The sequence below is a fragment of the Dermacentor andersoni genome, chromosome 3, assembly GCF_023375885.2.
Source record: "Dermacentor andersoni chromosome 3, qqDerAnde1_hic_scaffold, whole genome shotgun sequence".
NCBI lineage: Eukaryota > Metazoa > Arthropoda > Arachnida > Ixodida > Ixodidae > Dermacentor > Dermacentor andersoni.
This window is the reverse complement of record NC_092816.1, coordinates 164,187,563-164,259,651: the sequence shown is the minus strand read 5'-3', so window position 1 is coordinate 164,259,651 and position 72,089 is coordinate 164,187,563. Positions and strand designations below refer to the sequence as shown.

The 72,089-nt window shown below is 46.5% G+C and overlaps 1 protein-coding gene across 3 annotated transcripts; it reads right to left on the bottom strand.

Annotated features, from left to right (window-relative positions):
• Positions 1–28,342: 28,342 nt before the first annotated feature.
• LOC129383088 (hemoglobin F-I-like) lies at positions 28,343–48,332 on the bottom strand. 3 transcript variants are annotated; one of them, XM_072286795.1, is made up of 3 exons: positions 48,203–48,332; positions 43,460–43,771; positions 39,735–40,804 (listed from the first exon to the last, which is right to left on the bottom strand). In XM_072286795.1, exons 2-3 carry the CDS (start codon positions 43,730–43,732, stop codon positions 40,013–40,015), a joined length of 1,065 nt encoding a protein of 354 aa, XP_072142896.1. In that variant the 5' UTR covers positions 43,733–43,771; positions 48,203–48,332; the 3' UTR covers positions 39,735–40,012. The 3 variants fall into 3 exon arrangements, with proteins under 3 accessions (XP_054923321.2, XP_072142896.1, XP_072142895.1); XM_055067346.2 differs by lacking the exons at positions 39,735–40,804; positions 48,203–48,332 and adding an exon at positions 28,343–28,891 and having other exon boundaries at positions 43,460–44,037; XM_072286794.1 differs by lacking the exon at positions 48,203–48,332 and having other exon boundaries at positions 43,460–44,037.
• Positions 48,333–72,089: the final 23,757 nt, after the last annotated feature.

Below are 72,089 nucleotides of genomic sequence, written 5' to 3'. Positions count from 1 at the left end.
TGCTATCACAACAAATGCTTCGCCTTTCGGGCGAAACTACAAGTTTTATTGTTTTATTATTCTTGGTGTTGTACGCACGCTTCCGAAGTGGCCACTTCAAACATACATATTTATTCAATAAATATTGTGTTTCATTGACCTTCTCCGCCTCCTCCAAACGATTCCCTTGCCTCCAAAAATGAGAAGAATTTCTGGACACACTTAGTTTAGGGCGTCCATACCAATCAAGAGGAAAAAAATCTACAATAAGGAAACCACGTGTCATAGAAGCCAATGCCATATATTTTCATATTTATAGCCCTCAGCGCTTAGCCACCCGTCGTAGCGACCCTTATTTCAATAAGCGCCGTAGTTGGGAGCGCGTGCCATCAGGTTGCGTGCGTCATTCCTAAGTCCAGTCAACCTTCCGCTGTTATTATTTGACGAGCTGAGTTCACTGCAAGCGGTAATGAGGTCTCTCTTGAGCTTCTCACGTCGCTCAAGGGCGTCCTCCACTTGACGTTTCACGTCCAACCGGCGCGCCTTCTCAAGCGAGCACTGCAGCTTGGCGTCATGCAGGCGCGCCTCCAGATCCTTTATCTGCTCGCTAAATTTGTTCTTCTCTTCTTCAAACTCGCGTCCGCGCTTTCTTTCTACGTCAGCCTCCTTTGAAGATTCGTCGATTCGCCTCTGCAACTGCCGGATCTCGCGCATTGCAGCCTGTTTTTCACTCTCCGCTCTCTCTAATGCCAACTGAGAGCGCGCAAGTCGTCGTTCAATTTCGTCCTTAGCTGATCGAAGTTTCATCGCGAATACTTCCTCCCCCTCGTGAATTTTCTTTCGAAGAGCTTTTCCTTGTTCCTCGGTGTATTGCATTCTTGACGTCTGTAGTTTTGAGTTGGCCTGCGCCGCCACGAGCTGCTCCTCCAGTCGTTCCTTGTGTGCCTGAATCCGCCGAAGTTCGCTGGCCAACACAGCGCTTCTGTCCCGACACTTGATGACCTTCTGTTCTGTGGCACTAATACTGGCCTGCAGACCTTTGTTCACTTCACAGAGAAAAGATACCTGAGTGGAAGCACTTGCGAAGCTGTCCGTATGATCATCGTCCGTGACTTCCACACCTTGACGTGGCTGTTGCGGTGAAACGAAGATTTTCTTTAGCCTAACCATCCTGGGTACAACACTCATGGCACGCACATTGGCATTTTCGATTTCAGGCTTATGGCTCAGTCGGGGTTTGGAAGGCCAAAAGTCGTTACCGATAGTATCATTCGAAACCTGTTCGGACATTGCGTCGTTTTCCGACGTACTGATGTATTTGCCCACAGGTTCCATTCGGCTAACTCCGCGACAAAAACCCACCTCCGCTCTCTTATCATGGTGCAGCAAAAGCGATTCATCAGCCTGGCTCTGTCTTTGTTCTTCATCATTGTCTTCTTGTATTTTAATGTGGTCTATTTCACGGTTCACCTGTTTCGATAACATGCCCCTGTTGAGGTCACACTCAGGGCCAAGCACTGGAGGGAGTAAATTTGATTCATTCGTTTGGAACCTCAATTGTACATTTCCTTCGAAGATCTGCGATGCTCGTTTCTCAAGCACTCTGTGTTGCTTTGTAAAGCACCGTAATTGTATGTCACGAGAAGAAAGGTCGCAAACGCAGTTATCGATTTCATGCACATTTTCCTCACCGGAGATGTCCGTGTTAGCCTTGCCGCCGTGTTCGGCCGTGTCCAGCTTCGGTAGGCCTTGGTAGCACTGTCGGGCACCGCTAAGGTCCGTGTGATGTGCCTCGAGTTCGGTGTCAGTACCCCGCTCATGCGTTGGATGCCGCTGGTGCTTCCTACGTCGTTCGTCCAACGAAGTTGTCACGTTGTGCATGGAAAATGTTTGTCCTTTCTGCTCCTCGCTCGAGGTCGTCTCTCTTCCCAACGTCGGCATTGCGCTCCGAAAGCGTCAATAAAGATGCGGCCGATGATAATGATGTTCAACTTCGGCAGATACCCACTGTCAAGAATTGAACGATAGCAGAAAACGTAAAGGTTCCCTGTGGTACAAAGCAAACTATAGAAAAAGAACGCTCTGAAAGCAACATAATAGTGGCACGTGTACATGCTTATGCTTATTAGGAGGACTGCATTTCGCCCGCTAAGAACTTGAAGTTCTTGCTCAGAGCTAGATGCGCCTGGATGATTTGTCAACTTTCTGGGGTGTTCTCATTGATTCAGTCCGTCATGTATGTTCTCGTCGAACCTTGTGCAATCAGATCACATGTGGGAAGCGAATAGTGTTGCACTTTCTGGAAGGTGTGCGAACTATTACGCTGGAATCGTCAACGAATCATGTATAAAAGCAGACCTGCTTGATCCACAGTTCAGATTTTCCACGATTGACGAGTGTGCTCAGCGCTATTATTTTTCTGAGTGTTACTTCTTTTGCTGCACCCAGGCACGTCCAATAAAAAGTTAGTTTCATGATTGCATTGTGCCGCGGCGGTTGTTAGCCCTCACTACAACATATATGGTGGAGGTACCTTTGCGTTCTCACTCGCTGTTTTCCCCTAATAACGTAAGCGCGAGTAATGCTTCTGTCTGCTGTTCATATGATGCCACTTTTATTTCTCAACCTTGCATTTTTTTATTGTCTAATATGAAAACAAAACTTCATCCTTTCTTTAGGCTATTCGAATGCGTCCTTTCGCCAATTTGCTGAGGTAGCTACAAAGTTTCTTGTCACTATATTTCGTGTTTTCTTTTTTGTTGTTGTGCAGTACAAGTGAGTGGAGGACGGACCTAGTGGTGCCGATGTTTAAGAAAGTAGATGAAATAATAATACAACCTTATCGCCCGCTTTCACTAGCTTCTTTGTATTGTAAGCTAATAGAACATTTTATTGCAACGTACATTTCTAGAACAGCACTATATATTGAATAACTTGCAGCGCGGGTTTAGAAAAGGGTACTAGACCATTAAGCTACTGACAACTACGATTCACTCTTTTGAATGAGTCATGGATATGAACGGTCAGATAGACGTAATATCCTTAGATTTCTGTACGGCTTTTGCTACGGTTATTCATAAGCAACTAATCCTAAAGCTCTGGTAAATTAGTATTCCGGAAGTATTTGTGTGCTCCGTTGCTGCTAATTTATATGACTACGAATAATTCGTTGATATGGACGGAGATTACTCGGACTACCTCCCACTCACATGTGAGGTGCCGCGAGGAAGCGTATTTGGACCTTTGCTCTTTGTACAAAATGACAATGTTGGCATAATCTGTCCTGCAGTCCACCCGCCGTGGTTGCTCAGTGGCTATGGTGTTAGGCTGCTGAGCACAAGGTAGCGGGATCGAATCCTGGCCACGGCGGCGGCATTTTGATGGGGACGAAATACGAAAACACCCGTGTACTTAGATTTAGGTTACGTTAAGGAGCCCCAGGTGGTCGAAATTTCCGGAGTCCTCCACTACGGCGTGTCTCATAATAAGAAAGTGGTTTTGGCACGTAAAGCCCCATAATTTAATTTTAATTTTTTGTCCTGCAGTCCAAATTGCACTCTTAGGCTGACGACTGTTTCATGTACAAAGAAGTACATTCCACAAATGACCGTGACGATATAATTGTTAATGTCAATTACGTAACCACTTGGCCCAATGAAGGGAGTATGAAACTTAATGAGAAAAATTTGCGTTCTTTCTTATTACTAAGAAAAGACAGCCCTTTCCATACACCTATAAGTTCGGTTCCCTATCACTCGAACAATTACTAAGTAGAAATATTTAGGAGTGACACTGATATATATCTCCAAATCACCACAGTGCTGGCATTGCCCATTGATTTTTGGATCGAAATGTTTAACTATAGCTGGTTAGCTGGCCAGAGCAATGTATTAGTTTGGCGGTGCCATAGGATGCATCCTTCTGTTTTGGATAGGCCTTTTGCCGGAGGGGGATACACCCGGCGCTGCTCGCAGAAGTAATTTCGGATCGAACTGAACAGTAGTAGCGGCGTAGGACATTCAAGCAGTTTAGGGCAACAAGGAAGTTCCCGGGTAATGATTGCGCGGGCCGCCGCATGTCCAGCTTCATTACCTAGGAGGTCCTCATAGCCTGGAGTCCAGATTATTCGTTTTGGTGCAATATCTCGGTCCCTGACGCAGTGTCTCGGAATTTTGTTGTCTAGCGGAGAGATTTCCCCTGCCAAGTAGCTTTCGCAGGCCTTTCGAGAGTCTGTGAGCATGCAGGTCGTATAGGGGTCTGCAGCCGCCAAGGCGATAGCGAACTCATCTACTTGGTTTGGATTCGCGGCTCTAAATGCGATTTCATACATCTCAGTTCCCTGACGTACAAACACCGCCGTGTAATATCTCCCGGGCGATGGTCCGGCTACATCGACATAGTAATCCCCATAACGGTAGCCAAGCCGTCTTTCTTGCACTTTGGCACGTGCCAGTGTTCTCGATTCATATGTTTCCTTCGTCATATTACGAGAGAGTAGGGGAACCAACAGTTTGGTGCGCAAAAGTTCTGGGATTCTCCGTGTTCAGGTTCGCAATCGTGTGGAATGCACAGGAGGTCGAGTAGGTGATGCCCCGGGGCGGCCTGCATAAGCCATGTGTATTCATTTGATTTGTTAGTTGAACCTCCCCTGAGCGCCTGAATAGAGTTAAGGACCCCCAAGGCTGAGAGTTTCTGATTGGAAGTGCTGATGGGCTGGCCTAAGGCGCGTTTCGTTACTTTCCTGAGTATTGCATCTGCCATGTTCTTCTCGGGTTTAGCCATTCTTAAAGATGAAATTGAGTTAGGAATCGTGCTAGTTACAATGGCGTGGGTGAGCCGAAGCGCGTCCCCTACCATGTAACCCCTCGCGTTTGTTTGAGACTCGGTGAATCATATGTTCTACCTGTTCCCAAACTTTGCGTAACTTGCGCAACGTAGTTCGTTTTTGTTCTGTAATGTATGAGAAGGCCCAAGATTCGGATCACAGAGACCACCTGGATGAAGCCCCCTGATAGAGTCAATTCCAGGGTCATCCTGTCCTTTATGTTTGCCTGGATATGTAGGAGTTTCAATTTAGCTGGAGCGCCCTGCAATCCGCGTTGAGTCGCACATGAATTTACAGTGGTAGGCGGCCTGCTGGAGACGGTCTTCCATTTCCTCTATACTGCCTTGATTTGCCCCAAATTGTGATGTCATCAGCGTACAGTGTATGATGTACCCGCTCCATCTGTGCCAAGGTCCGCGAGAGCTTCATTATGACTAACTTAAATAGTAGCGGGGATAGGAACGCCCCTACCAGGGTCCCCCACTTACCGATATTAAATGGACCATGTTACTCATCGTCTATGCAGATAATCGCCAACCTATCTCAGAGGAAGTCTGTTATGTACGCAAATGTTTTCCTACCGCCATGTGTGTCGCTTAAGTTGGTCAGAATGCTATCATGTTTAACATTATCGAAGGTCGATACCAAGAATTGCCCTGTCATTGGGCGTCGAATAGATGGGTTGGTTGATGTGTCAATTTAGTTGAAGGAGGATGTTTAGTGCAGACATAAGAGACCTAAAACCAAACATGGTATCCACGAAGTATCGATTACTATCGAGAAACGGAGAGACGTGGTCTCTAACCCTGGTTTACGTAAGTTTGCTTACACACTAAGTGAGTGATAAGTGTCTGAGCTTGTCTGTACGAATTTGCTTGCTGGATTTCGGGATGAAGGTGACTACAGATGTTTTCCAATCGATTGGAAGCGCTTGGCTTTCCCAGATTGCGCTAATGTAGTCCAAAAGATGCCGATAGGTATGAGTCGACAGATTTGCTAGATGTGTTATCGTAATATGATACCGGCCCGGGGCGGCGCTTTTGTGCAATTTGGCCACTGCCACTTTCAGATCAACCATGGCAAATGGAGCATCAAGATTATGGCTTTAGCTGCCCGCATCTTCGCATGCATTCCTGTCCGGGTCTAGCGTGAGGCACAGGTATTTATCACAAAGAGCATCAGCTAACTGGGAGTTGCTTCCGTGAAAGCCATTTAATGCCCGGCGGGGCTACTTTTGTGTTTCTGCTCTGTTTTGTGTGGGGTCTATGAGATGGCGAAAGAGGCGCCATGCCCCCTTCGAGTTCGTCTGTCTAGCTACCGTATCGCATTGTTCTGGTCAGTTTGAGTCGTTGAGTTGCGCCTCGTATTCCGCCGCTTGCATACTCAGCTTAGCTATTCGAAGTTTGAGCTTGCGGCTGAGTTTGTTTTTCCGCCAGCGTTTGGTTAAACGCCTTCTGGTCTCCCAAAGGTGAAGGATGTGGTTGTCTACTGTAAAAATTTCTTCCGTGATCTGCCGAATCGCGAGACAATTTGAGTTGGTTGCAGTGAGTTGTTTCGCCTGTTCTGTGTATCCTCCCGTTTCCAAAACGGAGGAGATTCCCTGAGGGGGAAAAGCAGTCCAATTTGTGAGCTTGACTTGACTCCGCGTTGAGCAGGCTGCTTTACCGGAAATGGAGATCTTGAGGGCACAGTGATCGCTACCGAGCGTCTCATCTAATATTTCTCATGTTGCATGAGATATATTTCTAACCAATTTTAAATCCAGGCATGTATTTCGGTTTACCGAATTTACAGCTCTAGTAGGTTGCATCGGGTCTGTGAGGAGCGGTACACGGTGAGTTCAGATGAGTTCTGCCAATTTTCGACCTTTGGGGATTCCGCATGCGCAACCGCAGTGGTAGCTAGAGACGTTAAAATCAGCACCATCACTAGTGGGTGGAGCGATACACGGAGAGTTCAGATGAGGTCTGCCAATTCGCGACCTTTGAGGATTCCGCATGCATAAGCGCAGTTGCAGCTGAAGGCGTTAAAATCACCCACGATCACTAGTGGGTTCTTATCCGGTTCCTGAATTGCTTTGTAAAATATTTCATTGAAGACGCTTCCCTTGGATTTGGGGGAACTGCAAACGTCAAGAATGTATAGGCTAGGGTTTCATCTTTTATAAGGTAGGATGTTGACCATCGTCTATTCATGCCCCACCAAGAGATCGAGGTCTATCTGACGAGCCGTGCACTTTTTATGTACGAGAATGCAGGTGCGTACCACCCTGAAATGAGTTGTATCCAGGCAGTTTCGCCTGCAGTTCGGCTTCTTGTAACGCTATGGCCGCCTGCATTGATGTTAGGGTATGCAGGTAGAGATGCATAGGGGCACTCTTTTTCTCATCTCTAAAGCCCATGCAATTTCATTCGATAATCCCTAATTTCTCATTTTTGGACTTTTATGACTGGCTTTAGAAATGCCTGCCATCAAGAATTTATCGTTGAGGAGGTGGCGTCACCGCCACTGAAGCCTGCGTAGGAGCCTGAGTAGGCATGGAAGTCTCGATTTGATATACAATGAGTCGCACTATAGCACCCCCAGATTCAGAGTTTGCAGGGTTACAATGAACAATTTTGCGTTGGCATCGTTCTGACATTGTAATGCTCTCTTTGATTTCCTCTAATTTGGGAGTAGGCCAATTTTGTGAGGCCTGAAGTACGCTGGCCGCGAATATCGGCCCGAGACTCTGCTTGAGGTCCTGGATCGCCGCCTGAACTGCAAGGTTTACCTGTTGTGGAATAATGTGTTGCACCATGAGTTTCTTTTGATCTGTTCCTCAAATTTTGGTTCCAGCCTGCTAATACGTGTCTCTATATTCTTTGAGGTGGCCATTACGGTTTGCGAGATGTTAGTATAGCCTGATAGGTCGGACGCACACTCCTGCTTCTCGTCTGAGGTGATCGAGGCCTGAATAGACTCCGGCTCCGTTCCTGGTGGAGCCTGCGTCGCTTTCACGCCAGGTTTTCGCGTTTACATGCGGCAGTTCATTTTGGATGATTTCTAGCTGTTTGCTAATTTCCATTTCGGAAGGGAAGGGGGAGGTGGTAATGGGAGACTGAGAGGCGACCCCTGATCAACTGCTCAACTTTTGCAGCGGGCGCACCAGCGGGGGGACATCCCCGGCATGGAAGGCAGGCGGCTTCGACCTCGGCGCGACCTGTACATTGCTCGGTTTGGGCAGTCCAGATTTGCTTTGCTTATGGCCCTGTCGTTTCTTTACGCCAGTCTTCGGAGGTGTTTGGGGCCCTACTTGCTGGCGTTGTCCCGGTTGACCGTGTTTGATTTGGGGTGGAGCGGGCTTCCACGTCTCCCGTAATTTTCCCACACAGTGCGCAGAGCCGGTGAAGTTGTTTTCGTGGCAAATCAAGAACATGATTTGGCAGTTGTGCTCCGTTGGGCCGTCCGGGTGATGTCCAGCGTCTCACCGCAGTGAATGCACCATTGCTTGCCTGGGTTAGGGCATGCATCTGGTCTGTGGCCCACCATACAACAACGGTAGCAAGCCGGAACCGTCTTCTTATAGCAACGCGCTGTTACATTTTTTGAACAGTAGTAAATGAATCTTGGAACGCGACGTTCCTTGAAGGTATCTGGAGTGTTTAAGGCCTGCTTCACCTCTGCCGCAGGTCGGCGAGGTGTTGCACAGTCTTCGGTATCAGCCCACGTATGGGGAGAGCTTAACACCCGCTTCACCTCCGCCGTGGGTTCGCCCGCCATTGCACTGGGTTCGCATCGTCCCACGTATGGGGAGTTTTCGGCCTACATACGCCCATGATCCTGCCGGAACTAGCCCTTAACCCTTTGATGCCCAAAAATTTAATTCAATATGCAGCATGAGGGAAACCTTCGCATGCATAAAGGACTCACAAAATATCCCAAATATACTGTCAGAAAAAATATATTCATCCATCGCTGAACAATGAGGTGTTGCTCTAGAGCAACATTGTGCACATATGGTACTACTTTACATGGAAGGACTTGCGACAATTATGGCTTGGAAGCAGGCCATGTTCTGAGAACGTTTTCTTTCTTCTTTCTACGCTGAGTCGCCACGTGTGCACAAGTGCGTGGCATATCTTGGACAGGATCGCTTGGCATTTCTGCGCCTTCCTCTACGCATGGTTGTTCATTGCGAAGGTTGCTCACAACTTCAAGTAGGCAGGAATCAATCAAACGTAGATTATCTCGACGATCGTAGCCGGGATCATCCGGGCCACTGTCAAAGTCAACAATGGACAATTCACCATCGGCAAGGAAGATAGACTCCTGAATTTCTTTTTCAGTCAGCCACTTTCTTTTGACGTCGCCAACTATAATAAAATACAAGAAATATTACCCTGTGACTAACGTTTATTCTATTTCGTAGAAGGAACAGTATGTTATTGATTTCTTAAAGCGAAGTTTTCTTTGCCTCTTCCTTCGACTTTCCCACTGCTGCTGCGTCTGCTGCTTCTGAAGGCTGCTGCTGCTGCTGCTGGGGGCTGCTGTGGGATGCTGCGGCCCGTGCTGTCGCGCACACCACTTCGGGGTGGGGGGGGTTCAGAGCGTCATTATATATCACAGGCGCGAGTAAGAGAGGAAAGGAGACAGGAGAAACCCGTTTTCATCCGACCACGTCGAATGTGCACGATGCCCTCTGGAGCTCCCAGGCCGTCGCTACTTCAGCCGCGTCACAGCTGTAATTACCAGTGGCTCCCCTCAGAAGCATTGCAGAAACTACAGTGCTTCTCTTTCTGCTAACGTGCGCGGCCAGAGGGGAGGCAGAGAGAGCTGTAGAGGAGAAGAGAAGAGGCCGTTCCCATGTAAGAGAGGGAGGGAGATGACGCGAGAAGGCAAGGAAACCCCCCTACTATGCGGCAGCGGTTGCGGGGAAACACGATAAGCCTAAGTTCACGCTACAGTACGGCACGTTATTGCTATTTTTGGAAAAATAAACGCCAGGCAAACATGTCGAGCGGGAACGTACGCAGGGCGTGCAGGAGAAGATCCGCATTAATTAAAGCGCACCGCAGGGTCCAGGAGACAATACGGAAGCGGTCGACCATCAAATGAACACTTCTGCGCCCGCCGCTTTAGCTTTGCGGCTATGGCATTGCTAGAAAGCGTGGATTTGATCCCAATCGCGGCAGCCGCATTTCGACGGGGGGCGAAATAGAAAACGCACGTGCACTTAAATTTTGGGACACGTTAAAGAACATCACGGTGTCAAAATTAATCTGGAGTCTGCCACTACAGTTTGCCTCGTAATCCGAGTGTGGTTTTGCTACGCACAGCCACATAATCCAATCCAATTGTAATACTTCTGCCACCATTCGATGCGCCATGTCAGGAAATGACAACGCTCAACCCTCTCCGAGGTTATACAATATAGTGCACAACAACGCCTCAAGCAAACATCTCTCCCGGCGTGTTCTGCGTACTACGCAGACAAGCAGCATTGGTGCAGGCAACGTAACGTTTAACATCAACTTATCACTCGCGTGTTAGCCTAAACGTTAAAGAAATTCAGCTTTAGCTGCCAATATCAGCGCTAATTAACTTCAATAAAAGCATCCAGCACGGAAAGCTTCGCTTAACATCGATTCTCACAGTGAGCGGGATCTTCATAATCTTTTTATCTTAGTCCAGCGAGAAAATACTACAAGCAGTATCTCCCCATAACTCATCGTGCCTCCGCATATGCCCGTTGTTGCTCATGTGCAACACCCATTGTGGCGGGTAAAATTCTGTTGTGCAAATAACAGCCACACCAGTTAGCGCCATCATAAATGTCCTAAAACGCCTACTGAGCTGATTTAAATCTAACAGTTGTCGTAGTTTTGTCGCATTCACTGGAGTTCAAGAACTTTACTCACGTGTGCTGAGTTTGAGTGGTCACCTCTCACCAGGTCCAAGAATGCGCTACTTTTGAACACAAAGAACCGGTGCTGGCATGTCCACATGTTTGTTTGAAGCTCAAGATGCTCGGTCTCTTCCCATAGATGGCCCCATCAGTATCATGGAGGAGGCAGCTTTCAAGAAATAAAAAATACTTTTCGGGCTGCTGCTTTAGGCGAACACTCGGCATTAAAGGGATAATAGCTTCTCTGTAAAAAAGCTGATCAAGACAGGGGTCAGACAAGGAGATACAATCTCTCCCATGCTATTCATTCCATGCTTGGAGGGAGTGGGAACCGACGGTAAATATCTCAACAACATTCCGATTGCCGATACCATTTTCCTGTTCAGCAATGCTGGAGATACAACGCAACAATTTTTTGAGCACCTTAACTGAGAAATGGTAAGAGAAGGTTGAAGATCAATATGGAGAAAACAAAGGCAATGTGACAAGCCTGCCAAGAGAACAAGAATTTGTCGTCGGGAGTAAGCCTTTCGAATCTGCCTAGAAGCATGTCTATCAAGGTCAGCTACTAACAAGGCACTCTAATCATGAGAAGTAAAATTATAAAAGAATGAAAAGACGTCAGAGTGCATATGGCTGACATCACCAAATTATGACTGGGAGCTCACCCCTACCACTGAGAAGGAAAGGGTACAATCATTGCATTCTATGAGCACTAACATATCGTGCAGAAACTTAGAGGCTAACAAAGAAGCTTGAGAACAACTTGGGGACCACGCAAACATGTATTGTCAGGAAAAAAATGTAAGGACGTAACGTTAAGAGACCGGAAGATAGTGGTGGTGTATCAGAGAGCGAACGGGGGGCAGCGGTAGTTGACATTAGGCAACAAAGTGGAGCTTAGCAGGCCCCGCAATTGGTAGGGCCGATGAACGGTGGTCTATTGGGAATACATAATGGGTACTAGGGGAAAGCAAGCGCTGCTGAGGACAGCAGAAATGTAGATGTGGTGATGAAACCAAAAAAGTTGCAGCCGCAACTTTTAATGGCTTTACGTAAGACAAGTGCAATTAGAGATTGCTTCGAGAGGAGCTCGCCCTGCAGTGTACTCAAAGATACGCTGATGACGTTTTGCAACATCCAACGCCCTGAAATTGAATGCACTGTTGCTCCTGAGCCGCAGTTCACTTCGTAATGCGAGTCTGTATTCTCATGTTTATAGAATCGTGTCTGTCGCGGCTTGCACACCAGCGCCCCAATCTTTTTCTCGCATCATATGTGCGCCTAACCAAGAGCTCTAGTGTAGCAAGATCGATTACTTGAACCGATTTGATCCGAAGCCTGCTAGAATGTTTAACCGCTATATGATTCGCGTACGGTGCTCTACCGTATTCTAACGTGCACTTGAACGTGTGTTCTTATGAACCTGATTAATTTCTAGAAATGTTGGCACTGATCATGGTGGCGACGCTGACTGATTAGCCTTGACTTTTATCAGGTGCCACTTGGAATATGAAAATCACCGCAGTTAGGAGCTCGAAGCCTTGACGTCACATATAGTATGTATTACCGGGCTGCTAAATTGAATCATACGTGCTTTTGTGCATCTCGCTTCTGTCGTAGCCAAGCCGCCCGGAACTGCTAAGAGACCTCTTCGCTTGGTGCGAGGCTTCGTCGCGCTCTTTAAGCTCTGGAGAAGCCCATATGAAGCGATGCACGCTGATGCGACGTCGAAGTGTGATAGGTAGCAAAACTACCATATGCGGATGTTACGTAGCGAAGTTTTATTTCATAATATTGAGCCTGTTGCTAGCCACGGCTTTCTTGTGCATTTCTCATTTAGGGCTACTTTCATAGCCTTCTGTGCCCTCGACAGGGAGGGATCCTGTGCGTAGGGAGCGCGCGTTTCGTCGTCGGTTGGCGCTCGACGGCATCGTCGACCAGAACCTTACAGGTGGTTCCGGCTGCCGAGGAAGTCGATATCGAGCCTGTGCATGGCATTCGAACCTCACCTACAACCCTGTGCAGCGCTGTGACATATGAGGGCGAATGAGAAAGTGTTTGCCCGTATTTTTGAGCCAAATTACGGCTGTAAATGCGAAGCCAGCATATTCATTTCCAGTGCTGGACCTTTCTTAGACAGGCCCGACCTTACCTGCCGGTAGCTTCACGGCACGGTGCCCATGTCAGTTGTTGAAGGTGGTGGTTGTGCTCGACACGACCATGGCGTACAAGCAACGAAGATCGATTCGTTGTCTTTGGAGCAAGGGGACAACCTCCGTCGAAAAACACAAGAAAATGCAGCTCACGTATGGGGTAAGGTATCTCGCTTTGACAAGTGTGATGTGGTGGTGTTTTGAGCTCGCAAAACGACGACGATGGTTCTAGAGTCAGCCAGACGAATTCTACCTCAGGGGCATCCCAGATATACATAAGACCACATCACATCACATCACTTTATTTTCCTTAAAACCCCCTTTTGGGGTGTTACAACAAGGGGTTGGGTTTACAATATGCAGGTATTTACGGCGGTCGCAAATGTTGATGGACAGGTGATGGCAGCGACATGATGGGGAAGGCCGTTCCAGTCAGTAGCTGCTCGTGAGCAAAAGAAATGAATATATGAAGGTGGTGGTACGACGGGACAAATGCTTGAACTGGTGTGGGGACTAGGTGGGAAAATAGTGCAAGACACGTAGAATAGTACGCATATTTGTAATTACCTGCATGTACCTTATTTTGGCTAATAAAGAACAGGGACAAAGACTTTCTGATTCGCCCTCGTACTATACCGAGGAACGTACGGGTGCTGGTGACCTTGACTTTGGGGTGATATAAACTATTTATTCTGCACCTCACTTTCTATTTCTTTCCCAAGTATTATCGAAATAAAGACATTTAGTCACTTTGTAAAAAGGTGATGGTGGCGTTGCTGATCTTGTGCAGAAAGCATTGGCCAAGCAGTATTGGCTAGCAGTTGTTCCCCGTGAGCGGCTTTTTCTGCGCCAAATATGTCACCCATCAGTCCATGGCCTTCAGTCCTGTCTCTCGCAATCTAAGAACAATACGTGGAACTTCAATTGCCAGTATATTGACGGCAGTGAGGCGAAGTGACGATCGCGGTTGCCCTTCGCGGCGCTGTAGCAGACGCCCGGAAAAGGAAGCTGTCGAAAATTGGGGTACAATGATTTGCTGTAAGAATATAGCGTCAACTACGGACGTGCGATGATACTATCAGTTTACCGTGCTGATTTCATTCGTTGTCATTTAACCCGAACTGTGTTTCCTCCTCGCTCTCATACGACGCCTTCAGTTAAGTAACCTAAGAACTTTTTGGCTACGAAAGGGCCTACGAACGGCACAGCTTAGTGAATTGCGCCCAAGATTCGCAGTGAAGCCGCACCCATATATAAGAATTCTTACGGGCTATCTGGCCTACATTCTTACCATTGAGCTGCAAAGCTTTGGTCAATAAAAATTCCCGTAGAACCACCCATGGGTTGATGTCTTTGTAAACGATAGCTCGGTAAGTGTCGGCAAGAATGTCGCGTAACGGACATTCTTGCCGACACGTGTTTATGCGTGTTTATGTGATGTACACATAAACACGCATATTCGGGCATTATACGTTTACGTGCGTACGTGCTTATGACTTTACACGCCTCTTTTCATTAAATCACAATACCTTCTCCTTTCTTCCGTGCAATTTTCATACGATATCTATTCAGTAGTCCTATTAATATTACCATTATTTTACTTTACTTCTTCCTTGTGAATTGAGGGCTGACAGCAAACCGCCAAAGTGTACCTCTATTATACACTTAATACACTTACCTATGAGCCATTAGTAAAGCTACTTGTGACGCCTACCATGACACGTTAGAATTTGTATCTCAACTTCTTTTTTTTTTCTTCATCGGCAATTATTAGATACGCGAGATCATTCCACCTAAAAAGCTCGTAAATACTTTTGACATTCAATTTTATGACATATTTCCTTTCAATGCTGAATTTCTACCCACTGGATACTGAAGCGGCCTACGATTAGTTGGCGCATTCGAAAATCAATAACGTAGTATCGACGCATGCATCAATCTGTGAGAAAAAGCACGTATAGACGTTTGTTCTGAGGCGCAATCCTGGTCTCATTCAACGCGAGATTCTGATTTTATGCCAACATTTACAGCAGAACTATTAGCAACTAATTCATCTGTTCGAAAACATTCTGTAATTTTTTCAACAGTTGTAATATTAAGCCTATCCTTCTCATTGTCCGCAACACTCACCTCATCCTCAGACAGTCCATTCTTTAATGTACTAGAATCGTCAATTCTTTCGACCATACGTATAGTGCGCGTGATATGCGCACGAGGTCACCGAGGTTTGTTTCTAAATGAAATGGCTGAAACGTACACTTGCGCCTTTATCCCTAAACGGACCAGTCATGTATGTTCTGCCGATTTCTCCTTATGTGACCGCGGCTATATTAAGAAAATGTCCGGTGTTTAAATACTCTGCAAAACATACATTGCACATAACACACTTACAGCGTTTGCTTCTTTCTTGGGACAATCAATGGTATCCCGCACGCAAGTAGCCAACCCACTCACAAAATTACCGATGCCGTATTCCATCACATAATTTTTATTTACACAAGCCAGGCCTGGCGCTGTCCCCATCGTGCCATATCTGCATAGAGCCTGAAACCACTGATAACTGTTGTTAGCGTGCCGTCGATTTCCAATATACGAAAATGCTTGGAAATTCCAATCCTAAAAGCAGGCATAGCTGTTAGCTCTGAGAAGATCCTCTCCATGGGGGAATCCACAATGGGTTTTAACCACAGGAACGTACGCATGGCCGTCTGCAAATTCTTTTGTGAGATAGGGAAAATAAGTGTTTTGAAACAATTACTTCTGATTGTTTTACAAAATTTTAGCTCAACTTGATTAAAATGTGTTACTTTCTAGTTTCCTCTGTTCCCAAAGAGCCACACGTTTTCTTCTAAATATCTCTAACGTTAGTTTGTCTACTTTTATTCATTGCACAATTTTAACCATTCCTTCAATAAATTCACTTTTTCTCTCAAGCTTAGTCCCCCCACGCCACCCGATTAACCGGCTTCTTGGCCGATCCCCCGTAGTGAGTAGGTGTCATAATAAAGGAAGAAAGCAAGGAAGCAATCATGCGCACACTAAAAATTGGCAATGGCTTAGTTTGGCTATGCCAGGATATACGTAGCGAAAGTTAAGGCATAGCATGATTAGCCTTGGTTAATCTTGATTGCTAGTGCAGCTTAATCTGGCTGTCTAGGTATGTTGCGGCGTTTAGCCAGTCGTTCGGCACGCTGTTCGTCTGTTTCTTGGGCAATTCGTTTCCTCTTCATCGCGTTCGATGTGGATTCCAGGCCTCCTCCTTCTTATCGGAATTGTCGCCATCCATACTCCCGCCTCAATTGTGGTTGCGGCGCACGCGAGCTCTCCTTTTCAATCCTCCGACATGTTATCAGGCTTGCGACGCAGCTGGCGAAGCGAGCGGAGGCGAGTGCAAGGACGAGGAAAGTGGTGTGACGTCATACCAAACGGTGGCGGAGGAAAGGCGTGGCGCTGCGCAGCGGCGGAGCACCTGTGGCTCCGTGCTACGAGTAGCGCATGCGCTGTAGTGACTAGGCAGCGAGAGAGAGAGGAATATCCGTGGCGAGGCACGCAATGTGACGTCATGTGCTTCCTCGGAGCAGCGCCACGGCGAAATCGCAAGTTCGCGGCTAGTAAAGCTTCCGCTTTAAAATTAGTATAATTGATGCTACCCGACACTCCTGGCAATGCTGTTATGCATCGCGCCTTACGTGCTGAGCAAGTTGTACTTTCATAAAGCATTAAAACGTGTTTAATAACAAGACACGGCGAGCTTGGGCTTGTAGAAACGCGACACAGCCACACAGTACGACGAGCGACGCGCAGCTAATTTCGGGGGCGAACGCGTCTCGTAACTTTCGTCCCGAACGCTTTGAAACGCTTGCTTGTGAGTGAGTGAGTGATGAGTGAGTGAATGAGTGAGTGAGTGAGTGAGTGAGTGAGTGAGTGAGTGAGTGAGTGAGTGAGTGAAACAACTTTATTTGGTCCACTATAGACGTAAGCTAACTCAACGTCACCTGGCTAGGCCCACTCACCCGCCGTGGTTGCTCAGTGGCTATGGTGTTGGGCTGCTGAGCACGAGGTCGCGGGATCGAATCCCGGCCACGGCGGCCGCATTTCGATGGGGGCGAAATGCGAAAACACCCGTGTACTTAGATTTAGGTGCACGTTAAAGAACTCCAGGTGGTCGAAATTTCCGGAGTCCCCCACTACGGCGTGCCTCATAATCAGAAAGTGGTTTTGGCACGTAAAACCCCATAATTTTTTTTTTTTAGGCCCACTCGGGGACCATGAGGTGAAACCTGAAGGCCCTCTCGCGAGCCCTCTGGACTGCCAGGATTTGAGAGGTCTGATTCTGGGCCCTAATTAGCTTCATCATTTCCTCTTGGGTGAAAGGGGGACCGGCAGAGGCGCAGCTCCACAGGACATGTTCGAAGTCCGCATGATCACCACACAAAGGGCAGTCCGGGCTTGGAAACCGTTCGGGATACATTGTGTGCAGCGCCGCAGGGCTCGGGTAAGTGCTTGTTTGCAGAAGTCTGAGAGTGACTGCCTGGGCCCTGCACAGCGAGGAGTGCGGCAAAGGCAGGAGTCTTTTTGACAGATAATTGTGTTTGCAAATTTCGTTGTACGAGCAGAGAGGCTCAGGTCGCCCAGGAAAGGACGCGTTACCCAGCGCACAGTCAGTCAAACCTCGTGCAGCCGAGTGCGCCTCCTTGTTGGGGTTGATCGAGGTACCCTCAATGGTTCCAAGGTGTGCAGGGAACCAGGCCAAAGAGTGATGTTTCACCCACCCACCTATCATAATATTGCGCATAAGTCATATTCCCGATAGATTTAGCGCTTGGGTCTTCCATACTTTTTTCTCGCTTAGAATGGAATGTTATAGAAGATCCATTTGGGAGTGACCACTTTCCGGTAAATTTAACCTTACTAACACGACATGACATTCGTCCACAGGTACCTCGCTGGAAACGTGACTCCGCTGAGTGGAAGCGTTTTAAGCAATCTACTTATCACAAGCTTTTATACGCGATTTTAGCTTAGATAAGGCTGTAGCGTCTTTTACCGCTTTATTATTGATTCAGCCGAAAAGTTCATTCCACAAGCAAACGGTCAGTCATCTAAGAAACGTGTTCCTTGGTGGAATGAAGATTGGAGAGATGCACGAAAAACACAAAATAAGACATAGGGCAGATTGTGCCAATATCCTATGGCGGAAAATTACATAGCATTTAAACATATCAAGTCACAAGGACGGCGCACGAGACGGCAGACAAGAAGAGCCAGCTGGGCGGCATTTCTCTCAGGCATCAATTGCTATTCCAGGAGGCTAAAGTATAGAATGGGCTGAGAAGGCTAAAAGCTCAGCAGATCAACCCGTTACCTTTGATTGATGAGCGAGGAAATACGTTAGAAAACCAGGCCGACGCCCTTGGCTTACACTTCGTGCGTCTATCGAGCTCCATAAATTACTTAAAAATATTCCTTAAATATAAGAAAATAGCAGAACGTAAGTCAATAAACCGGAAATGCAGACTAAATATACGGTACAACCGTCCTTTTAATATTGCCGAGCTTAGAGCTGCCTTGAGCTTGTGTATGAGCTCTGCACCAGGAGTTGACAAGATCATCTGTTATCATTCAAAACCTACACACTATTACACAGATGACACTTCTGGCACTTTTCAACTCTGTTTGGCTGCTGGATACGTCCGATCTTCATGGAAAGAAGCTATCGTAGTACCGGTCTTGAAACAAGGCAAAGACCCATCCGACGTTTCAAGTTACCGTCCAATAGCACTCACAAGTTTCTTATGCAAACTCTTCGAGAAAATGATAAATCGCCGTCTTTTACATTTACTTGAATCGAAGAAAATGCTCGACCCTTATTTGTGTGGCTTCAGAGAGGGCAGGTCGAGTATTGACCAGCTCGTGCGCATCGAGGCCGGCATTCGCGACGCCTTTATCCATAAGCAGTTCTTTCTTTCTGTTTTCTTAGACTTGGAAAAGGCATATGACACTACTTAGGAATATGGGATTTTGCGAGCCCTCTCATAAATGGGTATCCGAAGGAATATGCTTAATGTAATTGAAAGTACCTATCAAACCGAACATTTTGCGTTAGGCTGGGCAATGCTCTATCCAGGCCATTTACACAAAAAACTAGTGTACCGCAAAGAGGGGTATTAAGCTGTACACTTTTTATAATAAAAATGAATTCCTTGTGCTAATCTATACCGCAGAGTATGTTTTATTCGGTATACATATATGATGTACAATTAGGTTTCAAGTCATGTAACCTTGCTGTTTGTGAGCGATATGTCCAGCTTGGCTTGAACAAAGTGTGTCAATGGGCAGAGGAAAACTGCTTTAAACTGAATTCTGTTAAAAGCCGATATGTCCTTTTCACACAAGAAAGAGGCTTACTTGCAGAGCCCAGTTTATAACTACATGGAGAGCCCATACCAGTTGTCATACAACACAATTGTTTAGGAATAATATTAGATTCAAAACTGACCTTCATTCCACACCTAAAACACCTAAAAGAGAAACGTCTAAAAACAATGAACCTTCTTAAAATTTCATCTTAGACAACATGGGGCAGTGACAGCAACTGTCTGATGAACGTGTACAAAAGTCTTATACGTACATGCTTAGACTATAGGGCCATAGTATATGAATCAGCCACTCCAAGCGCCTTGAAGATGCTTGACCCTGTTCAGCACTTAGGTATCCGCATGGCGACCGGTGCCTTCAGGACAAGTCCTGTAGATAGTCTCTACGTTGAAGCTAATGAGTCGTCACTTCATCTGCAGAGGTCGTACACCAGTTTCGTGGACTTTCTAAGAGTAAACGCAAACCGCGACCCTCTTATGTAAGCATAAAAGACGTGACATCTGCAATTCTCTTTACTAATCGACCAGCAGCTAGAGAACCATTCTCTCTGCGCATTAGAAAGCTTGCTGAGGAAATGCAAGTTCCAATTCTTCAGCAAAACCTGGTGGTCCCAGTTAAGCCATTTCTGCCATGGCAGTGGATGTCCGTGGAATGCGATACGTCATTCGTAGAGGTGACGAAACACGCCCCAGAGGCACATATTCGAATGCATTTCTTGGAACTTCAATCGAAGTACTTGTGCATAGAGTTTTACACTGACACTTCTAAGTCACAGGCAGGCGTGTTTTATGCTGCAGTCGTACCATCCTTCTCCGAATCCGATGTACTGCGTCCGGAAACAAGCATACTCACCGCGGAAGCTTGTGCAAGACTATCTGCTGTTAAAGAAATCAAGAAAGCAAAGCTGCACAAAGCCATTATATACATGGACTCTCTAAGCGCCGTAAAAGCCCTAATGTCCCTGCGCAATCATCGAAACCATGTACTTACCGAGCTTTATTCCGTTATTTGCGCATCGTACATCAGTAGCAAGTCTTTATATGCTGGTTACCTGGATATAGGGGCATTGATGGTAATATACTGGCTGACCAAATTGCCACATCAATGGCATCAAAAGATATCCTTCCTACAACCGCTATACCTGCCTTAGATCTAAAGCCTTTCATCAGAAAGAAACACAGAAACCGCTTCCAGCGCTCATGGAATGCTCAAACAAATAATTAGCTTCACTTGATTAGGCCAAAACTAGGTTATTCACCCACCGTAACGAAAACACGATGAACAGATGTCCTATTCGCTGAGGCAACCCTCCGAGAACATGTCGGGCATTCCAGACGCCTCCCAGCCTACCGTACGCAAGCGCAGTCGGAATCAGAACCTGGCTCAACTTCCTTTGCACGACGAAAAGATAATTCTGCGGCCTCACGGAGGACGTTGCCTCGATGAGTGGACGCGCCCAGAACTCGCCAGTGCTCTAAGGAGTGCAGCCGGCTTGACCACCGACGATCGTCAGGACATCATATTCTGACTGCAACCTCAGCAGAACTTGGCAATCATCAGCACAACCCAGTCACACGTAGCCGACGCATTGCACAAGGTGAGGAGGCTGAACCTTGGTCAGCGGGTCTATCCTATCACAACATATTTTGCGGCCCCAGACAACTCATGCAAGGGAATTGTTCCTGGTCTTTTGCCCGGTACACCGTCTTCCAAGCTAGTGGATGAGCTTTTTGGTTCCTGGAACTCAAATACTTCAAGCACGAATGATGGGTCAAACCAACAATGCGTTGGTAACGTCTGAAGGACTTAAAGTGCCTCGCTACGTGCGTTTCTATGGTGCAGAACTCCGCTGCTACACCCATCGACCCCGCCAACTGGTCTGCAAGATATGTCACAAGCTCGGCCATTGGGCTGATTACTGTCCTACGCCGCACGTGGTCATTTGCGCGACGTGCGGGACTGACAGCCCCACCCCGTCACATCCATGCACCCCACAATTGCAGATCCTGTGACGGGACCCACCCTACAGCGGATCCAAACTGCCCGCGGCGTGCTAGGCATACACTGAACAAAGCTTGGGTGCGGAAAGCTCTCGAGAAAGAGCAGCGTGAACTCCAACCCTCCAGCGACCCGACCACTACCACAGATACGGCGGAGACCCGAACGTCGCGCGCCCCAACGAAGGAGACCAGACAAGACCGGTCGGAGACCCGTTAGAGATCCCGTCGCAAATTCCGGACCCTCTCCAAGTCTAGCTCCCGATCCCACGAGGCATCGGTGCGCCTCCCAGAGAAGCGCCCTCCTTCCCCATCTTCCCAACAACCCTACAAGAAGGCCCTGCAGACCAACGCCCCAGCCAAGGTGACCCTGGTCCCTTCAGGGGTGCAGCGGACCCTGGAGAAGAAAACAGCAATGGCAGCACCTCGGGAGGTACGTCGGGCCGAGGGTCCCCCACAGCTCGCTCCGCCCCGTAAATCTCGCCCTACCCCTTCCCATGTTACCAATTCGTCATCAAATCTCGATCCTCTAATAGAAATAGCCCGCCTACGTCATGACATGGAGGCGTGTGAGCGCCTGCAAAAAGAAATGGACGCGCTGGTGGCAGACATGAGCACTAGTATGCAGGCGGCTCTGGACAGGATAGAACGCCAAATGGAGGCCCTTCTAATAGAGATTACGGAGCAAGTGAAATCATGTATAGAGTGCACTTTCGCACGCATTCAAGTTCCTGAGCTTAGCGGTAACAACGAAAGCGTGCTTTCTGACCAAGGCTCTCGGCCGCAACCTTCAAATGTGTGCACCCGGCGCCCGCATCCCTATGCACGACCGCCTGCTTCCTCTCGCGATGATGATGGCGCCGCGTAACGCGGAGCAACTAATGGTGTGGCAGATGAATTGTAGGGGATTCCGCCGAAAACGAGGTTCCCTACAGCAGTATATCGCCACATCCACGAACCCTCCTGATGTCATGCTCTTACAGAAAGTCAATTGCACCCCTTGTTTATCCGGCTACTGCACGCTCTCGGGTGTCTCACCTCTTGTGGGCACCCTAGTTTCGAAACATGTTACATGTCGCATGCATACCACTAACATTGATATTCGTCACCAAATATTGGAAATAATTACGCAAGGTAAACGCAGCGAGAGTCTGTTTATACTCAATGCATACAGTTCCCCCCGTTCGCGAACGCACTGTTTTCAGCATCTACTAAGAGAATTTGGTAGGTTTGGACGGGTTTGTGTGGTGGCCGGCGACTCTAACGCTCCGCATACTGCATGGGGTTGCGTTAAATCGCAGGCTAAAGGGACCCTCTTATGGAATGCCATCTGTAACATGAGATACACACTGCTTACCGACCCAGAGCACCCCACTCGCATAGGCAACAGCGTATCTCGTGACACCTGCCCTGATCTTACCTTCGTGCGCAATACTGGGCCAGTCGTTGCGCACGGGCCTTTAAAGGAGCGCCTTGGTAGTGACCACTACATTGTGGCCACCACCTTGTCATTACGGGGTGCGCGCAGGCCCGAGCGAAATGTGCGCATAACGGATTGAGCGAAATTCAGGGAACGTCGCCAGGACCCACCTGAGCGCCAAGGGTACGAACGCTGGCTTGACTCTCTCGCACAAGATCTAGAGGCCACCACGAGCACACTGCGCACCACAACCGAGACACCAGACATAAACCCGCATTTACTTCATCTTTGGAACGCCCGCAGAGGGTTGACACGACGATGGAAACGACAACGCCTCAACCGAAAACTTAGCAAACGTATAGATAAAAGTACACGGAAATCTGAGGAGTATGCAGAGATCCTTACGAGGAATAACTGGCGAGGATTTTGCGACCGCCTCTCAGGCACATTGAGCACAGAAAAAACGTGGTCGATTCTTCGCTCACTCACAGATCCCACCGCAACAAAGGGAAAAACGTTTCAACAGCTGCACATCCTAATGCATGAGTACAGGGACGATGTCTCGACACTCCTCAGAGAGCTAGAGAAGCATTTCATACCCAAAAGCCCGCCGCCGCAGTACCCTGACTATCTTTATGTAGGCGAGGCGAATGAATTGCTCGATGCAGACATCACATCTGACAAGGTACGGGTGGTCCTACAAGACCTACGCCGCAACAAGGCACCGGGGGCCGACCACATCCGATTCGCCAACCTTCGTAACCTCAGTGGCGCGGATATTAACCACCTCACCCATATCTTCAATGATTGCTGGCGCAAGGGTATGCTTCCCCAAGCATGGCGACACGCCGACATCACACTGATCCCCAAACCGGGCAAGCCTGTTAAGGTTGAAAACTTACGACCCATCACCCTAACCTCCTGCATTGGTAAGCTCACGGGGCATGTACTCTTGCGGCATCTGCAGCCCTTCCTCGAAGAAAAATCATTCTTTTCTAACTCTCAATTCGGATATCGGGCTCATCTGTCTGCCAAAGATGTGCTTTTACAATTGCGGGAGGAAGTCATAGGACCTCCGTCGTCCTCCCAAACGAGAGCACTCATCGCCTTAGACCTAAAAGGGGCATTCGATAATGTTGAACATGACCTCATCCTTCGCAATGTTGCACATTCAGACTGTGGAATTCGGATGTACAACTATATCCGCTCATTTCTTCGAGATCGCACAGCCACCGTAGGAATGCGACCGCATCGATCCAGTACGATTCGCCTTGTAGGACGTGGGACACCCCAGGGCTCAGTTCTTTCCCCTACTCTATTCAATATCGTGCTCGCAAGGCTGCCCCGGCTACTCGATCAGATCCCTGATGTCGCCCACGCTATTTATGCGGACGACATTACTATCTGGTCGACACGGGGTTCCGACGGAGCCATCCAGGACCGACTGCAGCAAGCAGTCGATACAGTTTCCGAGTACGCGAGAAAATGCGGCTTAAGATGTGCTCCGGAGAAGTCGGAGCTCATAATCATTCGCCCCAGGAGCCGCTCCTCTACTCCTGTCACTGTGCACGTGGATGGCACACCGATACCACAGGTTAATCGTGCTCGTATCCTCGGCCTACACGTCCAAGCGGATGGTAGGTAAAACTACACTGTTTCCCTTCTATCCAGACGGATTGAGCAAATTCTGGCCATGATCCGGAGGGTCTCCAACAGGCGCTCGGGCCTTCGAGAAGAGGACCTGCTGCGCTTAGTGGAGGCATGCGTGATCAGCCACCTCACATACCACCTCTCATTTCAGCGGTTGACCCAAGCGCAACAACTTCGCATAGACGCAATGATTCGCAAAGCGGTGAAGCTGGCCCATGGCCTCCCGAATTATGCTTCCACACGCCGTCTCCTTAACTTAGCGACACATAACACACTAGGCGAGCTGCTAGATGCACATTGAGTCAGCCATCGCCAGCGCCTCCTACTCACTCCTACTGGCCACCATCTTCTCACACAGCTAGGATACTCTGTCCCACCCCTTGAGTCTGAAACCCGTCCAACGATCTTGTCGTCAGCGATACGCCAAGCACTAAGTATTCATGCATTGCCACGTAATATGCACCCCGAGCATGACAAAGGGCGGCGCAAAGCCCGTGTGCGATACATTGGCCGCATGCTTGCAAACATCCCGTAACACATACTTTATACGCGGACACATCACGCACTCAAGAGGGCTCTACCTCGGTAGTTTTGGATGGCACCGAATCCCTGAGCGACTCTGCTGCAATGCGCGGAACAAATGCCGCTTACGAAGAAATTCTCGGTGTTGCTCTTGCAATTCGATACGCCATCCGTGTTCCTGAGGAAGTGTATATATTGACGGACTCGCAACAGGCATGCCGGGCGTTCCTATCAGGACATGGCATCCCGAGAGCGGCGCACCAAATTTACCAAACAGATCCCGCAAAAATACACCAACCACATCTCCCCGCATCCACTTACTCTGGACCCCTGGTGATACCTCGCTGCCGGGTAACGAACGTGCACATGCTGTTGCCCGAGAAATTTCCCCCCGGGCGACTCGCCGTGGTGAGGCGACTAGTTCAGAGTGGGGGGATCTCTTGCTTCGTTACAAAGACATACTCCGTCATTATACACGCATTCGTCGTACCCACGCCGCACCACCGCCGTCCTTCTCGCGGGAGGAAGCTGTGGCATTACGCCAGTTACAAACCGCAACATTTCCAAATCTTGTCTCTCAATAAATTCTACCCACACTGTTATGCAGATCGTTCCCCTGGCTGCGGCAGCTGGCCCGTAATCTTGCACGTCACGATTGAGTGCACTGCAAACCTCTTTCCTACCTTGCCAACTCTCCTTTACCCCCTACGCAAGAAAGAGCTGTGGGACGATGCCCTCCGCGACGGACCTCCCGAGGTCCTCCGAGTTGTGATACAACGGGCTCGAAACATCGCCGGAATCATCTTAGGGACTCTGGACTGAGGGTTCCTCCTACACTGCTCTCGTCATTAAAATATTATTAATAAAGATGTTTTACTCTCTCTCAGAATAGGACACATATATGCCGCACACAGTTTCCTGCTAACTGGAAATGAACCACCAGCCTGCGGCAGATGCGGCGAAAGGCTCACCGTCCTCCACGGCCTCCTGGAGTGTCGGGAAGCCGAAACAGAAAGAAACACTTTCCGCTAGCATACCGGTAGCTCATCACCCTTCATTGTGTAATGTTTCTTGGTACAGGACCGTTGTTTGACACCAGAGTAGTCGTAAGTTTCTTAAACGATGTTGTATCACATGTTATTAGCCCTACAAATTTGTAGCACATCCTCTCTCCAGAGGATACCGCTGTGTTATTATTTTTGTACAGCACATGCCTTCAGGCCCTTCCGTTTCAAGGGCCCTCATAAGGCAGTAGTGCTTCTTGCAAACGTTTGGCTTCATGTATTTTAAGATATCTCCATCCTATCACAATGTATCTGTTGTGCTCTTAGTACTCATCATTAGCCGTTGCTATATTTTCTAATATATAGCTTTTACGCACTTAACAGAGGCCCCTTTTAGGCCCTTTTACAGCTACGTCACACCAACGTTTCGGGATTCATCTACCCCACTGCAAACTCATCAATAATGACCTGGCGCTCTTTGGTCATGATTGGCCCTTGCGCCATAAAACAACAAATTGATTCATTCATTCATTGTGAATACTGAAAGAATAACCCAAATATGACATTTTCAAAAAGGGTTGATGAAAGTATTTATTGGTTCTAAAGTTGGAAGGGTGAACTACACCTAATACACAAGGCGCATGGGGTTTCATTGGCCAAAGCACTTGTCAATGGCTACTACGTGCTTGCATGTCATTTTTGAAGCACCATTTTTTGAGGTAGCAAGAGTCCGTGCAGTTGTCACATATCCATGTTGATCGGATGTGACGAAATCAGCATCGCTGCTGTCTTCCGATTTTCTTGGGGTAGTGACCGCGACCATCCGCCGTAAGGGTCCAAGCCACATATACGATGAGCAAAACGAGAACAGGGTAAAAGCGAGAGCCAACGTTTCGACATCTCGACTTGTCTTTTTCAAGGCGACATATGCATTCCTCGGCCAAGTATATATAGGTAGGGTGCTTCTAAAGGGAAGTAAGGGTAAGGCTGGTGAATGCGTCAACGACAGTGGGTGTGTTAGCGGCGAGGGTGGTGTACAATTAAGAATAAAGAAGGCACAATAATATGCACAATAATATGCACAAGGCCCGTTATACGACCCTGTGTCAGCCGCCGTGTCAACGGCCGTGTGCACAGCACCCCTGTATTGCTTCGCTGGAGGGCGTGGGCTATCCTTTCTTTGAAAGAGATAATAAAAGGAGCGGCAGAAAACGGTGCTAGTGAAAAAATACAGAAGTGAAGTAAATATAAAAGTAAAAGAATAAAGGAAAGAAAGAAGATGGAAAAAGCACTAAGCAACCAAACTAAGTGTTGTTGCCTATAGCTTGAAAATTAGCATAACGAATAAATTCGAAAGCTCCCTTTGAAACGGCTATGCCTATTGGTTGGAATGTCTTGAACTTATGGATTAGGTATGATTCTCTCTATTTTGTTTCTTGTTCAGAACGGAAATTTGACTGTAAACTGTAGAGTTTAAGTGCATCGAAGTTAGGACTTGGTTGGTTGAAATGCTCGGCCATGGCTTCGGGAAGCTCTTTAGGTGTGTCTGTGCGATGTCCAATTAATCTGACGTTCATTGAATTCCCGTTTCACGTATATATTCTTGCTTACATAAGGAACATTCAAGGATATAAATCACGTCTGAACTTGAACAAGTATAGCTAGTTTTCACTTCGTGTGTATACCTATTTGCGGTGCATTTAATTTTAATGTCACTTTGAAGGTGCCTGCAGGTTTCGCACCTGCGGCGACAACATGCTTTTATTACAGGGGAATGACGTTGGCTGACTTTTGCCTGCACTAACATGTCTTTAAAGTTTCTGTTGCGGCGATCGGTAACACTTGGTACATCCGGGAACGCTTTTCTCAGACGCTCGTTACTTGATAATATTGGTGTTTTTTAGGATGTTCTTTATGTTTGGGCGTGCATTAGAATATTTTGCTGTAACCGTTGCTTATAAAGATAGCTTAGTTGCTCATCGTCTTAAATTTCCATCCGCCGCCTTCCCGGTGTTTTCCCCTAACCACATATAGTAATACCCAGCAAGCATGGCAGCGGCAACGTCTACATTTGTAGTACAGCTAAAGTGTATTCAGTAATACAGTTTCAATGAAACTATTTTGGCGGAATATTGTTGCAGGCCTATCTAACCTACACTAATCGCAGACGTAGTTCTCGGAGAAAACATCAATGCTGTCGTCGTCGCCTTCCTGCTTATGCGTATTTTAAGTTGGTTCTGGCGGCACAATCACAGTATCAGTATTCTCTGCTATGTTTGATATATTCTCAACTTCATCTAGAACATCCAGATATGTTATAAACAGAACATTCTGCACTTTTTAGGGTGTGTGTGCGAGCCCGCTGGGTACAAGAAAGCGAAATCGGCACACGGAAATATTCAGTTTTTCAAGAGGTAGGTATGCGAAACCAAGTGTAATTGTTCTATTGCAGTGGGAGCATATGGGTGAACATACACAACCACAGTGCATTGAATCTGCGTTTTTATTTGTCCTTACACCCGTATTCACCAAAAAGTACCAACTTACTTAAATTTACTTTTTTTAAACTGCACGAAGCTGCTCATTTTCTGATCCGTAGCCGCTACTTGAAAAGTGGGGGTAGCGCTAATTTTCCTTCAACATGTGCGACATTCGAAAAATAAATGGCAACCTGCGTTTAAGGTTTTCGCAATCTTGTAATATTGGTGAAATATGTAAAATAACCTTATTGTTTTCGCGACAGGAATACTGCATAATTTATTTTATTTTGTGCAGTGGCGTACAAGCTCACTACTCATACTTCGCGGAAGCGACAAAAATGAAAAAACGAAAATTGAAAGGTGCCCATTGACTTGAGCGCACAGTCAGCGGTAGCCTCCCAGGCGTAGCGCAAGTGCTGCGTCTATGGCACGTGACAGCACAGCTGAGAGTCCTTTGTCATTGCGCAGGGAGAGCAGCACTAGGCAGAGCACGGCAGCAGCGGACAGGGACACCAGGCACCAGACACACGCAGATGCAGCGCGCTGACGCGCGAGGGCCTGCTGCCATTCCTCGTCCTGCTGCGGGTCACCACCTGCGCAGTAAGCAACGTATGTGACCGAGGTAGTTGTAAACGAGAGAAAGATATTATTTGATGGAAGAAAGGTGAAGAGGTAGGCCTGAGTGAAGTGCCTCTAGCTAGTTGCGAATATCTTACAGATACTGCACAACCGATGACAATAAGAAGGAACGAACGAACACAAGCACTCTTTGAGCTAGGAGTCAGGTTTTGGGTTGGTTCGTTCCATTTTAAAACGAAGCTTTCTTTGCCTCTGCCTTCCACATTCCCACTGATGCTGCTGCTGCTGTGGGCTGTTGTGGCTGCTGCTGTCTTGCACACCGCGCTGGGGGGTGGTTCGGAGAGTATATAAATGACAGGCGCGAGTAAGAAAGGAAAGGCGACGGGAGGAACTCGTTTTCACCCCAACACGTCGAATGGGCACAATGCCCTCTGGAGCTCCCTGGCCGGCGCCACTTTAGCTGCTTGACCGCTCTAAATATCCGTGACTCCACCCAGAAGCATTGCAGAAACTGCAGCGCTTCTCTCTCTACTAACGTGTGAGGCAAGAGGGGACGCAGATAGAACTGTAGAGAGGAGAAGAAGAAGAAGGAGAAGAGGCAGTTCCTCTACAAAAGAGGGGAGAGACGACGGGAGAAGGCAAGGAAACCACACTACTACACGACAGCGGTTGTGGAGAAACAGGATAAGCTTAAGTTCAAGGCATGGTACAATACGTTGCTGCTTTTTCTGAAAAATAAACGCCATGGAAATATGTCAAGCTGGCAACTTATGCTGGGCGTGCATAAGCAGAGCCGCGTTATTCAAAGCGCACCGCGGAGTCCAACAGACACTGCGGAAGCGGTCGACCACCAAATCAACACTTCTGTGCCCGTCGCATTAGCTTTGTGCCTATGACATTGCTAGAGGTCGTGGATTTGATCCCAATCGCGCCAGCCGCATTTCGACGGGGCGAAATAGAAAACGCACGTGCACTTAGATTGTGGGACACGTTAAAGAACATCGTGGTGCGAAAATGAATCCGAAGTCCGCCACTACGGCTTACCTCATAATCCTAGCGTGGTTTTGGCACATATAGCCCCATAATCCAATTCAACTGTAATATTTCTGCCACAATGCAATGTGCCATGTGAGGCAATGACAACGCTCAACCCTCTCAGAGGTTATAAAATATGCCGCACAAAAACGCCTCAACAAAAAACCTCGCCCTATGTGTTCTGTGTTCTACGCAGACAAACAACAGTCTTACATCAAGTCACCACTCTCGTGTTATCCTAAATGTTGAACAAATTAAGCTTTCGCCGTCAACATCACCGCTAATTATCGTCAATCAATGCATCAAGCACGGAAAGCTTCGCTTACATAGATTCCCACAGTACGTGGGATCTGCAGTTCGTTTTTTTTTTTTTTTTGGTCCACCGTCCGCTGCCGCGTTGTTTCTATAATAAGGAGTAAGTTTGGTTGAAATAAAACTTAACCGATGATTATAATGGCCGGAACGCAAAAATCAAACAGGATTAAATTTTCTGCTGTGAGCCGAAACAGGGGCCGTAGTTTATCAACAATGCTGTCATCGGGACAGCCATTCTTGTTGGTGAAACACGAAAATAAATAAGTCTAACTTCAGGGCAACGTGACTGTAGACGCAATGATAGATGTTTGCATTGGTGAACCCATCTTTCTAAATACTACAGTTGTTTTTTTTTCATCTCTCCTTGACCTGGTAGATTAATTTGGTACGTGGGCATAGGTCACACTGGCCCGCTGCTCAATTTTTTGATTGCCCGCCCGTGGCTCTGTAGCCTGGATAATCAATTTCCATTCACAGTGTCGTCTCTCTGGTCTGTAGGTTGGCATTTTGACGAGGGAGCAGCGATTTCTGTGCAACCAGATGTTTTCTTATTGCCAGATATTCAATTTATTACAGTTTATGTTTGACATTTGGGAGCAATGAAAGGCGTGTTGTGTTTGGTATCGGAAATCTTTGCGGCAGCAAATGGCAAAAAGACGACGACGGCAAGCTAACAAGAGAAAAGTAATTTTCGTCCCGCTTATACTAGCCTCTCGAGAAGTAAAAAAATATAAACAATGTTTACATACGTCATTGTCACACCACGAACCAGAGTCTTAGCTTTAGTGGCAATGACAACACGTAATTTAACTTTAGTGAGTCCTACAATATTTTCTAAGATTCTCTGCATTGCCATTTGTTGGGTGTGTTAGGAAACACGCCAAACAAAGTTTTTCTGCTTCCTAATATAGTCTAAGAAAAAGGCGCCCCAATTTAAATCCAACGTACACGCAGGCCTCGCTACAAGATTAAAGCGGTACAGGGTTAAATTACACATAGTTGTATTTTATACCTTTTGAGAGAGTGAAGTGCTTCTATTCTAGCTGATCAAAATTTTGAAGTTCTGTGCTTTCCGGACTTTTGCTGTCAGCTGTAGTTTACAGCTTCCACTGTTATGTCTGACAACGACAGTCGCAATCTTTGGGTGCTTGCCACGAAGCAGCCACTTGAGCAGCACCCTCCTATTGAAGACGAAGGCCGACGCCGACTCTTGATCTTGATGGGTCAACAAAGAGATGACAGCAGCCATGGCGTGCCGTGGCAACTGTAAACACTTTCAAAGCCCGGCTTCTCAACTCGCTCCAAGCTGACCATCATGGAGAGCCCGCTATTGAAGCAAGGGGCCGACGTCAACAGCTTCCGTGGGAGTAGCGTGAACCTTTGTTTCTCGATTGTCTCATCATTAGAGGGTAGGCGGATTCAAAGATTGGACTTCAAAGGTGGAGTCCATGGAAAGTCGTGCGACTGCACTGATTGGCCGAGACACGGTCAGCAGATTCCCTCCTCTAGTCATCTAGGGAAAAGGACTGTTTTAAATGAGGTGATTTTCGGTCCAATGAGTGCGATATGCGTGTGCTCAGAGAAGTAGTGAGAGCAGACATATAAAGTACTCCAACCTGGAGTGTGCTGTTGTGTCCACGGAACATTGTGAGCACTGAATTGTAAATATGTAAAAAAAAACGTTTTTCGTTTGCTTCCAACACCCGACGTCGCCTCCTCATCAACAAGCAACTCTCGACCACCGACACAAACGATGACGTGAGTCCGCTTGGCCAGCCTAGTGCGACGCTCCGGTATAGCACATGCCAACTACCATGCTCGAGGCGCTCTGGTGGCTTAGACAAGAGACACCTGAGTCCGAACAATGGCTCCAGAACTAGATAATCGAGCCACCAAAACCACAACACACGACCTTTTTCCCCCTTACGTATTGCTCGCCGCACAATGTCATCAAAAGCAGTATTGATGGTCTACCCTCATGGCTCGTACCATAGCCCTCGATTTCAACGGGATATGGTACAGCCGGCGGTGGAGATAAAGAATAATTGCAGCACTTACTACATCAATATTTCTTATCTGCTTTGGAAAGGAATACCTCCTGGCATGTTTCGTCTTACCCAGTTCGACGTCCGTGTCATCGAGAGGCGAAATGCTGCTGTGACGGCCTTCGCTGCCCACGTGGGTGCCGCTTTCGCTTTCTTCTGACGACGGGACATCGTCGATGCCGATGGTAGTCGGTGATTGCGAGTGCAAACGGACCTCAAAGCCTTCGACTTTGACAACAGAATTCGGCTGATCTTCCGCCATCTTGTGCCTCTTCTTCTTGCCCTTCCACAACATTATAAACAACACAACTATTCTTTAAAGAATAGCGCATACCCACTATGATGGCTAAACAATGTAACGGATGAGCCAGGGTGCTGATCATGGTGTAGTTAAATTTTATTGTAAAGAGTTATTGTTCTAAACCATTGAATGCTTATTTTTTGACTGCGGGCATTTTAATTGCTTTCCTTCTAGGTAGCTTTTACTACATCAAGTGTGGCTACTCACTGTTGGGGGTATCGCCCATGATTTGAGGACACAACAAAAGTAAAGCCAGTTCTACACAGTAAAAGCAGTAAAACAGCGAAGCTAGTAATCGTTTTTTAAAGTTTGAACTCATGCTTAGCGCGATTTTCATGAAAGTCTTTCGTTTCGTTGTCGTCGATTTTCTTGATTCGAGCTTCGGTTCCGGATCGCTCAGTGGCTATGATGTTGGGCTGCTGAGCACGAGGTCGCGGGATTGAATCCCAGCCACGGCAGCAGCATTTCGATGGGGGCGAAATGCGAAAACACCCGTGTACTTAGATTTAGGTGGTCGAAATTCCCAGGTGGCCGAAATTTCTGGAGTTCTCCACTACGGCGTGCCTCATAATCAGAAAGTGGCATTGGCACGTAAAACCCCATACTTTTTTTTTTCCGTTGCGTGAGGTTGTGATCAAAACACGAACCTTGGAGCTCCTGCCGCATTCACGCTCGAGGTTTCTCTCTTAAACCGTCCTCCGGCACCCTTCGTGGGAGGGACCTCTGTGCGTCGACGTCTCTGCTTGGCCTCCTACTCGAAGTTGGGAGTTAGCTTGCCTCTGCTGGCGCTTCGCTTGGGTTGCCTTTTCTTGAAAGTGAGGGTTGGCTTTTCTCCACCGGCACTGGGCTGGCGCTTCCCGTTGTCGATCGTCGGAGGTGGCGGCTTGCATTCGCTGGCTCTTTGCTTGCGCTTGCTCTTGAAGCTCGGGATTAGCGCGACATCTGCACTGCCGCTATCGTGTGAGCTCTCTTTGATGCTCGCGCCGAACAGAATCCATGAGGCGGAAGGGCGCGCGCCAGTGGAACACCTGCTCCTATACCCCTCTCCTCCCCCTCCTATGGGCTATCTCCCATAGTGGTTTGGCGCCATTAACTTGCGCCCCTGCGTGACACCGGACGACAAAGGCTCTGTTTAGAACAGCTCCGCTTTAAAAGTCGGCTTTGCGTGGACGAACGGGAAACAGAACGTGAAAAGAGAATGTTGCTGAACTTTATTTACCTTTTTAAATATATTCTGTCCTTATCATGGGTACATAGTGCACATACGACTGCCCTCTTGTGGTAAAAGTAGAAAAACTTCATTGTTTGCAGAAACTGGACAGATGACTACATCAGTCCCCCAGAGGGGCAGGGGGGCATAGAGGTTCTCCCTATATTACCTAGAGGGAAATGTGACGCTGCTGTCATAGAGTTTCTCACTACATTACCTAGACGGAAATCTGGCGCTGCTGCGCTGTGGTATGCATGGGAATGCCGGTATATTGTGTATTCGGATTGGCATCGTTCTCGTAGAGACAGGACACCTTGAAGACGCGCTTGGCAAGTACCGTTCCGTCTGTCACAATGATTCATTTTCTACTAGAACAGCACGTGAAAAGCTGTTTTAGCTTTATTATTACGCGAAAACATGTTTTGTTTAACTATGAGAACTTGTTATTGTGTGTACAACTACATGTTACGTAAGAAGTATCAGCGGGCCGCTAAAGTTGGAGGACAGACGACAAGATTCGCGCTCGCTTTGAAACAGTTGGTCGTCTGTTCTTGCTTTTCTTCGCTTGGTCATGCATCGTGGGTGAGTAAAGATGTAATATGCGTGAATGGAAACATATTATGAAGATTTTACTTTGAGAACGCGCTATTTGCGTAGCCATATCCACGTTTTAGACGAAGCCTCTTACAACACCAGCCAACACGAGCCTCGCAGACACATATACCGTCATTCCCATGACGGCACGGTGCCCCCTTAAGAAACTCCCATAGACGGTGGCGCCAGATTACCCTCTAGGTGTTATAGTGAGAAACTCTATGGCTGCTGTGCTATGGTATGCATGGGAATGCATATTGTGACTTCGGATTGGCATCCTTCTCAGAGAGCCAGGACACATTGAAGATGCGCCTGGCAAGCACCAATCCCTCTGTCGTAATGATTCATTTTCTACTAAAAGAGCATGTAAAAAGCTATTTTAGTTTTATTATTACAGAAAAGCATGTTTTCTTTAAATATTAGACCTTGTTTTTGCATGTACAATTATATGAAACGTAAAAAGTATCAGCGGGCCACTAAAGTTGCGGGAAAGGCGGCAAGAGTCGCGCTCGCTTTGGAAGAGTGTCTTCTGTTCTTGCTTTCCATGGTTTCCCTAAGCATTGTAGGTGAGCAAACTTTACTTGCAGATGTAATATGCGTGAATGTAAAAATTTTATGAAGGTTTGACTTTAAGAACGCGTTATTTCTGTAGCCATAACTGCGGTTTAGACAAAACGTCCTACAGAACCAACCAACGCAAGCCTCGCAGACACATATACCGTCATTCACATGACGGCACAGCGCCCCTTAGGAAACTGCCATAGACGGCGGCGCCAGATTTCTCTCTAGGTGTTATTGTGAGAAACTCTACGCAGGACGGGTGAGAAACAGAGTTTATCCGGCAAGGTGGTTCCCCCATACCCACTGGCACGGGCCATCGGCTCAGCTCGTTGGATCAGTCGTAGCTGATCTTCCAGGGCTAGACATCAATGCCTACTACTGGTTCCATGTGCCGTTTGTTTAGTGTTCTTCTCCGTGTTCTGCACACTGCCACGTGATGCGCAAGAGTATTGGTGTTGCTCCACACATCGGACAAGAACGACGCCAATCCGAAGTCACAATATACCAGCAGTCTCATGCAGACCACATGGCAGCAGCTCTATGTGCCGTGGTGGATCAAGTGGAGAGAGGATTTGTGTTGGTCTCCGTCTGTAATCTTCGCTGCACGGTTGCCTACGCAGCGCTGTTTGCCGTGGGGGAGGGTGGAGAATATATTGTTCGATTTTCTCTATGGTATTTCAGAATATTTGTGCAGCAAATTTCTAGGGATGTAGGGTCCTTTATTGCAGAGTCCGGAGTGGCTCGGTGAGTTGCAGAGCCTCCAGCCACCTCGTCCGCAAGCAGGTTCCCGGTGACACCCTCATGCCGCGATACCCAGGTCACAGTTGGGATGTATTCAATCGTGGGGTTTCATCCAGTGGCGACAAGTACTTGGAGCGCCTCTGCTCCAATTTCGCCCCTTAGATAGTTTCTGCATGGTCTATTTTGCAGTATTTATAAGCCCGTAAACTATCATAACGATTTGTATTGATACCTCAAGCAAATTTGGCTAGAATTTTAACCAAGGCCAGCACAGACTACGCATGAAGAAACGGTGGATACTGGTAATTTCGCAGCATTTTACAGTAAGACGAAAACAAAAATAGCAGAGGCATTGTTTCGAAAACATTTTATAAGGTATATCAGTGCAACAGCTGGCACATTAGAAGGCTGCCAGGATACAGCCTCGGCGACAGTGTCTTAATAGCGCCAAGATCAAGTTCGAGAGTTTCTTGCGCAAACAAGTCTCATAGTCTCCAGTGAGACAATCTAGTGAGTGGGATTATATTCAAACACGCACAGCGGGAATTAGGTTTTGAATTAGGTAACACTTTAGCAATCAGGAGCTTTCACTTCGTACACATTCTTGCAAAAGAAAGCTAAGGTACTGGGCCTTGCACATGATGCTGTAATAAATAAGCACAAACGTGGTAAATTTGGAGCACTTTAGAGCCATGTTTATTCTTCATACCAAAGAAAAAACAAAGATGAGGTTAGCTTAACCGCACTTATGACATAGGATAACAGTGATGCTTGTCATTTGGGCCAGTAGTCGTTCAGCGATGAAGAACCGACTGGTCACCTAAAATCGAGGCGACACTGCCAGGGAGGATGGACTGTGCACGAATGGAGGTTATGTCCGGAAATTTCAGGAAAAAGAATTGGAGAAACTGTCGACGATCTCAGCTCAGTTATATTGGTCTAGTGCTTGCTGCTGCGTGCTCTTCATTGTAGTCGCCCCATATTCAATTTTCTCAGGGTGTATCATTAAAAGGTGCATCGAGAAGCGAGATTATTGAGCTTAGTCGACACGAAACTGCATCGGAGAGCGGCGACGTCCACATCATGGAACTTGTAGAACAAACGCAGTATAATGATAACGGATGGCCCCTAATTACACCACAGTGGTTCTCCTTTGCGAATTTCAGGAGCTCCATTCGCCCAGTTGCCATAGGCTCTTTTGGCCGTTGCGGCCTGTTAACAATAAATATAATGCCCGGACAACAACAATGAAATTAAAAATTATATACAACTGAAATGACAACCCAGCCCTCGTCATCTTGTCTTACGCAGCCATGCTCACAATGAAAGAAAACTCGGCAGAAACATTTGGGGGATGATTGTCCAAGTGAAGCGATAAATTCATGTTGAACCTGCCGACATATCCACTTTCTTATGGTGGGAACGATTGTGTAACTACAGGACAAGACCAGCGCGGAGATAATGGCAAGACCACGAATGCTTCGAGACGATGGTATGACGACAACGTTTGGGTAATGGCAGCATGACACCCGCGTACTAACAAAAGCGTGAAGTTCACTACGGTGCAACGACAGTCTTGAAGAGACAATCAACTAAGGTCGATGAAGATAACATTGTGACGATGACGTCAGCATGACGCTGTCGGCACGAGGGCTACTGTATGACCATATGCCGCATGAAGAACGCAGTGTGACGACGGCACGAAGCGGTGGCACGACGGCGACGGCAGCGGAATGCCCGCAAGGGACGCGCGTCGAAAGGAAACTTCCATGGAGGCCAGACTCTGCCAGAACAAAAAAAAAAAAAGAAGAGAGGGCCCAAAGAAGGTATTTTTTCAAAAAGAGGCCGAAAGCCTCGGTGCAGACCCGTTCAGAAATTTATACTTCATTCAAGAGATTTACCGCAGTGAATTCTTAGTTATATCTTAATTTTGTTTTTTATGATAAAATCTTGTATTAGTGTCTTTAGTCATTCATTCCTAATTAGCTTTCGAAGACTGCCTGGTTTATATCGAGCAGCCTATGTGGGGTATCACCAGTATTTCAAGCAAAAAATCCAACAGATCCTCAGTTGCAAAAACTGATGGGCAAACGAGCTGCGCCGAATATCCCAACAGGCACATGGTTTCGGGGCATGATATTGTTTACTGCGAGTGCCAGAAGGAATAGAAGGGCGTTAAGTAGATGCTGATTACCATGCGTCATTTTTTTTTCGCATTTCCGGCCCAAGGAAATTTCTGCACACGTTCTGTCCTTTGTGCGGTTTTTATCGTGTGAGTGAAATAATTGCAGGGGCATTTCAACGATGATGCCCTTGCTGCGTCGTCGGGTGCCAGAGAAACCTGACCAACACGACCGATGTGGTTTTAGACAGTATCACCCCGGACGACACCCGCGGTGGTTGCTCAATGGCTATGGTGTTAGGCTGCTGAGCGCGAGGCCGCGGGATCGAATCCCGGCCACGGCGGCCGCATTTCCATGGGGGCGTAATGCGAAAACACCCTTTTACTTAGGTTTAGGTGCGCGTTAAAGAACCCCATATGGTCTAAATTTCCGAAGTCCTCCGCTACGGCGTGCCTCATAATCAGAAAGTGGCTTTGACACGTACAACCCCATAAGTTTTTTTTTTCTTTTACTCCGGACGACACCGCAGAGGCGCATAGAGGCCCCGCACTCCTGACGCTGCATAACCCATGCCGAAGGGGTGTTCGATATCAGTGCGCTAGGCTTAGCACGGCGATTTCAAATTAAATTTTGAAATCAAAATCTGTGCAGAGCGCAATTTTTTTGTATCGCCATAATGAATCCTCGGTTCTCACAGTGATAACTGAGAATAGCTGGACGGCGGTTTCATGCCCCCTTCAAAATAGGATGTGTGTAGTAAGCGCAGAACTGGTAACGTTCACTTCATCCGGAATCGAAAGTCTGCTTAAGGCTGCTGAGCACGAAGTCGCGGGATAGAATCCCGGCCACGGCGGTCGCATTTCGATGGGGGCGAAGTGCGAAAACACCCGTGTACTTAGATTTAGGTGCACGTTAAAGAACCTCAGGTGGTCGGAATTTCCGGAGTCCTCCACTACGGCGTGCCTCATAATCAGAAAGTGGTTTTGGCACGTAAAACCTCATAATTTTTTTTTTTAAGTTTGCTTAAGCTTTTCGTTCATGTAACCATCGATGACCTTGTAGGAATGAAAGGCGGACACACCATCTAATCTTGGTTCAAAGTTCTGACACGTGCGCTTGTCTCGTTTAACATAACACTCTTTGTCGAAATGCAACCACCTGACCAATACAGCTCTGGTGGAACAAACTCACCTTACTAAGTGTAAACGCTTAAAGTCGGGTATCAAAACGGGCAAGGAAAAAAATAGGGCCCTAGCCTAAAAAATCAGGTAGAACAGAGATCGCCGAAGCAACATACTTGATGGAGCACGAGTGAAACAACACGCGTAAAATTGGGCAAGTTTATTGCTTTCGGGCTTTATTTCCTCTTTCTTAACGGACACCACGCTTAGTTTTCGTCATAACTCTGAAGCGCGGGAATTATTGCGGTAGTAGTGGTCTATGCATGACTAAATCGCAATGTTGTGAATTTTGGTGCTGTCGCCTGCCAGACATGCAATAAGCTATAGCTATAAACGTTAGGATGCGACAAAGTGGGGCGTTATCAAGAAATGCAAAAGTAAATACTATGTCGCGTCTTTCACTTGCCGAGTAATATCTTATTGTCAGTCCTATCAGAGCATGCAACACTTTTGTGTTGTAGTCATAGTCAAATTTCTAAGCTATGAGCTACCAGTTCACCACCTACTGTGAAAGTAATCCTATTGTCATCACTGCAGCTTTCTTGCGAAGAGGCCTTAGCCTGAAAACTTGTAAAATAAATTGGCGGGAAGACCTATGGGGCCTCTCATACTCACAACTCACATCTTCCTAGTCATGCGTCACCGAAAGCAAAAAAAATATGCCGGCAAAATCTGAATGCTATTGTGGGCTGTAAAGGTGGTGTTGCGTACTGCCCTTCAGCGAGCAGCTCCTCCGACTCAAGAGGTTTATTAAAATTTTTAATATTTGATTGTATGCACAAACACGTTTAACACAGTAAAAACATACGAAGCCTGACCATCGCATAATTATTAGCCGTGGAAGGTTGCATCTTTCTCTTTTCTCGCAGTAACAGATGCATTTATGCCCTCCTTGAGAACTTTCTTCGTGTCCAAATCATCAGGACACACGTTAGGCGTAAGCCTTTGGTCTGCTTCTGTCGACGGAAGCTTTTCCACGGCGATGTTAATGCCTCCCATGTTAGTTACCAACGGGTCTTTGTCGCACAGTTACGTATTTTGCATGGCGTCTAGATCCGCCGATCCCGAAGACGCTGCTTCCCTTGTTCTCCCGTCTGTCACCGGCTGTGCTGCAGCGCTCACGTAATCTAGGCTAGGTTTTGTGGTGTCCGACGCCGAAATATTCCCTCTGGTAGCATCAACCACGACCAATCTTTTATACGTACCTAATTCATTACTGGACACTGCCGACACATGCGGTATTGTGCTTGTGTCATCGGTTAGCGCGACACTCATGCCTGTGTCAAAATTGCCAATTTCAGGGTTCGTACAAGCTGCTCCGGCGGCGTCATTAACGATAGACGGGGCCAACGGGTGCACACTGTACTTGCCAGAGTCGCTAGGCCCATCGCGGGTGACGTCACTGTCGGTGTTCTTCGAGGTCAGTGATTCGTTAGGAGCAACGTAAGACGACTTTGAAGCTACTGAAGTGTCCTGAGGAGTGGGACATCTTGGCTGTGGAAGATACATTTCCTTCCGGCACCCTGCAATCGGCCCTTTCCGTTTGACATGCGCCGCTTCCGTGCGCAATGAGCCTCTGATCTGCCTTGTTATTGCCTTGCTCCTCGCAAGCCAGGTTCCCCGAAAATGTGGTGTTGGCTCAGATGTCGACGCTTTCCTCACCCGATCGACTGTGGTCAAACTGTTGTCGTCAGTCATGCACGTTTCGTAAACAGACATGCCTTCTTCTAAAGATACGTCTGAATGAGAGGTCGTATTTTGCGGCCCTGCTGCCTGGATAGCTTCCTTTTGGTAGACGTTCGAGGTCACCGCTAGCATGAACTGTAAATAATAAAGGAAGTAAAAGAGGAGCACTATAACGTAAAGCTCTTCCAATCTTTTCTATTCCAATTATGCAATGGGCCCTCCACGATTTGTCAAAAGCTTTTTTTGCGTCACCGCCACTTCTGTCTGTCGCGCGACGTCAGAAAAACCGCGGTAGCTCCCCATCTGATATGACGGGTGCGCACTGATTATTAGTGATTACACCGAACAAAAGGAGAATAATTACTTCGCCAATGGCCGTTTCCTATCGTTGAAAACTTTTCGGGCGGCGCCCATATCGCTTGGCTGTCACGCGACATCACACAACCGCGGGGTCTCACCGCGTGAAGATAATGCGTAGGCTAGAAAAATGCATAAATATTCCGAACAAAACTGCATTTTTTTTCCTGAATAGCCAGTGACTGTGCCATTCCGAAAGGAATAGATAATGGCTGCCGGCCAATCGCTCAGGCACTGGCTACTCGCACCTGCCGGGGAGTATAGGTTTATTTGCAGATAAAACCAACTCTTCTTTGCTGAGGATGCATTTTAGCGGCATTCTAAACCTTTCGCTGCACGTATTTAGACCAGCCGCCGCAAGCTAAGTAAGGTGAAACAGACCAATGGCAGACGCCGGCACCACCCACTTAATCCGGTTGCTTATTTTCACTGTACTGGCTCAGCTACATCGAAACCCTCTCCACTTGAGCACGCTCCTCGACTCCTGTCAGCCAGTCAGATTAGAAAGTACAGTCAGTGTAGGCCATGTTATTTGTTTTGACAGCAAACAAAAGTCGCCCCCTCTAAACGAGGAGAGCGTTTGATTGGCCATGTATGACAAGGCTGCGGGTGGCCGCCCGTTGCTTGCGTCGGTGGTTACGTAAATTTGACGTCAGTAGAAAGGAATAAGAACATATCGGAACAGCTTTACGTTACACGGCGTGTGGTTATGTTAAAATTGAAATAGCTGTTATTCGAAGAAACAGCTGAGCATACACTATGAACTTATGTTATGAAAGTTCCGTAATGTTCTTGATACGAAGAGTCATGGTTCACATCTCGCTTCAACGTGAATTTTCACATTTAAAATGTGATAAAAATTGCTTCCTCCTTAGAGAACTGTGGCATAATGCTGTAGGTAACTTTTTTCTATAGATGAGAATCCATTACGTTATAAGGTGCGCTAAAGGCGCCCCTCATGAAGCAGATGATGATGATGATCATGCTGGGTGTCCAAACTATCATGCACCAAGATTTAAAAATATGCAGATGACAAGTAGCTGGATAGAACCAAGGTAATGTTGTTTTTCGTCGCTTGGAGATATTCGGATAATTTTTTCAAACCGCAGAATTACATAATTAGTCCTAACTATGAAATCACCTTCTGAAATATTATTAATAAATTTGAGGTTTCAAGGAGAAAACTGTAAAGCAACATGCAAACTCGCGATACGGCTTCCTGTTGCTCAGTACGTGAAGGGCCTCGAGCGACCAGTCACGCGGCAATTTTGCGTGTATTTGCGGGCCTCTTTTATGCTCATCCAAACACTCTTATGTAGCACGTATTGAGCAACAAAAATGTGTATCAGGATTTTTTAATGTGGCTTTACAACTTATTCACTCAAAATTTTCATCAAATTAAATATTTCAGAACATGAATAAACAATTAAATCTAATTGTGTAAATAGGCAGAATGCAAAAAAATATCCATCTCCAAGCGACGGCAAACAACATTACTTGGTTCTCTCCAGGTACGTAACAGTTGCATATTTTTAAATCTTAGTGCATGATAGTTGGATGACCCTGTATACTGAAGAAATAGGCATACGGACAGGGATACCCACATCGTTAAAGAGAGCCGTCGCCCTACGAATAAAGAAAGAAGCTAGAAAAACCTATGAAGTTTCTCTTTAAAAAAATGTAGCTTGCTGCCACTATAGGCGTGATCGCAAGACAAGGTTCGAGGCTGCTCCTTTATGTTTGCTTTCCACATGAAGGAGATGCTTTTTGAGGATGCTAGCCGGCTGATCGGTAATCAGAAAATTGGAGGTTAATATTTGAAGTCAGCGGCCCTTCGCTTCTATAAAGGTGTCATTAATATGCGCCAATTGTCGCCAAAGCTTTACGACTTCAAATACGGAGAAAATTCGATACGCCATCGTCGCAGCCTAGGCATATCTGGGCAACTGAAGTGCACGTCGGTCCCATCTTATAAAACTTTGAGATCTGCAAGAAGCAACATACAAAATCAATCGGCAGTGGAAGAGCTACTATGGTTGCGCTTTGATTGCTGCGTGTGAGCTCTCTGGCTATACCACTTCCCATTCCATGTGTGGCTTTCTGGACGGACTATTTCATCTTTTTACTCCGTAAATATTTTTTTATTCTTTGCTTCACGCCTCGTTCTTCAATGTATAAGTCATCAAATGTAAGAATTCTAGAGTTTAAGAGTGGCTTCTTCATTTATTCGAAGATAATTTTCTTAATAGCTACCATATTTTCGACTCTTCCAGAAGACAATGTTATTCAATAATTGCTGACTAGTGTAACTCTCATTGGGTAATAGTTGTTGAAGACAGAATAGTTACTATGATAGTTCATAGCGTCCAGACAAACTGCGACTTCCCATACTTGTGTCACAAGTCATTAAAGAGCAAGAACAGTAAGCCTCACCTCGAATAGTTTCTTCCAGGCGGTGACAGCGGCGGGTGTAAGCCGTGTTTTCTCTTTCTTTGACTGCAACACCTTCATGATGACACTTGCCAAGATGTCGAAGTGCTGTGGATACACGCCCGGCCGGGTGGTGTGAGCAAGGGCGTTCTTTCGGACCAGCGCCTCCAACAGGGCGCTATCGTCGGCGCTGTTCACCATGGCCGTGATCTGGTAAGCCACACTGCAGGCGTGGGCCCGGAAGGTAGGATCGCTGGGCAGCATCTTCAGTGGCATGGCACGCAACCGATGAAAGAGTGGTAGCAGGTGCGGGTTCTGCGTAAGAAAGGCGCTGAAGATGAGGACGCCAGCTTGCTGGTTGTCGGTACAGAACGTGCGCCAGGTGTCCAGTACGAGGTGACATTCCCACTTCGTCATGCCCGTAGTCTTGTCGGCGGGGTCTTTGCTTTGAGCCTTGCCCATTCTTCTTCTCCCTCTTCTTCAGCATAGCGTTCAGAGGCCAAGGTTGACTGTGTTCATGACGATGATGATGATTAAAAACAGCGCCGCATGGTGATGGTGGTGTATCGCTCTGCAGTCCATTTTGCCTTATAAAAGATAAATGTAGCACTGGCCACGGTGCCTAGCGCTGCGATCGTGATCAGCGACTCGCAGGCGGCAATCCGCGGCTTCGCGCGCGGTCGCGTCTCGCGGGAAGCGGTCCGCATACTCCAAATTTATGACGACGGCGACTCATCATCGCCCTCGCAACCCCAAAATTCTAGTCTTCCTCCTCTGGACCCCGGCACACACCGATGTCCCGCTCGCGGGCAACGAGGCGGCCCACGCCACGGCTCGAGGTGTCACACGCCGAGCCGCCGCAGATTATGTGGCCGCCGCCCCCGCCCCCGAGAGCGGAGCATCGGATCTGCCTGATCGGGACACTACAACAGAAATGCGGCAACAAGAATCACAATGGGCGTGGGGCGATCGCCTGACCACGTTCAGAGATCTCACCCAACACTACAGACTCCAAAGACGCACATTCCCGCCACCACACGACAAGTTAAACAGGAATGAGGCCGTAACATTACGCTTGCTCCAGACAGACAGCTACCCTAGCCCCGCGGTCCTACATCACATCTACCCAGGTTTATATCCAACAGATGCCTGTAAGGCTTGGGGACAGCGAGCAACGCTGCGACATATGCTCTGGGAATGTGCCGGCAACCACGGTAATGGGACCACATCCGTTCGCGACGCGTCCGTAATCGCGGCCGTTACCACAGTACAAGAAACCTCGAGCTCGCTTCTCCCCGACGCCGCCCCAGCTGCGGGGCCCGCCGGGGACCTTCTCCATCGGCGTCGCCACCGCTGGGAGGCGGCTCTCAAAAGTGCAGAGTTGGCAGACCAGCTCTGGGCCGTCCGGCAAGCCAAAGATGCCGCCCGAGTCCAAGGATTTGGAGCCGCCACCTGAGGCCACCACAACGAAACTGCCGGCCATTCATAAATAAAGTTGCTTCTCTCTCTCTCTCGTTTGAGTATCTACCAACGAGTATGCGCTCGAGCACACTACTTATAGATTAGCTTTGTGCCACTAGGAATTTTCCCATTTGGTACCAGTTCCTTGCATTTGAATGCGCCATTGTAAGTTAATGGTTATAAAGCCTGAAACGATAACTTCGACAATAGGTATGGGCCCGAACAGACAACTTCGGCAATAGATATGTGCGCCATGGTGAGTCCGCTCAATCTTAGCCAATCGTCTAAACGGATCCGCCACTATGACGCGATGGATACGAAGATATAGTGTATTAAATTTAATCTTTCCTGCCCTCTTCACAGGGATTTCACATTCGCCGTCGTTTTGCCCCTAGCCGGTCACGTAATTACCTAGAAAAGATTCGCCTACGCGTGTATCGCACGTGAGAGTTTAGTGACTGCACTCTAAAAACAAAGATAGTTCCGGGCACTCTCTTTGCGGGAGTATCTGCTTGTCCCACATTTCACTCTCTTTTCGAGAGTAGATCGACCCTCTTTGAGAGAGAGTAGCTCAACTCCTCCCGACAGAGCTTTGTTACTCCAACGCAAGAGAGTGCTAGTACTCTTCCGCAGAGTGCTAATACTCTCCCCACAGGGAGTGCTAGTACTCCTCCGCAGAATGCTAATACTCTCCCCACAGGGGTAATAGTACTATCCCAGGCCGAGTGCTCCTACTCCTCCAAACCGAGTACTTCTACTCCTCCAAGCCGGGTGTTTCTACTCCCCTAGAGTGCTTGTACGCCTTCAGAACAGAGTGCTAGAACTATTTCCAATAATGTGAAAGCACGATGCACATCCGTGGTCACGTTTGAAGAGATTCGTAATACTTACATGTGGGGAGTATTTCATTCCTTCATAAGCAGCTCCTGCACTTATGCTTGGTTAATGGGATGTTATCTGTAGTCGCCGAGTTACTAAAATGAAACATTTTCTCTCTTCAAAGGTCAAAATCTTTATCGATCAGTCACAATACAAACTGAATAATAATTTGAGAAGCATATTGACAAACAAATAAAATCAGATTACATTGATGCCCATGACTTTAGAACACATCTTGCAACAAAACATAAGTATATTTTCAAGTGTTTCATCAGTATTACAGTGTAGAAATGTCCTTTAATTCCAATTTGCTCCTTCTTTTCAAAAATAAAGTATACAATGGAAAGTTAAACATAGAACAAACGTGTGCAAACTCACAAAGTACGGACACCATGATCGAAGAGAAATATGCGCCACATTACTGTCCACCAAACGCATTTCTTACACAAAACGCATGCACTTATATGGCAGCGGTTACCAGTTGAGCTGCTAACCATGGGGCTGGTAATGTTCACAAATTTTTCCAGAAACTTTTTTCGTGTGCCGGTATTCTAAGACAGCAGCTCATTTCGTAACGTCCTGTACAGCGTATGGATGTTCCTGACCGAGAGTACAGTACATTTGGAAATGTGTTGTGTATTCTGATGTGAGGCTGCAGGTTTAGCTAGCTTTGCTCATACTTCACATAAAGTTATTCATGTATGTGCTGCACCCATTGTTTCCAAGTGTGTCTTGTCGTGCTGCTGCAGCAATATCCTGCCCGGTCTGAAACCGGTACAGAGGCATATTATATTTGTTGTTCGCTTGGCCTCCTCACGAAAGTAGTTTCCTGGTGCTGTTGGGATTCATCCGTTACACTTTCTCACAAAGAAATAAAACTGAATTTACAATATTAGCTAGTGTGTAACAAATGAGTATAAAACTGTAAGGAACATTGGCATATAAATCTTGCGCATCAAATTTCCTGTCATATATGGTAGCTTTTCATTCCCATTAGGGTAAGGATGCTATAATTCTGAGGAGCAGCTTTCATATTTACATGATCAATTATTGTGACTCATTGAATATGCAATCTAACTAAAATATAGCTTGGCTTCAGATGTGAACCAAAAATCAGATGCGAAGAATATGATGCATCAAAGGCGACATAAGCATAAGTACAGGCAGGGAAGTGCACGAAAAAGACAAACAATGAAGCAAACCATAAATTGAGAATAGCATCATCCGGTTTCACATATCCTTCCCATGCACGTGGATTTTGCATGCGACAATGCATATACTTTCACAATGAACCAACCACCTGAAACCGAAGCTTTTTTTCCTACAGATGTGGTTAAGATGCGCTAAAGTAAGAAAAGTTATTGCACTTCACAGAATCTTCGTCTGAAAACAAGTACATATATGTCTAGGAAGATTAATACATCGTCTGACTGTGCACTCTATCTTAAGTCCAGAAGAACAATGTTTACAGAAGCCATGAAACTAACGGACTTTTGCTTAACACTATATGTTCACATCCGCCAATTGAAGAAAAATTCTTCTACTCAGATGCTCTCAGTTCTTTGCGTTGAATGCATCTCTATCTATCTCCACTAGCATACTTTGTTGGCAAGCAGATTGGAGAGACCACAATTTTACATTTTTAAAATAATTTTCAATTCCAAGCGAGTCTCTGGCTTCTAGACGTAAGATTTGCACCACGGTGTACACAGTTAAAGGCCCTAATTGCTCCTTGCTTTCGCTTCGGGAGGCACGAGTGATTCTAATAAACTGGTTTCGTGAACATGCACGTAAACGATAATGAATTCTTAAACGTGGGATTCCTTTCCCCTAATGCTTCCCCTTTCTGGAACCTAAAAGGAAGCCATAATTCTTAAATTAGGAGTAAAAAAAAAAATAAGGAGGAAGAGACGAAGATGTGCCTGCTTCATGTCAGCATTTAAAATACAGAGTCAGTGGTTTGCATTTGCGCCATTGCATTCACATGCTGTTAAATGTATGCAAGCACCTAACCAAGCATGAGCTGTTGCTTTTTATAGTGAACACAGGCACCAGGCCCTTTGCAAGTACGTGTCATGTAACTAAGCAAATATGCAATTTCATTGTACCAATATTTTTTTTTATCACATGGATATAACTGTTGAGTGGCAAGACAAAAAGCAGTCACTTCCCACAACTAATCAGCTTTTTTTAAAGCACATTTATAGCTTTTCAATGACACTTGCTCCTATGTGTTTGCCTCCAGAGAGCATAATTGATTTTGACTTTCCCATCGGAGACCATGTTACCATAAGTATACCATGTTAAGATGACTGCCTAGAGCACATGAGAATTTTCATCTTGGTGTGACATACTGCATTTCGTTTTTGTTGACATTTAATCAAATGGTACCCCCAATATACATACATTCTAGTTTTCTTGTCCAAATTGCATGGCAATGTATTTTGATTCTTTTGCGTGCCCTCCACTGCATTACGTGAAGTCACGCTGGGCTAGCTCTTTGACATCCTTGCGTCCTTGCAGCTGCCTTCTTGCATTATATAAAGTAGGTGCCTGAAAAAATCGTGTGCAAAAGTCAACAGAGGACATGGTGTAAAACAACATCAAGACAGTCAAGGTCATGGCACTAAAAGAAAGTCTTAGCTGTTGGTCTTGCTACTGAAATGCATGCGAAACATCTAAATGACTGCAACAGTCAACTGCTAAACTAACTCCCATTTTTTAGATTTAAACAAAAAAGAAATAACCTACAGTTCGTCCTCGTCCGGCACCAAAGTTAAAATACTCCTGCTAATAAATAAAATATTGGTCATTGTCAGACATCATAGGTCTGTCATTAGTCTGGTGCGTCGCAAACACCACTTGTGACGCATCCTAAGCACGCGCCCAGTGTGCCCCCCGCACCATCTCTGGTTGTGCCACTGCTCAAGCCCTAATTTATTGATCATATTTGCAAACATGATGTTCAGTAGGGATGAAAATATGCTCCTCCAGTGCCTATAAGAAGAGGCAAAAAGGCTTGTTACGGCAAGCTTACCTACATTTCAATAATAAGAAGAAAGTTCACTGCGGCCTGGATCTACGCTTACTAAAAGGCATGAACTTGTTTTCATTTCTGAGGCGCGCAGTGGAAATTTTTGACAGATTCGACTACAGCTGCAGTTCGAAATCTAGCATTTTACATTCTTAAAAGCATGTAAAATTTGCAGTTAGACCGCAGTTATTAGTTCATTAGACCCAGTCTTTGTTTTGTGTACGATTGACGACTGGTAACACGAAATTAAAGCAACGTTTCGGTTTTACAGTTTATTTCTCTATTAAAATATTAAAACTATAAACACAGTTTTATCTGCCATGCAGTAGCAAGATGCACACATAATGCTTGTAACCCCAAGAGGAAGGGTGCTTTAGATGTTCATATGACATAACTCTGAAACGCCAACTCATAGTAGCAAATACACAGCTATGTCCAAAATAATGAGCGTATGCAAAGCGCCCCTGCAATTGTAATTCCACACACTAGCCGTTATATTCGATGCCGATGCATAACTCGCTGCTTGACAATTAACCGAGTTCCTTGACATAAGCACCCTTTTAGATTCGCACCGGGCTCGAAAACCACAACAGGAGACATAAAATCAGACACATAAACACTTTTCATTTCAACACATGAGCAAAACAGTTGAGTCTTAGGGCTAAAAACCATCAGAAGGATTTAGTGCGTGACGGCGACGAGCGACGGCTTCGAGCGACAAAACGGGCCGTCCCTTCAACAGATCGCTCGGTTCTGGCAATCTAGAATTCGTCGCTCGTCACCCGAAAGTGCTATGAGCGACTAGTCAATAGCACGAAGCCGGAACTGGATGTTTACATCCATCGCTCAAATACTACCGGTTGTCGCGCGGAACGAGCAAACGATTGAATTTTTATACGTGCAATCATAAGAAGCTACCGCACGACCTTCAGAAATATTTTATGCTACTTTTTCCAATAAAATAGACCAACTTAAATTACTAAAGCACGCGTCACGCTAGTTTCGACGCTTGTCTGCAGCCCTCATACCGGCAACACCGCGGAGGCGTCACTCAAAATTTTCGCTCGCACGGAGTACGACTTGTAGGCGACGAGCGAACGCGACAGCCATCTCCATCGCATCGCTTGTAGCTGTCGCGCGCGAGATCGCTTATATGGGGTTTATGCTTTATTCAGCATAAAACATGGCTTCCTCATGCGTTTTCAGTAAGTTCAAGATAACACGCCCAATTGACCTCTTGCAGTATGCAGCTGAATGCGTGCGGCAATGTTTCTAACTAGCACTGGTGCTGCACGTAAGTTCAGTGGTCGCAGATTACCCATGGGCGAGACACGTCAAGCGCGCAGCTTATCTATAACGAAAGCATACCTCTAGCAAAATGATGTCTACTGTTATGGGACTCCTTATTTCAATAGCGCTCCGTACACAGTATACTGCCAAACTGAGTAAATTCAAACACACAAAAGTACGCTAAACACTCTCCGCATAGGTTCGGCATCATGGGCTGGTGAACAAACCATTTTAAGCGCCCTCTCGCCTCACGTCTTATTGAACATACCATGGTACTGGCAGCGCTTGCGATTTTCAAAGCTCTTACGGAGAGTGGCAAGTGATAAAATCACATGCAGTTATCGCGACGACTGTCGTTTTCGATTGACATCGAGACACGGCGCGCTTGCCTAGTCCGTTGTCAATCGCGTCGGCTAAACGCCGTGACAACTTCCTGGCGATAGAATGTCACATACGCAGAATGTGCACCTAAGTTAGAATTCACTTACCGTGGAGGATTTGTTGTTATATCCAAGGCATCACGAACGACTGTCGTGTTTTCACGGCGACGCGAGATGGCTGACACACGATCTCCCTTGGATGGCTTTCGTTGCTGCTCGCTGGACGGATCACCTTTCTCCGGTGCTGTGTTGTTCCGCGATCTTGAGCGCGCGCGCGCGGTGGAGCAACTCCGAGTGAAAAAGTACAGCGCTCGCTCCGCGTTCCTTTGAACTGTGGCTGCCTGTTCTCTTAGAAGCACAACGGTGTGCTCTTAGCTCAGCGTGCGTGAGTGATACATTGCCATGTTCGGGGCCAGCTTCCTACAGTTGAAGCAGAATAATACGCTACGTTTTCTTCTCTATTGCCGCAATAGTAGGACGGGCTTTCTACTCTTTCTCAGAAGGACAGAGTGAAAAGCACATTTCACTTTCGCCTTGGTGACGGAGTGAACAATGCATTTCACTCCACTCGACATTTTACGAGAGTAAAACAACCCTTCGAAGAGGAAATCGGCCGCTTCACTCCTGCGATACCCTCTCTAGTTTTTAGAGTGCGCGTGACATGGGACCGAAGAGCATTGTAATTGTCGAGGACGTGAAAGGCCAAGAAGAGGTTTATTGTGGGAGACGCACATAGCTTTATCCCGCGAAACACAAATATGCACTTGTGCGTAAACGAACTAAACAGATGTATCGCACATGTTCGAATCTATCACAAAGAGAACTTATCTGCTTACTTCGCAAGCGTATGCGCCAGTGGAAGTACGAATGTCGACAAGCGTAAGCACAAAAATATACGAAGTTTTGCTTCACTTTAATTTCAAAATGTCCATTGAACCTGCTTAATGGTATTGCTATGAGAAATAATTGAATGATCAGAATTGATTTAAAGATTACGGCCAGGGTAGGCTATTTGACAAAGAGTATTTGTTGACTATTCTTCGTGAGTGCCTCACACCACTTCGATAAACCGTTGAAGTGCCAGTTAAAGGAGTCTTAAGTCTTTTGAATTTTGTGAAGATGCCAAATTTCTCTTCGGTGATTCCTGGGCGGGCTGATGTAATAATCTAGGGTAAACACGCCATTGCTCTTTTATACTTAACCTCATTCTAAGCTGGTACAAAGAGAAATTCAATTATTTCATTCAGTAATGCGTTTGAAAATTGTGGCAGCATTGCATTAGCCAGAAATTCATGCAACAGGTCACACACTCACACCTTGGGGTCGGTCGTAGAGGGGCTGTTGATTTTAAGTGCAGCAAAGAGGGAGCATTAATTGTATACGTTCATGTGATCACAGTGAAAAAAAATGCTGCTGTCATTCCCCATAACTATCGTTTGTCCTACAACTTGCAGAAACGGCGCACCTCGGTATTGCATATTCGCAGGACCTTGGTCGGAGCAGTAAAGCGGCGCACAGAGCTCGAGCATGAAAGGAACCTTTAGTCGATCTTTGTAAGGAAAACTCACGAAAGGTAAGGGAAAGTAGACTGGGAGCGGGGAAGAAACACTGCGCCGCGGCGCCAATTTGACGTTGCAGAGTACAGCGCTCAGTAACACTGAGTGATGTTGAGCACAATGGTGCCTTTATTCCGTCCAATAAGCTAGTCAGCCTTTCAGGAAAGGAAAGACGAGAAAATAGGACGCTTTTCTGACCTATCAGGAAAAGCATAGAGATGAATCAGTTCGTTCATTACAAAGCTCTCGTCTTCTACCGCATTGCGGATGTTACATTGGCCGAAAGGGCAGATGCAGGAATAATGGGTTACGTGTTTTGTGTTTTTTTATTTTCATTAACTCCAAGTAACGCAAATTTCCCGCCCTTTTTATTGTGTAGTATCCTTTTGGGCAAAAATAACTGCGAGGTGACCCACTTGACCATTGATGTTGTAAAGATTAGGACTTTTGATCTAGCCTGTATTAGTAGAATATCGGCAGTGAAAAAGGAGTCTGGCGGTCCGATGCCGAAATAGGCGAGCACCCATTTACGCTTCTGGAACTCCAGTAGTTACTTGTAGAGCACTTGTGCAGGATTTTACAGGTAGGTACACGGTGGTAACGTGGCGGTGATAACGTACGCGGTGGTAACGGTAATTCGTCTGCCTCCCGCAGTAGCAGTGGATGTTCGACTATTTCACCGAAGGTGTGGTGGGACGAGGGGCTTTCATAGAGCTTCGTAGAATAACTATAAGGTCCCCTTTCGAGGTGAGAACTCATACAACCAACCAAGGGCCGAGATCGTGGTACATATCTACCCATAAGGAAAAAATCGTTGGGTTTCCGGAAACACCAGGATTCGAACGCAGGACTTCCCGCATATGAGGAAGACACTCTACCATTTCACAACCGCTGCTCAGTGCGAGACTCGGTGGCTATGCTTCCGCGAAATCCACTAATCCGCTTTGGCTTACAGTGCAGCGGCTTCCTGGTACATCGCTGGCATACGCCCAGCCTGGTTTTATCTGGATGGAATGACAACATTCAACGCTACACTTTCCAGTGATCCAAGACCAGCCCATCCGCACATGAAGCACCCAGTCTTCGAAATATCTTGGAAGGTTCTATCACCAACGGCAGAAGAATGCGAGCCAGCTATACGCAACGCAGTTCGACCAGCGCATTTCTGTGGGCTTGGTTGTTGGGCTCCAACGAAGGCCACTAATCCTCTTTAAAGTATGTTGTGAATCCCGGCCCTTTAAAGTATGTTGTGAATCCCGGCATGGCGGCCGCATTTCGATCGGGGCGAAATGCAAAAACATCCTTTTACTTAGATTTAGGTGCGCGTTAAAGAAGCCCGTATGGTCCAAATTTCCGAAGTCCTCCACTACGGCGTGCCTCATAATCAGAAAGTGGTTTTGGCACGTAAAACTCCATAATTTAACTTTTTTTAAGTATGTTGTAAAAAAAATTGCAATTATTTTGGGTAGTGCTGCCGAGCAGTCAGGGTTGTCTTTTTATTGCTGCTTAGTGTGTTGATGTAAGTTTTGTGTTACAGTAAAGAGAAGGTGACATTTGAACTAACACCAGTCCTCACTATTAGGCTGTACTTGCCGAGCTAAAGGAGTTACTGTTGATCAAACACAATGAATGACAGAAGTTCAACGCCTCAAATCAGAGCTAGCTACAGAGACAAACCCAATCCTGACAATGACAAGCGCATCCAAAATATGGAAAACCACTACCAGAGCCTGCTAGCCATGAGTTCTAAATTAAAATATTCAGGATTGAGGCGGCGAACACAACCCGCCTTATAAGTAACCTACAATCATTTATGCATGATACACAGAACAGGTCACGGTAAAACCATTTAATTTTTGGTCAAATCTCAAGTTCTCCTGGATCGGAAACGTCTGCTCATTCAGATCACATTATCATCGAATATTGCCATGACCACCTGAACCTTCAATTAGAGCGTAAGAAAATAAAACGCGCACATCGCCTCGGCCGTCCGTCGCCTAACTGCTGTCTTAAGATAGATTAAAGTTTACCTTTTTAACAGGTTACAAAATCAAGGACCACATTCTTTACAACTGTCCTAAGTTGTAAGGAACAAACCCTAGTGTTCGTAAAGATTTCACTAGACCACTGCAAAACGCCAGAAAACACTTCATCTCATTCGGACGAAGTCACGCAAGTCCCTTTCCCTTACGCTTCAAAACGTTATTGATCGGCATCCGACGTGATACTTTGGCAACGCATCGCAGTATGTTGAAGAATTAGAATGTATGCCTCCGTGCCCACCAACTAACAAGCGCTTATGAGACTATAACCAAATCTAATATTTTCTCTTCTATAATCTTGACCAAAACATGCCGTTTTGTTCCTAAACAAAACAGTGCTATCCGACCTTGTGCTGTCGTCTCGCAGTAAATTTTTGATAATAACAAGATATTCGCCAACTAATGAAATCACTGATACTAAAGTGTTAACTGACTTACTCGATTTCCCTTTTTATTCCAATTATCGTGAAGGTACACCCGGAAGCGGTCTTTTCGTTGCTGTTCATTAGGAACTACCATGCTGTTCGGCGAGTGCTAGTCCCGATATTGAAATACTAAGGCTTCTTTGTCCCGCTAAACCTCAGGAAATCCTTCTGAGAGTCTGTAACAGACCCCCAACAACAGTCATGACTTCTGTTACAAACATAAAAGCGCCTTCCGCGAACTTAAACGGGCGCACCCTATAGCACATATGCTCCCCTTTACGCAACTTAAGTTCCCCCATACAGACTGGAGCACCAACATTCCTTAAAGCTTGGGCCAAGGATGCACTAACAATTCTATAAACGGCTATCCTAATCTCAACCTAACGCAACATGTATCGGAACACCCGTCTGTCATTCAAGAAACAGGTAATATTTTATATCTTGTACTACCTAGCTATCCTGATAGCTTGTCATCAATTTCATACCTTCTTGCGTCTTTGATCATCAGGTAATTCATGTCACATTCATGTTCAATTTAGGGCGACGCCACGTTTCAAGTAAAACAAACCGTTTAGACAATACAGGAAACTACGTAGCGGTACATAATAAGCTACGCAGTTATATTTTGCTATTTTTGTGACGTAATTGAGCCATTCTGTCTATGAAAACGGCTGTCTTTAAACACAAAATGACAGAACATCCTGGCAAACTTAGTACTAAGGCAGCATTTCATGGTAACACACAGATACCTTGGATCGAAAAACATTTAAATTGAAAATAAAATAATAAAAAACACGTCTTTCTCGCTCAGCCAAACGTATTGCACGCCATTGCACATGGAAAACATACTACGTAGCTGAACGCGACTACCTCAGCTCTGCTCAGCGCGCAGTACACTCATTTCATAATGGCTTACTTGAGCTTCTAACCGACAACCCAATGAAAATTTGGGTAATTCATTGACACCAAAAGAACAATAACATCGCGCAACACTACAGGCGAAGTTGGTTCAGACGGAGGATGCGCAAGCGCGTTTGATGCTGCGTTTTTTCTCTCTTTTCACCAATAAGCATGTTACACCTGTTTTGCTGGGTTTCCTAACACAGAATTACCAAGGCCCGCTCTCTTGTTCTGCGCAGATGAAATCAAAAAAAAAAATGGAGCTCTAATCATCACCTGGTATTGACGAAATTAATTCGAAACTTTTGAAAGAGGCTAAACACATATCAGCTACATACCAGACCTTGAACTTTTCATAATCTCTGACGTCGGGTGGAAACCAAGCAAGTGAAAAGGGGGAAAAGTCATTCCAGCCTATTAACACGGAAATTGAAACTCACCATTAAACTACACACAGAATTTAGTAACAAATGTTTTATGTAACATGTTGAAACATATTCTGCTCCCACGTCACGTACTTTCATGACTAGGATGACTTCTTTCATCCTTACCAACACGGATTTCAGAAGATTATATCCTGCGAAACTCAATTTGCTCTGTTTGCTCGTGATCTTCATTCCACTCTTGACTAGAGCATACAAACAGACGCGACTTTTCAATATTGTGCTAAAGCGCTTGACAACGTGTCTCATCAGCATATGGTAGCCAAACTTTCTTACAGAAATATGCACCGCAACAGCGTTCAGTGTGTTATAGAATTCTCAAATAACCACATTCACTTTGTCTCTATCAAAAATCACTGTTGTAACCTCCTTCCTGCAATGTCCGGCATCCGACAGTGCTTCGTGCTCGGCCGCCTTCTATTTTTAATGTATATTAACGATTTCTCACTGCACGTATCACGACCTATCAGCATGTTCGACGACAACTGCGTAATCTATCGCACAATTACTGACATTTCTGATCAAGTTTGACGGCAGAATAACCTTAACGGCGCGCAATAATGGTGTGACCGATGGCTAATGACTCGTATTCTGAGTAAATGTAAACTAGTATTTTTTACCCGCCAACACATCTGTTTACTTTTCTGTAACAGAATAGCTGATGCCCTATCATGGCACACGCATTTCATCGGGAAATAAATCATTGGGTTTCATGAGGCGTCAACTATATCTTCTTCAACTCAATTCCCCTATCTGGGAACTACACCAAACATTTCTGCTCAGCGGACTTTATTGAGAATAGTGCTACAAGATTAATTCATCCATTTTACTCGCAAGACATCAGCATTTCATCTCTAAAAGCACACTCCAGTTTGTTATTCCTTTAGTGTCCTCCCCGTGTCGCTCGTCTCGTTGTCTCAAAATATTTTCAATAACCAGTTTACCACGCCCTTTACACTGCCCCTCCATCAGGAACCATCGCAGCGCACTGGTCATTCACTTCATGTTGCTCGCCCACCTGCCTGATACATTTTCTCCCTCATTCTCTTCGCAAACAGCAAAAGACTGGAATGACCTTCCTCCTGATGTCACGGCAATACCATCTTCATCTGAATTGCTGGATTCAGTTGCTGAATCCATGTATAGAACTGTATAGAACTTTCCTTTTAGAGCCATCCTGCCCTTATGCAACACACCTAAACGGGAGTCTTTAAGGTAATAATGGGACGTCATGATGTAACTTACCACTGAGTAAGATTGAGCTAGATTTTCTGCGCTTGCACTGAGCTCGCTTTTTTATGCTGTTCTGTTTTTTTTTCTAGCTTCTTTAGTAGTTTCTATTTTATGTTTTCATATGTTAGTGCGCGAGCTTATGAGGCGTTTTAATGGAGTATGTAAACGCGGATAATATCCGAAACTAAATTTTGGAAGTTTGTCCCTTGTGTATATTTATTTGGTGTCCTTGTTCCTGCTTGCTGAATACTTGTTCAGACATTCCGCAAGGTAATTTGGTTGTGAGGGGTGGACGGTTGCCTTGCGACGACATGTTTTCTTGTACTGGAGAGGAGGTTGGGCGAACTCGGCAGTAAAATGCGTTCCTCCTTGGCCGCCGTGGGTGAAAGCGCAACAGAATTTCGAGGGGAAGGGAGCAGGGCTGAAGGCCCATAAGCCTCCCTTCGCCTAAATGCTACCCTGGGCGCTTGGAATTGGCTCGAGAACGAAGTTCACTCTATCGACGTAAGACCTGTTTCACAAAAGCTTTCTGAAGACCTTCACAAATGTACGCGAAGGAAGTGCTGTAACTTTGCTAAAAGCCCCAGTAAACGTAGCAAATAAGAACACAGCCATCTTTACGGAGATGGCTCACCCGTTTGGCTACGGAAACTCCTACTTGTTAGGAAATAACTACAGTTGATTCGCTTCTAGATTTGTGGTGTAAGAGAAGAGATCGCCGTTTTTATACACCGCCCACCCAAGATAGTCACTGAATTTGTTTCAAAGGCTACAAAGATCGATAGGACGATTGGAATGCTTACCAGATGTTATAACACGAGGATAATGAAGCCATGCTGCGTCAAACTTCTAGTGCTCATATTCGTTGACCTAGGGAATAAAACAAGAACACCTGTGTGTGCGGGCCTACGGAAACTGTTTCGAGCGCCATTACATGAAGTGGCCTTGATTGCAGATGTTGACCACAGAGGCCTTGAACGGCCATTACGAGTTCCCAAAGCGCAGCCTGAACCACCGCAACCTAAGCCGGAAATATTGGCATGCATCGCCATCGCCCACCGTCAGGTTTCCCCACCCCGCCAACACCCAAGGAACAACGCCATATAACGTAAATGCTCACCAACCACTACCTGCTGTGCTATCACTGCGAAAAATAGTACGTGTTAAAGCTGCATTTGTATCCAACAAAGTGAATGTTTATCTGAATAGCCACAAGCTCCTCCGTTACGAAAGGAATAAAAGATGGCTGCCGCCGATCGCTCAGGCACTGGTTACTCGTACCTGCCGGAGAGCATGGGTTTATTTGCATACAATAAAATTTTTGCGTGGCCGTGTAACGTTTTCAAGCACTTTCGGCACGTTTATGACCTCGCTCTGCCAACTATTTTTTGCTGAGGATGCGTTTTAATGGCATTCTGAACCTTCCGTTGCATGCAGCCGCGATTTTCAACGAGCCACTGCAAGCTAAGTAAGAGGAATCGGACCACTCGCCGACACCAGCACCACCCTCGCCATCCGGTTATCGATTTTCAGTGCACTGGCTTGAATCCCTCTGCACTTGAGCGTAATCGTCACCTCTTGTCAGCCAACTAGATAAGACAAGCCGCTCAGTGTAGGCAACGCTATTCGTTTTTAAAGCAAACCGGTCCCACATGGGGACTTCATTTTACAGGGAAAAATATGTCTTGCTGAGGTCCACAGCTGTGACCCTGTCCCTAACATCCACTGGAATATTATTCCCACCAAATTTCTTAAAAGGAGAAAATATATTTATGCAAATAACGTACGGAGCAGTACCACAATATATATTTTAGAGTGCCCATTACAAGACGGCAGCAAAATGGGTGGCCAGCTGCCGTATGCCAACGCCACACGAGGCGTCATAAGAGTTACGCAGGGTAGCGCAAACGCAGTCATAGCCATCGGGTGCCTGACGTGAGTTGCCCGTCCCTATCGGCCCAGTCTCCCTTGTACCCAGTAAGGGGCGAGTGTTCAGATACAGACTCATATTTACTGGTTCCAAGATAATTGTTACAACATCACAAATGTACAGACGAGGCTCCATGTAAGCTACATCGCCGCTCCGGTTTCACCGTGCATGGTTAGCCAGCCACGTTTTTGCCTTGGAAGATTACGCGGTCGCTCGTATTCCTAGCTGGTAAGTCGGAAGCTAGCGTATTCTCTTCGAGGAAATGACCAGTGATTTAACTACAGCTAGATGACCTGCTCGAAGGGTTAGTTACAAGCACAATAAATGTTTTTCCCCGCGTACAGGTGGTTGTTCTCAACTGTTTCTTCGAGCTTGAACCGGAACACGGTTGATGGTCAGGCGTGCGCCAACCACGACTCGCCGTGTGCAGAGCCGTAGCGCTGTTGTCACCAAGGCGAACGTGGCTTTAGAAAAAGCGTTCACATATTGGTACACTGTTAGTATGAGCAATATTTGCGAGAACACTCGGAGCCATCATTTTTCTCTTCATTTTTCTAACGCAGGCCTCAGCCAAGATATGACTTCCTCCTTAGGAAGTTGACTAAAGCATGCTCAGGCATCAGAAAGGCTCACAATTTTAATGGCTTGCACTAAGGAGTACTTCGCTTTAGAAAAAGTGTCCACAAGTGTGGCCACTGGTAGCGAAGTGGAAAAAGCAAGGCATGTGACGGAGCACAGAAGTGACAGGCTGGAGTTTATACAAATATAGTGAAGCATCTCACGAAGCTGAGTTTAAACCACAGAGGAGGTTTGAGGCGTCTTAAAATGGTTGCATCAAGCCACTGTGTCTGTAATTCAGCTAGTGCGTATGTCGAAATGCTACTGTTGCTTTTCGCATCACTCTGAATTTTAAAATTTGGTTTTCACTCTGACGTGAAAAAGAGCACTGATACGTTAAGAATACCACGCTTAAGGGAAGGATATTTACATAGACATTTAGAGCACAATACAAGAAGGCGGATGAATGGATGACTAGAATTTTAGTGAAGGTTTAAGACACTTACCTACAATAAAGACGATCAGAGTAAAACTCGGGTAATGTTCCCAGATTTGCCACGTGAATGCCACGGTACATATTGAACTACGTTACCAACCATGCGAAGAAGTAAGCATCTTACTTACAGGTAACATTTCTAGAGATATTTCGTATGGAAAGGCTAATGTAATTAAGGTCTGTTTTCTGAAACAAAGAAAAGGGCAAGCATGGGCGACGTTGAATTTTCTCTTCGGGATTACTCAGAGTTGTCTGTAGGAGGTGATCTGCTCATCCTGTTTTAATCATTCGCTGTTTTAATCTCCTATCACGAACATTCTGTCACCTCGCGAGTTTACGGAGAACCGAAAAAGTTAAAAAAGTTAACACAGAGAAACCAATGAAACAAAACTATAAAAAACTTTTTTCATTGGTGCGTTGAAAGATAGCACGGCAGAGATATTTATAATGTCGCATATTCGAGCCCACGGAGTAAAATGTACAAACGTCCTGACTTGCCTATATTTGCCTAAATGGGCCAACTAATGTGCCAGCGATAACAGGCACCCAGTATTCAACCGTGCTCTCTGCCTCCGGTCACCTCCTCCAGTCTTCGTGATATTCCAAGGCACTTTCCTCGCCTTCGTTCTCGAGCTGTTCATGATGATGATGCTTTATTTCCGTCCTCTTTGAAACGGCCCGCTGACAAATAGTCACCTAGTCTTCTTGTGTTTTCCAGGTACTTACACTTGCTTTTCATTCGAGCACTTTTGTGCACATCTGTTTTCTCTTCAAGATTTCCCTATGTACCTTGTATGCCACTACCTATCCTTTTAATGGATCCAGTAATATAAATCTCTTGTTGCATTTTTTCCACCAATATTGCATATGTCTGTTGCTTACTTCGACTGCTGATAGGTTGGGGTTTCTTTCCACTTTAAATGCAAGAGCTTCTGGAAAGTGTACGTTACTGCGCACCTTACTGGCGTAATCCCTTCGCATTCCATTGAGATGTACTGTGTGATCACTGGATTTTAGATGCGGCATACACATGCCTCAACTTGTTGCGAGTATTTCCTCCGGTACGATTTGGTCCTTAGGCAACCAGCTCGAGTCTCCAACAACAAGGCACTGTCTTCTGTGTTATCGTACAGATATATTTTCTATGTGGGCGTTGTTAGGGGCGCCGTGCGGAGGTCAAGCCGAGAGGCGAGTTTATCGAGAATGATTTCAGTTATCAAGATATTAAATGGCAAAATGGTGCTGTTTTGCTGTTGTTGCCGCTTAATGTCGCGCATCATTGCGGTGCGTTTTTGCAATCGCGACTGCAATGAGCGATGACACGACGAGCCAATTTCAACGAGAAAAAAATAGATTACTGTGTCGCCGCAGTTACCCGTCGCTTTTACATAAAGGCAATAACAACGTCCTGTTTGAGTGGACCGGTAGTGGAAGATTGGCTTTTGATGGTGCTCGCGGGTAATAAACTGATATAATTAGAAGCGATACGAAATGCTATTTGCTCCCGTGGATGTAGGTTTGCTTGTACATTCACGACCGACACTTAAAAAAAAACTTCAGTTGTTTTAAGCAGTGTTCCAGCAAAAACAAACGGTTGCTGATGTGCCTGAGGGCCCGCTCTGTACCCTTAATCATATGACTACATTGTTGCCGCTTGCTTCCGAATAAGTAGGTTAAAGCGTGGTAAGCATAACTGAAAGCTTTATTTGTAGCTTGGCATGTAATCGGCGTGTCTAGACTCATATGCTATGTAGCATGCCGGCAGAAGCATCGCACGACAGAGGTCTGAGCATGCCGTAAACTGAAGTTCATGAACACAGACAAGATATGAAACACAGTCAAGTAAGGAATGCAGTATATCAAATATCTGCTTATTGATTTAGTGAATCTACCAAACGTCAGACAGCCCGCAGCTTCTAATATGTTTCCATTGACAAATTTAGCTTCAGTACACGCACACGAAGGTACTAAATCGGATAGTCGAACAGCCGCGACCAAGACACTGGCACTTACAATTCTTATGTGTTTCAAGGCAATGAAATATCCCCCGAACTTATGCAGATCCCAAGCAGTACTCACCAGCGCGCGCACACACACAGCTGCAGGCCAGCACCAGCAGAAATGCGCGTATATCTCTGCAAATAACGAGTTTATAAACAAACGGAAAGCCCACGATGCCTTGCTACACGCCATGACGCGCTTGGACCACCGTAGAAGACGCAGCTCTGGGTGCTTGTAACAAGTTTTCATGCCATCTATGATTTGCGTCACCAAGCAGCTCGCTCACCGGGACACAAGCTGGAACGCCTAATCTGGCAAGGCGGCCATGGTGGAGCCTTCTTTCGTAGTGGAGCACTGTGCGTAAAGCACCGCGTGCATGGCTGCCGATTACAAGCCTGGGGCGCGATCGGATATCATTGTTCCAAACTCGTCCTGTTCAGTTGCTGCAACGTCAGTAACTGGGCAGTATGAAAAATTTGTGAGAATGAGGGGGATATAGCAGCCAATCATCAAGCGGTGAATTCTCCGGAAGATTATGCCCCTCGTTTGTCGTCTGATTGCAGAGAATATACTACAGCACGAAATCTGTCGCGTCTTCCAATGAATAATATCTCCTGTGGCCTTATGCGCGGTTGTATGCTAGCTGACTGTTCAAAACGTTTTCAAATTAGCGAGACCCGATGGCTACGACACCGATGTGCAGGGTGGGCAATCTTTAATTCCTGCGCACGCTCCCACTAGCGAGTTGGCTTCATATGGAAGTAGGTAATTGTTATCGAAAGCCAAAAGCTTTTTCGCTTACTCCAGCCTCTCTATTCAATTACTTCAATAAATATACACTGTAACAGCAGGAAGAAGCGCATTAATCCAAACACCTACCATGATTGATGTCAGGTGTTGAGCCATAGCAGCACAGTGTGCGAGAATAGGGGCAGTGGGCTGACGGCCCTACCTAAGGCACTTCATGTCGCCTCCAAGAGATGACGCAACATACATTTTCACTTGAAACTTTTTGCAATATTTAACCTACGCTGTGCGGGTAGTGCAGGTTATTTCACCGAAGAGTATAAATCTAAATATGTTGTTACGATCTGCGTTTCCGGCAAAGCGTCAATTCGCATGCCCGTTTTGTATTATATATATATATATATATATATATATATATATATATATATATATATATATATATATATATATATATATATATATATAGCATTATGCTGTAATTCTAAGATGTTATAATAATGATATAGTTTTTTAAAAGTGGTCTCCAGTTCTATGTGTTCGTGCAGATTGGCGAGGGTGGTGTGAGTCGATTGTGAGTCGATTTCACAACTGTTGTATCGGTACCCCTAAGGCAACGTGGCGGGAAAAATGTTTTATGGCTTGCTATCGTGTCCTTGGCGGACGAAGCGGCGTGAAGTTTCGATACAACTGGTTCGCTGGCCAAAGCATACCTTCTGTCTGTTCGCTACACCCGAGCTCGAGGCTGACTTGTTTTTTTGAGAGCGTCTCAGGGCTGCGCTATAGCGACAGTACGATGTAGCAGCGGCGCGTTTACATTGTGCGGGAGCGCCGGCTCCGCTGTGCATAGAGTTTCTTGCTACAATACCCTGCGGAAACTAGCTCTGAGCCGCGGTAGTGTGCATGGCACTGCTGGGATGTGGTCGTTTCGGATCGGCATCATTCTCGCTGAGCAAGGACGCTTTAAAGGCACGTCTGACCTAGAACAGTTTCACGATGATTCCCTATCTACTGTAACTGTAGATAACAGCTGCTCTTTCTTTGGTATTATTCACACACACACACACGCACGCACGCACGCACGCACGCACGCACGCACGCACGCATTTCTTTTGCAATGATGAGCGCTAATGCTTGGTCGTAAAATGAAATGAAACATAAAACACGCCGGCGGGCCGCTAAAGTTTGAGGACATGCTGCAATGTCTGCGCTCACTTTGCTGCGGTTTGTTATCAGTATTTGTTCGTCACCGCTTGCTTATACAGATAAGCTGATTAAACTTTATTGAAAGACTTAATACGGGTGAATGAAAGCACTATATGAAGATATTAGAGTAACAGCGCTTTATCTGTGCAAGGATGACAATGTTTTGGCCAAGCCACGTTCGAGACGAAGCGTCGAACAGCAATATTCCGCCAATGCAAAGGCTCCACAACGCTCCTTAGGAAACTTGCACTGTTGGTGGCGCCACATTTTTCCCTTGTTAATATTATCAGAAAATATATCCGGCAGTCAGCAGACACGCCTAGAAGTTGTCTGCTGCTTGCAGACAAAAGGGTAAAATCTAAACAAAACGGGTGTAACAATACTGGCCTGCTTTAAAGAAGAAAACACCGCAAATATCGTAAGGTGGAATAGAAGGAAAAAAAAAAACGCAAGTGACACGTTGTACACGGCCGAACTGGCCTACGTGAGCATTTTCCGCTCTTGTAGTTTAGTCCGCACCCACCGTGGTTGTTCAGTGGCTACGGTGTTGGGCTGCTGAGCACGAGGTTGCGGAATCGAATCCCGGCCACGGCGGTCGCATTTCGACGGGGGCGAAATGCAAAAACACCCGTGTACTTCGATTTAGTAGCACGTTAAAGAACCCCAGGTGGTCGAAATTTCCGGAGACCTCCACTACGGCGTGCCTCATAATCAGAAAGTGGTTTTGGCACGTAAAACCCCATTAAGAAAAAAAAAAAGAAGAGTCTAGTCCGGGTCAGCACCGAGATATCATAAAAATTATGGTTGACATTTATTGTGACACATATACTACGGCCGTATTATGCAAGTTTTACCTTCACTAACATCCCTGTTTCCTCACTGGCTTGCACGTGCCTCAGACGTTGTCATTAGCGAGATCGGTCTCGCGAGAAGCGCGTGTTGTTGGAACAGAGTCGGAGCCAATGACGGAGAAAATGGATCACGAAACGGTACCTCACATAATACAGCTCCTGAATTAAAATGACACCAACAGTGTTTACGTTCCTACTAGGGTTGCGGATGCAGACGACGTTTTATGAGTGTTTCAGGAATGCAGTGGCCAGGAATGCCGACGGCAGCAATCCACATATTCCGCACGTAGTCGACACGGCTGGCTTCGTAGACGAGTTTAGCTTTTGTTCTACTTGTAAGTCGTAAAAAAAAAGTTGGGCAGCGTGGTACACTCTCCGTAACACTTGAAGGCGAAAACCTGCGGCACGTTTGGTAATGCATCGCAAGCGCTGCGCATACAATGTGCGCTAACAATCGTGTTTGCTAAGTATTACAACGCTACGTGCCGCGAAAAGAGCTGAAAAACGTCGTTTGCCTTTCTCCTCGCGGGCGCCGCGCTCCCGGCATGAAAGGCGACGGATATTCGCCCACATGCGCCGACGTAGTTGTTGTTGTTGTTGTTGTCCTACGTGGCCGTGGCACATACCCACAGTGGGGGATTGGCCAAGAATCGGGCGGTTTAATTAGGCGCCTAAAAATAATAATGATAACAAGGGAGTTAACAATTTGGGCGTGTGAGCTTAAAAGTAAACGTTTTGTGTCTGGAGAAAAAAAAATAGATAATCAGATGAAAACCGGGTATAAGAAAATAATAATAATAATAACAATAATAATTAATAATAGATAAGAAATAAAAGAAAGCTATGGTAGGGAGGGAGAACGATCAATCTAACATGGAAAACGATTGGTTTCAATTAGGTAATTTTGGATCGCCAAGCAAACATTTCTGTGGCTGAACCCAACAATGGAGGCTCCAAAAGATAGGATCACAGGCACTGATAAAGTTAGACCAATAGAGCGAAGCGGCATTTCGAGTAGTCGTTTTCTTATAATAGAAAAACGTCTGCAAGACAACAAGAAATGGTCGATTGTCTCCGCTTCGCCACAGAATGAGCATAATGGTGAGGGGACCAGACCAGACCTGTGGAGGTAGAAGTTCAATGCAGGTATACGGCAGCGCAGCTTCGTGATGGACACTTCAATTTTCCGTGTTCGGCAAAAATCTCTGTTCCAAGGGTGCAGGAGATGTCCGTAATCCTCAGAGTTAGTAATTGCGGAGCCTGATACGGACTGTGTAATGATACTCCTGCGAAATCTAGCTGCAGTAACATAAGCAGTCAAAGGGCAGCAAGGAAGAATCGGGCCACTTATCGATGCCTTGGCTAGACAGTCTGAAATTTCATTAATGATTAGTCCTTTATGGCCAGGCACCCAAATCAAACGCACGCTTTTCAAGTAACCAGGTACCAATGATTGAAATGTCCTCATCACGCAAGAATCACTACATGGCAGCGCAGTGATGTTGCTCATAGTGGCACGTGATTTCCGGAATTATTCAAGGCAACATCTGTTATTTGTTTATTCTGTATAGCTTCATTAGACGAAACGTGTTCAGAGAAGTAATACAAGACACAAACCGAATATCTGTGTGTTTTACAGCGAAGCTGTTTATGCGGACCCTGTGCCCCCTGTGCCGTCGTTGTCGGACTTCGCTAAGGCCATCACCATCAGCAATGGCTCGAGCGTCGCCTTCTTCCCCACCTGGCTCGTCGGCACCCCTCCGCGCTACCACGCGTACGTGCTCGTGCCACTGCTCCCACGTTCGTCGTCGTCTTCTTCCACAGCTGGCTCCGTTGCAACTCGGCATTCCAGCGTAGAATTTCACTTCTCTTCTGTCGTCGTTTACGGGGTTTCAGCCATTCATTCTGTTACGTGACGGGCAGATTTAAAATTGAAGCAATTTAATTTTGAAGAACCGCGAGCGGGTGCTGCTCGGGCGGGTGCTGCTACCCGCACCACAACTATGGAAAGACAGCGAGTGGTGCGTACTTCTAAGGAAGAAGCTGCCTACCGCGAGCGTCAGCGATATTTGGCTCGTGAACGGGATCATCGTCGTAGTGCCGACCCCGAGCTGCGCGCCAGAGCGCCTAGTTTGAACTGCAGTGCCGGGAGGCCGATCCCGGAGTGCGCGCCCGAGACGCGGAAACACATCGACGGCGTCGGAATGAAGAACCTGGGCTCCGCGAACGAGAAGCTCTAGAACGGCGTCAATATAGAGAGGCAACCATGCTGAACGGTGGAGCCACTGCTCGCTTCAAGCGGGAATTCCTGCATTTAGACTTTGGTCACAGTCGCACGGTCTGCGGCAGGATCTGACTCGAGCACAACCTGACGCAAGTCTGTGCGTAATGATTGCGAAGACTGCTTGCGAAGTTTGACTTGCGTGGTATAACACTCGGTGTAACTAACACAGCTTCGCTGTTGGATTATCTTCGCGGACTGGAAGGGGCAATGTGTTTTTTTTTTGTTTGTTTGCTTTAAGTCCCGCCTTCCTGCTTGTTCCCATGTCGTGCAGTCGCGCGCAATCACAACGAAACTATGTCATTTACTACGCGTTCTGGCGCGCGATCATGCTCTGTGATCCGCGTCTGTCGGCCTCAGTATTCGTGGAGCACCGACTTATGCTGCTAGTAATGTGTTGTCGTAGAGAGCACGCAATATTGTGCGCTGCGCAAAACGGGACAACTCGCGCTTGACACCATGAGCGAAAGTGCGCCGCGCCAAAAAAAAGAAAAAAGGACCCTAGGGAAAAAATCACCGTCCATTCCATTCCGTGAAAACGATCTAACAGTGAAGCTGTGTTAGTGACAACGAGTGTTATACCATGCAAGTCAAAGATCACAAGCAGTCGATATTATAAATCTTCTGCGTCATCATTCGTTCCCCTCAATTTCGCTTTTGCGCGCTTCGCGTAGTCCGCATGCTTTAAGAGTGCTTACTTTTGCGGTTCGCCCAGTGTTTATTTTTGTTCTTGTTTTTTGCGCTGACCCTCGTGGTAGGAAACTTCTTTCTCAGTATAGTACGCACTACTCGCGGTTCTTTCCATAGTTGTAGCTGGGATGGAATGTGCGGAACCACTAATCTAAAGTTCCGTATATTGGGCGCAAGGCCCACCACTGGAGATGCGGGCGCTGCAATCATTTTGACGATTGGTTAGATTGGTTTGACTATTGACGTAGCTGTCGGTACTTCTTGCTGTCGCAACACGTACCGGCAGCCACGCGCTCCTAGGATCGCGTTTCCATCGCTGGGCACTGTTCGTTGGCCGAAAACCGCCAGCGTAACATTTGTTTCTTTCGTGGCAGGTTGGAATCAATAGTCGATAAATGCGATGCCGATCTGGCTCCATCCCAGAAAATGCACCGTGTGACAACCGTATAGGATTCGCGTATACGTTCGCACTCTAACAGGGTGAAAGAGGTAACTCCAATCCTTTTCCCCCTATTGAGCTCCTCTCTTTCTCTGCCGCTAGGTCACGTGGCCCCTTTTAAGCGAACTTCGTCCGCATAAACAGCTTCGCTGTAAAATAAATGAACGCGGGGCCCGTATGGCCCGTATCCTCTGGCTCCGGTATGGGAGAACGCAAGGGAGGAATTTCGCGTGCCGAGACTAGACAGGGAAGTGGAGAGAGTGTCTCTCTTGGCACTGGTTCTCGCCTCCTGCAATGATTAGTTCCCTGTAATGAAATATTTCTATCTCGGCTATTAATGAACCAATTTGAAAAAAAAATATTGTGGCAGAGCGATCCGTAGAGGGCATGCAACAACTTCCAGCGTATAACCGAAATTTTTTATGTTGCCTGGCGGCCGTCCCTTTAGGTTACACAATCAAATTCGTGCATGACATAACGAGCCGCAGTGTGGAGTACACGTGTGGCACATTTAGGTCGACTTCGTCAACGACACATGCGATCACTTAATACACTGCCTAAAGGTGCAGCATTCTTGTAGCTAGTGAGTGGTACAAACGTGTAACACAAGCCGAACATAGTAACGTTGCATCCTCTTAGTAGCGGAAAGCAACACTCGCGGTCGAGCGTTTTGCTCCCACCGCTTCGCACGTCGCACCTCCCTTCTCACTTGCCGAGCATCCTAAGGTCGCAGCCTACTTCCGTGGCCTACCACGCAATCCGCTTGGCCCAGGGCGAGCGTCCTCCATTGTCGTCTCCTCGTTTCACCGTCGACTGTAGCCGCAACCGCCGCGTCACATCAACGACGCAACACCTGTTTTTCTCTGTCCGCGCCACTCGTTCCGCTCTCCACCCATCACTCGCTCGGGGAAGGTCCCGTGTTTTTAGGCGAAGCTTGTATTACCTCACTCATGTCGAGGTCTGTGTTGGTGTTGCCATACGAAAAAAACTCAAGCAGCGCGAAAGTAAAAATTGCTTTTCGGGCTGCGTATTCAAACCATCGACCTCCGGGTTGCGAGATCACCACGCTAACCGATTCAGCCACTGTCAGTCTTTTGCTTCTTTATTGCAGGGAATTATGAGTAGAGTCAAACAAATATTGTTACATTACATTTCAACATACATGAGAAACAAATGCACACAAAGTACGCAGTCCAATGGAAGTTCAAAATTCGGGCGAACGAACACAAGCGTCCAGACGCGAAATCCATGCAGGTACGAGATTAAAGGTAGCAACCAGAGTAGGCATTTGAGCAATCACTTCTACAAAGATAGACCTTGTCAATCGAGGCGGCTCGGCATCATCATACGCGCCTTTTACTGCGGGGCTTTGACGTCATCGTCCGATACGAATCTGGTTCCCTTGAGATGCTTTTTCAATTACCCGGAAACATGAAAGTCGCAAGGCGACAGGTCTGGGCTCTTTGTCGGACGTTGCAGCGTTTCCCATTTGAACTTTGCCAGTTTGTGTCAACCACATCAGTGACGTGAGGAGGGGCATTGCGTTGGAGCATGACAACTCCATTCGTCAATTTTCCACGTCGCTTGTTCTTGTTTCCCACACGCAGCCGATCCAGCGTTTCACAATATCGGAAAGAGTTGATAGTCTCTCAAGGTTTAGCATGTTCGATCAGTACTGGCCCCTAACGATCGAAAAAAAAAGTCAGCAGCACGTCTCCGACGGAAATGAGGACCTTTACTTTCTTGTAGGCTTGGCCGTCATTTTTCAGGCTCGTAGTAGTGGCACCATGATTCGCTCCCGGTCAGAATTACAGACAAGAAGTCGTCACCCTCATTGTGATAATGGATCAGATGAGTCAAGGCAGCGCCGAAGCTCTCCGTCTTCTAGCGACTGGTTCGTTATCTTGAGCATCATTGCGCACACAAGAGCTGATAACCGAGATGGTCATGAATTATGGTGTGAACCAAACCGCGAATGATGTTCACGCGCTCGGCCAGTTCATGAATGCTTATCATCCAGTCTTGTGTAATCAGCTCGCCAACCTTTGAAATTGTGTTCGGATTGATTGCATGGCGGCTTTATTCCGGTCTTGGATCATCTTTGCAACATTCATGTCCTGCTTTGAGCCGTTTGCTCCAACGTTGACCAATGCGATGTAATGTTCACCGTACACGATAGCCATACAAATAATTTATTTTTCTTTTGACCTTCAGCTGTCAAAAACCTCACGACACCACGCTGCCCAGCTTTTGTAGCGTCCATTATGTCAGGCAACCTTGTTCAACACAGTGTATGAAAGCATTAAAGAGCATTTATCCTCACACCTGGGAGTCACTTTTGTATATGAGATATGCCTCTATGCTACACGCATGAATCGAAAATAATAGATCGAACCATTGTTACGCGGCCGGGGTGGCTTGGCTCCCTTTCATTTGAGTTGCCCTCATGCATTAGAAATGGTCGCTCTATGAATGGCATAAACGCTGGAAAACGGGTTTGTGTGCGTGTTTTTCATTAGCGCGCCAGAATTACGTTTCCTAGTATATCAAAATTACAATCCGACGCTATCATTTGTGTGTGTAGGTTCTGTGTAAGTCGTACTTTACAATTTTTTGGAAGTATGTTAGTTCGAGAAATTCAATTAGTTCAGCAACTTCCTTGCACTACATGGAGTGCCTGAGTGGTTGGGTATGCATGGTCCGAAACAATTTTTGCCGAAATGACGTCGGATGCTGGGCGCCGCCGCCGGATTTTCCGCGACGCGGGGCCCCTAACGCTATCGCGTTAAAGACGTTTCTTCGCTGTTCATGCATATATTAGGCGGCATCGGAGTCAGGTCCGAGCTAAAGTTTCCTCTTATTAAAATGATGAGCTACTTTTGAGTAATTGCGCAATTATATTAGCGGTACAGTAATTGCTAACAGTAAAAAAACTGCTTCTTCAGAAGAAGTAGTTGCAATTGTGCATGGTTGATTTTTTCTTTAGCATGTACAAGTCTGCCCTAAACCCGAACGTAGGAAAACACCATGCGAGCTTCTCAGTGCTGTCTTGTCCGGGCCTGGCCATGGCTCGCGAATCATGCACCAAGATTCTTAAGAGGCTGTCCATGAAGCCCATACTTTCAATAAAGTCAGACTAAGGAGACGCACTAGTAAATTGGTTCCGATTGGTAAAGCTGATGCAGTCAAGTTTTGTTAATTTCGCGGTAACAGAGAACCATTATGGTTCACAGTTTCGGCCCTTGAAGTTTCACGCCCAAAAACGCAGAAACGGGATGGCAGTGTCCTGACTCTCTGTTTCAAGTGTGAAATTTCTAAATAGCTTTTTCGCATTTGGTCGTTGTGGTATACCAAAAGTTCTTCGAACTTTTTAGGTTCAGTCTGTCGCTATTTTAAAATGCAATGTAATTAACTTTAGCGAAAAAAGATTTAGCTGGGCTCGAGGACAGTACGTCAATGTCGATGACGTCACCGCGAGCCAATACGGAAAATTCAATGCGGCGTCGACGTTAGTCTTAGTGTTCTCCCGACTTTTCTGGCCTAACAGGCATCTTCTGACAGAAACAATGTTCTTTTTCTAGTAATTTGGAAAGATAGTTTTCTAGCACGGCTCAAACAATGTTTTGGTTCATTGCTCCTACCAGGAAGAACTGCGAGAAATCACCGCTGGAGCGACGAAAATCACCGTAGTGCGGAAGTCCTGCGCTTTACTTACCGAAATTAGTAACGCAGAAAGACTTACTCCAAGGGCTTCCCTAGGTGCCTTCTAAACAGTTAACGCCTAGGTTGCACAG

Excerpts from the sequence above, each read along its gene's own strand:
- LOC129383088 (XM_072286794.1), bottom strand. The coding sequence starts at position 43,918 with ATGGGCAAGGCTCAAAGCAAAGACCCCGCCGACAAGACTACGGGCATG. Across the intron at positions 40,805-43,459 it reads CCTGGAAGAAACTATTCGAG|TTCATGCTAGCGGTGACCTC; the intron begins GTGAGGCTTACT and ends TATTATTTACAG.